The sequence below is a fragment of the Cryptomeria japonica genome, chromosome 5, assembly GCF_030272615.1.
Source record: "Cryptomeria japonica chromosome 5, Sugi_1.0, whole genome shotgun sequence".
In the NCBI taxonomy this organism is placed as follows: domain Eukaryota; kingdom Viridiplantae; phylum Streptophyta; class Pinopsida; order Cupressales; family Cupressaceae; genus Cryptomeria; species Cryptomeria japonica.
In genome coordinates, this window is record NC_081409.1 from 740272014 (window position 1) to 740344102 (window position 72089).

Below are 72089 nucleotides of genomic sequence, written 5' to 3' on the forward strand. Positions count from 1 at the left end.
CGGGTTATTAGGTGGTACTCAAATGGGTTACACCGACACCTGATGACAATTCTTCAAGAAGGCGACTCTATCGGGATAAGTTACACCGATAGTGCAACTTTTATAAATGTTTGCAACATTTGGTCTATTGACCATTTATGCATTTTTCTGCACTCCAAAGGTTTCCAAATGAACCCTAAGCACACAAGACACACAAAATTGACTCTTCCTAATCTACCATAGATCCTTTGACCAAGTTTGACCAAGTGGTTTATAGGTGTACCAACTTGACAATTGGTCTTACAAAAATGGATCTTTATTACAACAAACATGAAAATGGAAAAGGGGCTTCATTGTTGGGGTGCTCCTGCACCATACTCCTCATATTGATTTGAACTCAAGTTCCTACTTGAGAGTAGCTCTTGCAATGTGGTGCCATGCTTGAGGATTGTCTGCTCATCCATCCAAGTGGCATCCAAGTCTAGTAAACCTCTCCACTTGACCAGATATTCCTTATAGGTGTTCTTCTTGGTCTGTTTCACTAGATCCTTTGACCAAGTTTGACCAAGTGGTTTATAGGTGTACCAACTTGACAATTGGTCTTACAAAATTGGATCTTTATTACAACAAACATGAAAATGGAAAAGGGGCTTCATTGTTGGGGTTCTCCTGCACCATACTCCTCATATTGATTTGAACTCAAGTTCCTACTTGAGAGTAGCTCTTGCAATGTGGTGCCATGCTTGAGGATTGTCTGCTCATCCATCCAAGTGGCATCCAAGTCTAGTAAACCTCTCCACTTGACCAGATATTCCTTATAGGTGTTCTTCTTGGTCTGTCTCACTACTTTAGTGTCCAACACTTTCTCCAACTAGAGTGGTTGGCTAGGTGGAAGGTCCTTCAGCTATTCAATCTATTCATCATCAGCTTCATGCAAATAATTGTTATCACTTGCAATACTTCTCAATGGAGTGAGATCACAAACATTAAAAATAGGAGAAATAGCAAGATTAGGTGGTAGAGAGATTTCATATGCATTATATCCAAACTTATGGATGATTTCACAAGGACCAATCTTCCTCATCTACAACTTGGTGTACTTTCCTTTGTTCAAATAAGCCCACACTTGAACTCCTATTTTGAAACTGACATATCTTTTTCTGTGATCTACATGTACCTTATACTTCTCTGCAGTAGATTTCAAAGTCTCCTTCACCTGTTCATGCACTTGTTTGATAACTCTACCAAATCTTCTCCTTGGGCACTTGCATTGAAATCATTTGGTAGCTCTCTTAACTCCATCACCCCTCTAGGATGAATACCATAGTTGATCTGAAAAGGAGTTTTTCCAGCGCTCCTGTTAATAGTATCATTAAATGCAAATTTTGACTGTGGAAGAATTGAATCCCAAGCTTGTGCATACTACTTGGTTAGACATCTGAGTAGGTTTCCAAGAGACCTATTTACAACTTCAGTCCGCCCATCTATTTAAGGATGGTAGGCAGAACTGAAAGACAAATTTGTGCCTAACTTCTTCCAAAGAGTTCGCCAAAAATGACCTTGAAACTTTACATCTCTGTCTGAGATGATTGAGGAAGGCAATCCATGGATTCTGACTACTTCCTTAAAGAATAAATTTGCAATGTGAGATGCATCATTTGTGGACTTGCAGGGTACAAAATGTGCCATTTTAATGAATCTGTCTACAATGACAAAAATGTTGTCAAACCCTTGTCATGTCCTAGGCAAACCCATAACAAAGTCCACACTAACACTATCCCACGGTTTTGTAGGTATTGGAAATGGTTGGGAAAGGCCTTGATTTGTGATATCTCCCTTAGCTCTTTAACAAATTGTGCAAGACTCTACAAACTTCCTAATGTATGTTTGCATTTTAGGCCAAAAGTAGTGCCTCCTAACCAACTCTAGTGTTTTATCAATACCAAAATGACCTCCCATAGGACCACAATGTTTCTCCTTAATGAGATTTCCTCTCATTGAACACTTTGGAATACAAAATTGTCCCCCTTTGAACAATAAGCCATTCTGAATCACATAATCAGAATACAAAGTGTGATATGATCAGAAAAAGTAATGCAAACCTCATATATCTCACCAAAATTTGCATCACCTTTGTACAGGTCTTTGAGGGTATCAATCCCAATACTCTGGATCTGAACCTCCTGTACTAAATGGACTCTCCTACTGAGTGCATCTGCCACTTTATTTTGTGTTCCGTTCTTGTGTTTTATAGTGAATGTATAGGCCTGCAGCTACTCAACCCACTTCATATGCCTACAACTTAGTTTCTCTTGTCCATTCAAGAAGCTTAATGCATGGTTGTCAGTGAAAACAATAAATTCTTTGGGCAAAAGATAATGCCTCTACTTTCTAAGTGCTTGCACCATTGCATACAATTCCAAGTCATATGTACTATACTTTTTTTAGCTTCGTTCAATTTTTCAGAAAAGAATGTAACCGGCCTACCTTCTTGGCTAAGGACTTTTCCAATGGCTAAATTACTTGCATTTGTTTCTACTGTGAATAGTTTATTGAAATTAGGAAGGGTAAGAATAGGAAATTGTGCCACTCTACCTTTCAGGTTTTCAAATGCGTCCTCTGCTTTGGTTGTCCATTCAAACTTTACCTTTCTTCCTCCCTTGACGGTGTCAAGGAGTGGTGCACAGATGTGACTAAAGTTCTTTATGAATTTCCTATAGAATGTTGCCAACCCATGAAAGCTTCTTACCTCTCTCGGTGTCCTTGGTGTTGGCCAAGTCAAGATGGCATCTACCTTCTCTGGATCCATCTTCAAAGTACCTTTGGATATCACAAATCCCAAATATATTAGTTCTTCCTACATGAAAACACATTTTTCCAGATTTATCAACAATTTATATTATTGAAGTCTTTTAAAGACTTGACTAAGATGTTCCAACTGCTCTGCCTTGGTCTTACTGAAAACAAGTATATCATCAAGATACACAACCACAAACTTTCCATTGAAGTTCTGAAGAACTTCATTCATCAATCTCATTAATGTGCTAGGTGCATTACTAAGGCCAAATGGCATGACAAGCCATTCATATAATCCCTATGTGGTTTTACATGCGGTTTTCCACTCATCTCTTGACCTTATCCAGATCTGGTGATAGCCCTATTTAAGGTCTATCTTTGAAAAGTAACATGCACCTCCTAACTAATCCATTAGATCTTCAATCCTTGGAATTGGGAATCTGTATCTAATTGTGATTTTGTTTACTATTCTAGAATTAGTGCATAGCCTCCATTTTCCATCCTTTTTAGGGGCTAATACACTAGTGACTACACATGGGCTCTTACTCTTTTAAATCAACCCTTTATCTAGTAGATCCTGGACTTGTCTTGAGATTTCTGCAGTCTGATCAGGGGTAAGCTTATAAGTTTCTTTGTTAGGTAGTGAAGCACCAGGTATGAAGTCAATGTGATGACATACATCTCTTAAGGGTGGTAGGGCATCTGGCATGTCTCCTACAACTACACCTTTGTTAATGTCAAGAAATTCTTGCACTTCTTTGGGTACCTCCTTAGGGTTTTCCTGCTCCTTGGACTTCAAGATTAAGGCATAGGCTCCTTTGGCTTCTTTTATGGTTTCTACCATCTCCCTTTCTCCTACCAATAATACCATTAGTTCCTTTTTCTTTTCATTCCTCAGGTTAGGTAGTGGTTTCATGGTGTATACATTTCCATCCTTGTTAATGGTATAAGTGTTGTTTTTCATCCCATCATGTTGTGCCTTGAGGTCATACTTCCAAGGGCGACCTAACAACAAATGACACACATCCATTTCTACAACGTCACACAGTACTCTATCCTTATATTCTCCTATAGAGAAATTAACCCAAGCCTGTTCATTTATGAGGGTTTGTTGGCCTTTGCTAAGCCAAGATACATGGGATGGGTTGGGATGGGGAATCTTTACAAATTTGAGTTTGTCTACCATTTCTTTAGACACTAAATTCTCAGTTGAACCGGAATCAACAACAAGTTTACAAAGCTTACCGTGGCTCTTGTAATGGGTCCTGAATAATGTCTTCCTTTGTGGTGGTTCTTGTGGTGCCGATGTCTTCAGCAATGTCCTCTTCATCATTAGGCATACTTCTTCTGGATCCAAATCCTTTAAGAGTGAGTGGGAACTTTGTGCATCCTCCTGAATCAGGTTTGTTCTCCTATCTCCTTGCGTGCTTGATCCCGTCTTCTCCGAACATCTATTGGCATGCTGGCCTGCTTGGTTGCAATCAAAGAACCTCATAGGACCTACATTTCTTCCACTAGATCTGCCTCTGCTATTAGATCTCCTACCTCTATATCCACCTCTAGAACTGCTCTCTCCTTGTGAGTTCTCTTGGTTTGAATCTCCTTGGGGTCTGAAGTTTTTTCCCTTTCCACTAGACATTCCTTTACCTTTGTTATTGAAGTCCTTTTTGCCTCTACCCTTGTTGTTCTGGTCTTGCCTCCTATTGATCTTTTCTTTGACCTTTAGTGCCAATTGATAGCACTTTTGCAATATCTTTGGGTTGCAAAGGTTTAGTTCATCCTGAATATTTATTCTCGGGTCATTCAGGTATCTAGCTACCTTCTTAGTTTCACCTTCCACTATCTTGGATTTCAAACATAGCCTTTGTAATTCCTCAATATAGTACTGACATCCATCTCCTTATGTCTCAAGTTCTATCTCTTTTTATGATGTTGTACTTCATGATCTTTGGGTACATAAGCTTCTTTGATCTTGGCAACCATCACCTTCCATGAAGTGATCATGTTCTTTCCTACCTTCACCCTTTCTCCTTGAGTGAATTTCCACAAAGACAAAGTTGTACCTTTAAATTTTGGCTTTGCTATCTTGACCCTCTGGTTCTCAGGGATCTCATCACATTCGAAAAAACTTTCCAATGCATCCACCCATTCCATGACTAGGTCCGGGTCCATCTTTCCACTAAACATAGGAAAGTCCAACTTGTTGTCTGAAGCCCTTCTAGCCACAAACTTGAGGGAATTCACAAGGTGTCTTTGGTCTGTAGGAATTTCCTCTTCCTCTTCCTCTTGCTTTGGGGTCTCCTCTTCTTCTCCTCTTTCTTCTACTAGACCTTCTTCCCTCCTTGCAATCTTGCCTTTCAAACTTCACAGTTCAGTGCTCAATCCTTGCACTATCTTTGCAAGTTCGACATTGGTCACCTTCTAAGGGATCCTAAGGATCTTCTCTTCTCCTTCTTGGTTTTGGTCAGACATGTTCAACTACTTCTTCCCTTAGGCTTCGCCTAAGCTCTGATACCACTTGATGCAGAGGTTGGCAGGGGAAGCACAATTAAGCCCTAACTCCAACCTTTTGCAGACAATCAAACCTTTTGTTCACTATGACCCAATGAACAATGTCACCTTACTTAGCATGCTAAGGCTAATGGCTGACTAGCCAAATTAGCAAAACGTGGAAATACTCAAACCCTTCAGTTTAGGGAGTGAACAGGGTTCCCCTAGCCTAGAAATGAGGTTGTCTACAAAAATCTTGGTAACATCCCTTCTTTACCATAGGCATATTCTAAGACTCTCAATCATCTGAAGAGAAGACATGGACTTGAGGCAATCAAGAATTCAATTTAAGAGTTAAATTATAGTTCAATGTATATTGATTTTGCTGTTAACTTTTCAAATGTAAATTATAATATAACTAATCTCAATTGTGGTTTGAATTTTTCTTGTGCAGGATCCTTTAGAGCCAAAGAGTGCTTCAAAGAGGATTGATTTTGATGATCCATCAGTAGTTTAGGATGTAATAGAGAAATTTTGGGATACATGCATGTATATTTTGTATATGGACATACACTTACATATATGGACATACATTCCATTTGTTGGAGTTTATGCCATTTTTGTATATGGACATACACTTGTAATTATTCAACAATTTGATATATAAAAGTTGAGATTCAATATAATTTGTTTCTCATGTGCATGGCTTAATTATTTGAAATTTTAATCTTGAATGTAATAATGAACAATGGTTCAATAATGAACAATAGTATGTTATTTGTATAATCTTGAAATTTGATATAATTTGTTCCATCTAAATCTTCAGTAAATTTGGTTGCCTTGGGCATCTTAAAAAAAATTAATAACCATATTGGTATTGTTATTAATTATAACATGGATGCTTAGTAATGAAAAATGACAACTAAAAATAAATGGATTTGATTTCATGTTCTACCACCTATGCACTTTGACGTATTTGAGCCCAATAAATAAGTATTGTTAATTACGCTTAGTAACAATAAAGGACAAGTAATTATAAAACTTTAAAAGTCATCGTGGGCATGAACCGTCAGTTCTAACATGTTATATTAGGCAATTTTACCCTAGGTATGCTCCTATTTTGCCTCCCAACTTAGTCAAATGCTCAGTACCATACCATACCAACGACATCCATTAAACGCCCTAAGTGCAAAATATTCTCAAACTTTGACATGCTATTTCTTAAAATATGTGGTACTTGCGAATGATCCATCTATACCTACAAGGCACGTGAGACCCCTCTACAATAGCCTATCTCATATTTTCAAGATTCAGAGCGGTTTTTGTAAGGTAGGGAGTTTTCAGTTGATGCAAAAATCATCAAAGGCATTCAATGAAAAGTTGCAACGAAGCCTAATTATCGTTCTATTCATTGTGGGCATGAACCATTGGTTATAACATGTCTAGTTAGGCAGTTTTACCCTTGGCATGCTCTTTTTTTTCCTCCCAGCTTGGTTGAATGCTTAGAGCCATACTGTAGTAGCGTTGTCCCTTGAGTGCTCTAACTGCTAAAAATGATCAAACTTTGATAGGTCATTTCTTGAAATCCATGACACTTGTGAATGATCCATATGAACCTACAAGGTCATGTGAGGCCCCTCTATAATAGCCTGTCTCATATTTTCAATATTCAGAGCAGTTTTCCTAGGGCAACGATTTTTCAGTTGATACATAAATCATTAGAGGCATTCAATGAAAAGCTGCAACAGAGACTAGTTCTTGTTTTGTTCATCATGGGCACTAACTGTTAGTTCCAACCTATCTGGTTAGGTGGCTTTACTCTAGGCATGCTCCATTTTTTCCTCCCAACTCGGTCGAACGCTTAGTGCCATATTGTAGCAGCGTTGTCCCTTGCACCTCTTAAGTGTGAAAAATGGTCAAAATTTGGCACACTGTTTCTCAAAATCTATGGTACTTGCGAATGATCCATCTAAACCTACAAGGTCACGTGATGTCCCTTTATAATAGTCTGCCACAGATTTTCAAAATTTGGAGCAATTTTCCTAGGGTAGTGGTTTTTTAGTTGACAGAAAAATCATCAGAGACATTCAATGAAAAGTTGCAACGAAGCCTAATTCTTGTTATGTTCATCATAGGAATGAACCATCAGTTCCAACATGTTTGGTTAGGTGGTTTTACCCTAGGCATGCTCCTATTTTTCCTCCCAACTCGGTTGAACACTTAGTGCCATACCGTAGTAGCATCATCCCTTGAATGTCCCAAGTGCGAAAAAATGTCAAACTTTGATAAGTTAATTCTTGGAATCCATAGAACTTGTGAGGTCCCTCTACAATAACATGTCTCAGATTTTCAAGATTCAGAGCGGTTTTCCTAGGGCAATGATTTTTTAGTTGATGTAAAAATCGTCAAAAGTATTCAATGAAAAGATACAATGGAGCCTAATTCTTGTCCTATTCATCATGGATGAACCATCAGTTCCAACATATTTGGTTAGACTGTTTTACCCTAGGCATGCTCCTATTTTGCCTCCCAAACCGATCGAATGCTCAATGCCATACCATAGAAGTGTTGTCCTTTGAGTGCCTTAAGTGCAAAAAATTGTCAAACTTTGATGGGTTGTTTCTCAAAATCTGTGGCATTTGCAAATAATCCATTTGAACCTATAGGGTTTAGTGAGACCCCTCTACAATAGTTTGTCTTGGATCTTCAAGATTCAGAGGGGTTTTCCTAGGGCAATTAATTTTTTAGTTGATGCAAAAATCGTCAAAGGCATTCAAAGAAAAGCTACAACAGAGCCTAATTCTTGTTCTATTCATCATGGGTGGAAACCATCGGTGCCAACAACTATATTATCTATAACTACAACTATATTATGTCTAACATAATCATAATCATCATTACACATAGAGGTGACCATTGTGAACAAGCATAATAATACTTTTTTCACAAAAAAATCATCACAAAATTTCATTTAGATGTACAAAATTTGGCCTCTAAATACATAGTGTATCATCAATACGAATACATTGTATATCATCAATACAGATACATTAATGTCATCATACACATATATATCATATATCATCAATACAACTACATCAATTTCATCATGTATAAATACATCATATATGATCAATACAAGTACATCAATGTCATCATGTACAAATACATCATCTATCATCACTACAACTACATTCAATGTCATCATGTACACATACATCATATATCATCAATACAACCACATCAATGTGATCATGTACAAATACATCATATATCATCAATACAAACACAACAATGTCATCAATGCTATAAAGCAATCCTAGATACACAACTGATACATTTGATTCTGATATCCATGCTCCCTAACACATAGCTCCAACCATTAGTACCCTGAAAGACACCTACATTGCAATATTATACAAAATATCAGTATTAAAGAAATAATATTGAGTAAAAGTAATTGTGAGATTTTGCCAAGATCTAGAGGCAATGGAAAGCACAAATAAGAGAGAACAAAATAGATGATAGAAATAAACTGTATTCTATCAAAATGAAAATACTGATCAACTGGATCATCAATCGTTGCATACAATAAATATGAGCCTTCTTATATAGGCAAGGCTATATGGATATGTGAGCACACAAACATGACATGTAGCTCAATAAGAAACAAGGGTAGATAGGAAATAGGTGTGGGTAGGTAGGAGAAACAATATAATATTCCACATGAGGTGGATCACCCACTGAATGTGGAATGTAACAACAAGATAAGTCCACAAAAGGTGGGAATTCTCCTAGACACACTATCCCAATGTGAAACAAATACCCAAGTTTCTCATACCCAAACTACTATGAAATGTATTTCCTAAGTAAACTTAAGTAAGGTGTAATAATATCCATGATGGATAATTATTTACACCAACACCCCCCCTTACGTGCAACTTAGGGGAATGCACATAAGTCTACAATGCAACTAAGCAATGCAAGATGGGTCCCGGCTACAAGGCCATGTTAGGTACCCATGTACAAATGAAAATGCATACAGACCAATGCAATGAAATCTCTCACAAAGAAGGGAAAGAGAGAAAAATCCAATGGGAAAAAACCCTCCCACAAAAGAGAGATGAAAACTAGATACAAAGAACTCTCATAGAAATATGTGAAGGACAAAACCCCATGCGAGGAAAAAGTCCCCCCCATATGAGAGAAGAAGAAGAGAGACTAGGAAGCCCCCCCTCAATGTGGAGTCCACACCAATGATAGAAGCTCGATGATGAATGAAGAAACTGCTCCACGAAAGTTGAACCACTTTCCTCCCCATAAGGAGAAACAAAACCAAAGGTGTATCCATAAAGTCTCCCCAATCATGAAGGGAAGATGAAGCAAAAATACTCATGATGAAATGAATCTCTGAAAAACTGCTCAAGTATCCCCATGTCGATGATGAAGGTTACCCCCTCCAAAGGTGGTAAACTGCACTACGCTGCTGAAAAAGGCACTCCAAGATCTAGTGGAGAAAAATATAGAACAATATCCAAAGACTCACATGTCTCCTCAAAAGATAAAGAGACCTCCTCCAACTGTTGGGCAAAAGTATCCACAATCATGTCAACCTCTAAAGATTGATCATGTAGAGAATGCACAAGAGGGTTAGAGTGATTCCTCACAACAATTGAAGAAGGATCATCTTCATCAAAGAGAAGATGAATGTCATCAATGATGTCTTCCAAATATGAAATGTCAGACTCCACAAACAAACCTGCAATGTCTGTCAAGTAGTCATCCCAATGAACTGAAGCTGTAAGACATGAAATATCCTATTGCGTTGACGCACAAGAAGGCAAAACTATCACACTAGTTGCATCATCAAATGCAATAGGTGGTGTGATATCAAGAGAAGGAGATGAAATGCAAGGCTCAAGAATGGGGTCACATGTGAGAATCCCTAAGTTCAAATGCCCAAAGTTCTCCTCAAAATCTGAATCATCAACATAGGAAGAATCAACCTCATCAATAGGACTAAAATGTGAAAAAGAGTACAACCGAGATGCATGATCAACCACCCCAGTCGCAATGATAGCTCCACTCTCCAAGTCTCTAATGATAACTGAATCAGGTGTGAACTCCATAGTTTTCCTAGTTGCCCCATGTGTGATTTGATAGATGGAAAGAAGATTATTTTTCAAGTGGGGTACACACAACACATCATTGAAGGAGTTATCTCCAATGGCCATAGATCCTTTCCCAATCACATCCATGTATGTATGATTGCCCATCAAAATCTGCGACATGTGGCAAGTCTCAAATGTAGAAAACATAGACTGCGAAGATGCCATATGATGAGAAGCCCCTGAATTTAGAAGTCATCTCCCTGAATCATGCTTTGTATTAGCACAAAGACTTGTCCCTTTCCTTTATCTACCCCAAAAGAGTGATCCTTTCCTTTATCCTTATCCTTGGAAGAAGCTGATGTAGACATTCTAGAAGGTAGGTTGATTTTGTTCTTCTCAAGAAGATTCTTCAACTCATCAATATCCTTCTTATAACAATGATGTTCATCATGTCCCGACTTCTTGCAATATCCACAAAAAAGATTGTCCTTATATGATTTCCTCTTAGGTGAGAATGGTGAATCACCTTGTTGTGGATAGGAAAAGTATGCTCCATCTTGTTGTGGTTTTGACTTAGGTTGCTTTTGATTCTTGCCTTTTCCTTGATTGCTTTGATTCCCTTTATTAGCCACCAAAGCTTGTGACTTTGAAGATTTGAGAATCCCCATCGTGGTCAACTTAGATTGCTCAAGTATCAACATCTTCATGAATGAATCAAATGAGGGAGAAGTGTATGAGGAACCTTGAGCTAACCTATGGGTTTGAAATCTAGATACAAAGGTTGCATACTCTGAAGGAAGCTTGTCCAACAAGTTGTAAACCAATTGAGCATCCTTTTTGTCAATTCCACAATCCTTTAGCTTTGCTCTTAGCTCATTTGATTTTTTGACATAATCTTGGATTGTATCAAAATCCTTGGGATCCAAAGTTGTGAGTTCACTATCAAGCTTGTAGCCCTTAATCTCATCAACTTGACCATACAATTTCTGAAAAATATCGCAAGCCTCTTTAATTGTGGTACACTTATCAATGTGAAAAATGAGGTCATCTGATACATACTTTCTAAGAGTTCCAATTGCCATAGCATTTTTAGTAAGCCATTCAATTTGAGCATTAGGATCAGCCTTAGGATCAAGTGGTGTTGTAATAGTTCCAGTTACATAATGAATAAGTCCTTTTTCTATTAGTTTACTCCATGCCTTAATCTTCCATGATGCATAATTATGAGGAGTTAAAAGTGGAAATTTAGGAGAACCCATAGCACAAAAATAAAAAACACAAGATAGAGAGAGACACAATCACATAAGACTCCCCCCCAAATTCATTCAATCAAGAAACCCCTCCCAAAATGGTGATTTGACACTTTATACTTAGTCCGTATATAATGGGCCACTTGCAAAACAAGACAAAGTGGACTTCTGATTTCAATTTACAACTTCTCAAAATGAGATATAAAAGACTTCAACAAATACTGCTAGTGATCTAAACTGAGATCCAAGCAAAATACAAGTACCAAATAGGCCAAAAAATGACCAAATATTGAAAGTACATTTTCTACTCAAAATCACTGCACATAAATGGCAGATTATGAAAGTAGACAAAAAATTATGAACTCTAAAAAAAAAACAGTACCTGCAAAGAAGTCCATATGAGCCCAAACGAAGCCTCCAAAGTTGTAAAAATCGGGATTTCATGATTTCCGAAAAACCTATATCCAAAAAATAGAAAACTCCTGCAGCACTATATAGATCACAAAATTCTACCCCAAAACCAAAAAAAATTCTCGAAAAAAGGAGTCCGGATGAGTGAGATATCACTATTTGCAAATTGTCTGCAAAATTATAATTTCTGGCAAATTTCCGTCCCAGCTTCAAACATCAAATGACTCTAGATTTGGCCTCTGAAGTCCGATTTGGATGAAACAAAAGGGAAAAATGACTTTCTTGGACCTCTTCAATCCAATGGTAACCTCATATTTGACCTATCAAGCTTCAATAATAACCCGCAATAGAAAACTCCAAAATATACAACCCCAAATAGCATCAAATTTCTCTCAATTGACAAAGAAATGACACTCTAATGGCTCTAATACCATGTAAGATTTTGCCAAGATCTAGAGGCAATGGAAAGCACAAATAAGAGAGACCAAAATAGATGATAGAAATAAACTGTATTCTATCAAAATGAAAATACCGATCAACTGGATCATCAATCATTACATACAATGAATATGAGCTTGCTTATATAGGCAAGGCTATATGGATATGTGAGCACACAAAAATGACATGTGGCTCAATAAGAAACAAGGGTAGGTAGAAAATAGGTGTGGGTAGGTAGGAGAAACAATATAATATTCCACATGAGGTGGATCACCCACTTAATGTGGAATGTAACAACAAGATAAGTCCACAAAAGGTGGGAATTCTCCTACACACACTATCCCAATGTGGAAAAAACACCCAAGTGTCTCATACCCAAACTACTATGAAATATATTTCCTAAGTAAACTTAAGTAAGGTGTAATAATATCCATGATGAATAATTATTTACACCAATAGTAATTTAACAATGAAAGTAACATAAACTCCAATATGTCCACGATTTCTAGAATCCCTGATTTTCATATTAAAGTAGTTGATTCATGCATGTCCATGATTTTGTAATCCCGACATTCCCAAGACATGAGAGGAATAAGTTTATTAACCAAATAAACTAATGAACCTAAATATGATGAACCTAATGAACCATAGGAATGTTTGTATTAACAATACATTGTGCCTTCCATTCCTTACAGCCAATTGGTATGAGATAGATTCTGTGCACTGTTGAATCAAGTGTCCATGATTTTTGTAATCTCTGCATTCGCAAGCCACACAAAGAATAATTTTATTAACCAAAAAAATTAATGAACCTAAACATGCAATAAACCTAATGAAACATAAAGATGTTAGTATTAACAATGTATTGTACCTTCCATTCCTTACAATCAATTGGTATGAGATAGATATGATACTCAAGTGTGTCTGAAGGGTCATCTCTTTGCTTAAGAGTATCTAGTGTTGCTTATGATCAACACTACTAACCATCCATATTTCTTTTGTCTTTGGTTTTGAATGATGCTTCACAAACTTAACATTTGTAGCTATAACAAGGTGTGAGTACATGAGAATGGTTTTGTGTCTCTTGTAGTCTTTAAATGCATGTATGCCATTCTTTTTAATCATGTATGTTCACAACCAAGTTCCTACAACAACAATTGAACCTAAAGGGATACATGTACTCATCATCATCTGTCATTGGTTGTGTTAGCTTCTTCTTTCCTTGCACACATCATGGCAACCGGTAGTCTGATCTCTCTTCATTCCCCTTCAGTGCGCCAACTACAAAAACATGTCCTGGCTATAGAAGATCTAAAAGATGGTCATACTCAACTAAACTTTCCATGTCATCATTTGACATGGATATTGTTTGAGATGGAGTTAGATATTGTGGAACCCATGTATCCATCCCCTCACTTGATTCACATTGATCCCAGTCACACTGAGTAAAAATCTGACAAAAACAAAACAACTCTTGTATCCAAATGGTCCATGTTCTTGCATTTGAGCTATGAAATGAATGCATATTTGAAGAATCTTTAATTGTCCAACAATCCAATTTCTCTCCCACTGTGCCCTCCTCAACTAACTAAAAGAATTTGTGCTTTGGTAAATCAAGTGTCTCTCCCTATAACATTGCTAAACTACACATATCAACAATAAAACGTGCATCATATAATTTAGCACTTGAAATCCTTAATTTCTCCTTAACTAAAACTCTCTTCAAACATGCACCTTCTCCATCATGCTCCCCCTTCCCATGTCTAGCTTAAAAAAAACTCCAAATTTGAGGTATTCCCCTCTCTACATTCATTCTACTCAACCAATAAAACATATGAGCATTCTTGAATTGAACGATGCAATTATATGACCAAATGAGATATCAGTCTATTGCAATACCTTTTGTAGACACTGAAAAATGTCTTTTTCATCATGTACTAATAATTTGCCCTAATTAATTAAGTAATTCTTTAATTATTTAATTAAGTTAATTATTCTTCTAAACTGACTCAATCATCATTCTTCATCCTATTAATTATTCAATTTCTATTCTCTAATTAATTAATTAGTTAAACCCTATCTCAAATATTAATTAAATATTATTTATTTAATTAATTATGATTTACTTTTTAATTAAATAATCTTTATTATTTAATTAATCACATTTCTAATGTTTAAATAATTTCATTTAAATTCTTTAAATTAATTAATTTATTCCTCTTATTCTTCAAATTCAAATTTCAGTTAATTTCATCTAGTTCCAAATCATCAAATTCACTTTTCACCAAATCTGAATTTCAGTTAATTTCATGTGCATTTCAACATTCGAAAGTCCAAATTCAAATCCAAATTGAAAATAAAAATCAAATTCAATTTCAAAATCCTACAACACATGTTGAAATCATAACTGATTGATCAAATTAGTTAACCAATTAGTTAACTCAGTTAACTCTTCAATCTCCCCTTTTCACTCCAAATTAGCTTTTTTTGACTAGTCAATCAATCCACTTATCTCTCCAATCAATTCGGTTATCTAATCTACCTATTCAGTCAAGTAGCTAGTCTATTTAGTCTATTGGTTAATAAATTGAGTTCACTCTCCAATCAATCTTGTTAACAAATTAATCTATTGAGTTAACAAATCAATCAAGATGAGTTCACTGGTCAATCTAAATCAATTGACTATTAATCAGGACTTGAGTTCAAATCCTCACTCCTTCTATGTTGAAAATCTATATAAACAATATCATAAATCAGTCTAGAATCACAGTCTTCAAAATAGTTGTCTAATGTATGTAGGAAATCAGTGCAATACCTGAGAGCCAATTCAACAACAACTAAGGAGAAGAGAAATGGAAGTTTTGTCAAAATGATTTAGGGAGTCTTAATTAGATTCATTTGTTCATTATTCAATTGGTTTTGCATTATTCGATTTTCATTTGGGATTAAATTTAATTAGATTAGAGTTTGTGATTCGCTCTTATAATCTGATTGATTTATGATGATTTTAACCCTGAGTACACCTTTCTCCTGCAAAAACTAAAAAAAAATCTGAAAACAATGTTGCACATACTCGAAGGAGTGATATCTATCATCACACATATAAAAATGGTACTCCTTGATTATCTTCTTGTCCTCTTTTGTACTATCAGGTACATGTCTATATGTTATGTGAACGAAAATAACGCTTTGAATTGAATTGTAATACTGAGTCTGTACCTCATTTTGTGGTTGCAATGTATAGTTTTCTACAAAATCAATAATTGATATAATAGTACCAATCAGGAGAGAGTTATTACATATCTTGAATTGTTGATCCAACCACTGAGACCTATGGGTATGTCTTGCATACTTGTAGAAAATATTTTCCTTAAAATCTGAAATAAAATCAACAACACTGACTTCTCTAGAGACCAACTCTTATTTAGAATATTCACCTCCGCTCTTTAAAGTATATTTGACTATCCCATATCTCTTTTTATCAACAATATTCTTTCCAAAATCATGTTTTCTACCCTCATAAAAACATGAAACAAACTTTTACAAGACACCACATTGTGAGCACTTCTCATTTACACAATCATTTCTATAAAAAAAGAATCCATCATCTCTAGGACATAAAAATAGATTTAGCAGGTCTCTTGATGATCTCAGAAGTTGCTTTACACCACACTCTTGCAAAATTTCATTAGTATGTAAAGTAGAATGAATAAAGCATAATAGTTCATGGTACATTGTTCAAAAAGTATTACAAAACAACATATGAGCATTCTTGAGAGGTGTTTCAAAAACTCCACATGGTATTTATAACAACAAATATTATGAATCTTAAGAGGTACACAATAAAATGACTTCAAAGATTCAAAAGCCCTTTGTGAGATTTTCAAAGTTGGGTGTATTTCACAAAAAAATTTGCACAACATTATCTGGCTTGATTCCAAGAAATGTTTAGGATATGGTGTGCTGTCTTGATTGTGAATTCTTAACTTTAAAACATCCTTTACACTAGGTGATACTCTAGAGTTAGAGTGCCAAAATTGTTTAATTTCTTCCTTTACATTATTGGTCAACTTCTTATCAACACATAGAAGCCTCCCACCAAAAGCCCATGTATCATTTGAAGAGGATCGTCGAGTCTTTCTCTTCTTGCAAGTGCTCTATCCAAAGTTTCACGATTTATGTTCAAATCAACACAAGTTTGTCTCATAAAGCAAGCCTCTCTCAAATGATGGTTTACTAAGGAGGTTGTAATCACTCTCTGAGTAGCTCTTTTATCTTTTTCCTTGCTATTATTTCCAATAGAATTGATAGCTTTAAAAATATTTTTGATGATAATAGAATTTTTCTCTATCTTCTTGTTCACACGAATCTTTAATTTGGCTAGCAAAGGTCTCATCTTTTTCAACTTTAGCAATTGAACAAAAATTTGGCATTGCTCGATTATTATCTTATTGTTAAAGTATTGGTTGAAAAATTGCATAGCCCACAATCAAATGGTTTGTGTTGACCTCTTGCCTTCAAGATTGTCTATAATGTTCTCATCAATTTCAAGTAAGCATTTTGGGGTTCTTGAAGGTCTAGAATTTGAAAATTGTCTTTCTTCCACAGGAGGGTCTTCATTTCTCATGTAATTCAGTTTTATATAATGCTCACTTGGTTCAACATTTTCACCTTTAATGTCAATTCCATTTTCACCTTCAATGTCAAATCCCACATTTTCATTTCCAAATTCAATATCATGTTGAACATTTTGAATATCAATTTCAACATTTTCATTCCCAATTTGAATATCATGTTCAACATTTCCAATATGAATATCTAAATTTTCACTTTCATTTTCAATATCTTGCTCAACATTTTCATATTCAATTTCCTCTTCACTTGAAATAACATTTGCAGAGGCTTCACCAATATTTGACATACCTTGTCTTCTCTTCCTAGGACTTTCTCTGTCTCTTTGTCTATATGCTTCAATTTTCTCTATTGAAAGCTTTATTTTATGTTTTTACTTTCAATGATCGATGCTCCCCATTATACTTCCATAAAGATGCTAAAAAATGATTGCCAATAACAAATTTGTCTAAAAGATTCTCAAAAAAGTATAAATTTATCATTGTATGTCTAAAAACCCATGTTTGTCACCTACAAAAAGAATGTAGGGACCATTGGAATTCTCAAAATAGCCAATTGTCCTATTTTGTGTGGTCCAAGTATTGGATATCTGATAATATCAGATATTGGATATTTGATATTTAAACATCTTTTTTATATGGGCACCAACATTTTCGTTGGTGCCCAAATGAAAAAATATCCGATATGAGATATATATTTGATATCCAATCTTTTCATTTGGGTACCAACAATCTAATATTTGATACCTTGTTTAGAATAGAGAGAGGGGGAGAGGGAGAGATAAGAGAGAAGGGGAAAGGGAGAGGTTTAGAGAGAGGGAGAGGGAGAGGGAGAGGGAGAGGGAGATAGAGAATGGGAAATGGAGAGGGAGATCTTTGGAAAGAAAGGGAAAGTAATCTAGGAGAGAAAGAGAATGTGAGATAGGGAGAGAAGGGTAAAGGGAGAGGGAGAGGGGGAGGAAGAGAGAGGGGAAAGGGAGAGGGATATCTAGGGAGAGAAGAGGAAAGGGATCAAGAGAGAGAGAGAGAGAATGGGATAGGGATAGAAGGGGAAAGGGAGAGGGAGGGTGAGATCTAGGGAGAGAGAGAGAGAGAGAGAGAGAGAGAGAGAGAGAGAGAGAGAGAGAGTGGGGGCAGAAGGGATCTAGAGAGAGAAGGGGAGAGATAGGGAGAGAAGGAGAAAGGGAGAGGGAGAGGGAGAGGGAGAGGGAAAGTTTGAGTGAGGGAGATAAAGGGGGTAGATAGGGAGAGAATGGGAAAGGGGGAGGTAGAGGGAGAAAGAGAGAGAAGGGTAAAGGGAAAGGGGAATGGAGATATAGAGAGGGAGATCTCTCTCTCTCTCTCTCTCTCTCTCTCTCTCTCTCTCTCTCTCTCTCTCTCTCTCTCCTTCCCTCATCTCTCCCTCTCTCTCTTTTTTGATACTTCCATCTCCTCCCATCTCACCCTCCCCCTAATTCCTCTCTCTCTAGATCCCTTTACCCTTCTCTCCCTATCTCAACCTCTCCCTTTCCCCTTCTCCCCCCATGTAGATCACTTTCCCCTTATCCCTTGCCAACCCCCTCTCCCCCTCTCTCTCTTCCGTTCGTTGCCTAACCCCTCTCCCTTTCCCCTTTTCTTCCTCCTTTTTTTGATACTTCCCCTTCCCCCTCCCTTTGATTACTCTCTCTCTCTCTAGACCCTTTTGCCCCTTATTTCCCTAGATCTCTCTCTCCCTTCCCCCCTCTCACTCTCTCTCCCTCCCTCCCTCTCTCAATACTTCAATCTCCTCCCCTTTCTCCCTCCCCCTCCCCCTAATTAATCTCTCTCTCCCTAGATCTCTCTCTCTCTCTAAAGCAAATGAAAACCCCCTCCCTTTACAAACTACTATAGTCCAACCATCCTTATCTTTAGGGGCCTCAAAAGAGCATAGAGATTCTCGCTTCTTGGGTGGAGTCTTAACCCATAGAGTAGCCAAAGGGCAATCCTTAATCTTATGCTCTAAAGATTGGCATTGAAAACAAGTATTGAGAAAATTCAGATATAGAACTCATTGAGAGTGACAAAGAACTCCTATTTGAATATCTATAGTCTCTTTGAGGTCTTGAGACAAATCAATTTCAACATAGACCCTCTTTTGAGGTCAATCATAATAAAACTAATTAGGCTCAATACAGATAACCTTGTCGATGGATTGGGCAATGATTTGCAAAAACAATCAACAAAGAAACAATCAACAAGGCAAAGGAAGGCCATGAAATTCAATCAAAATAGGGACCTCAATCCTTTTTTCCTCAAAGAAAGAATTTGCTCGACCATGGCTAAAAAACAAGAAGATATGACCAAACATACCAAGGTACATGTTGGAGAATGACTTGAACATGGTTAGACTCATCAAAATGAAACAAAAAAAACCCTTTGGTTCGGTTTTGGACACCATCAATACAGACCCCATGAGGGGCTCAAGTCTTGGCAACCCATTCACAAAACATGCTTTCAGGTGGAACCCTCCCCACAAAATAACCTATCAAAGTAAACTGTTCAAGTCATTATCATGCACTATCAAAATCTTGAGCAAGCAAGACAACATCAGGGGTACCAAAAGATGTACCTCATGAAAGACCTTGGGGATAAATTTATTAGGGCATTTGTTTGAGGGTGCCATGGTCGATAGATGCTGAAGCTCCAACACCATCAATTGTTGGCATGAGGTTGGTTGAGGCCATAATAAAACTAAAAGCTTATGCAATAAGTGTGGTATGATGCCAGAAACCCAAAAGTACAAACAATAGACAAGAGCAAGTAAAACTCTAGTAGAGTGCCAAACCATCAAGCTCCCATCCAATTTATATTTCAAGAGTAAATTATTCTATCTTGAATATAGAATATTTGATAAATTTATATAATCCTTTTTTAAAAAAATAAAATATAATGAAACATAAATAAATGCTCCTATGAAATAAGGACTTTTCTAAATTTATTCAAGTATTAATTTACTTAAAGTCACTTGTAAAGTATTTTGAAATTTTAAAATAACTTTAATATTAGTTCCTCACCAATCACAAGATATACCTATCCTCAATAATCCATTTATGATAATCATTTCAATTGTTATGTAAGAAGAACATGTTTCTAATGTATGATAACAATATAGTTGGTTATATATTTAGGATGACATTGCTATATGAAAAGTATTCCATGCATAAATCATAATTAAAACATTTTATTTGTGACCTTAAAATTTGAAGGTATTATAAATATATTTAAAATATTATTATAAAATTTAATGAATGTTTAAAATTTTATTAAATATGAGAAAATATATATAAATTCATTTCTTTTTTAATATCATTTCAAAATATAATATCTATAAATTTAAATTAAATAATTGATCATTTAAATAATGAAATTTTGATATCAAAGATAAATTATCTTTTAGAAACAAAAAAATATTAATACCTTGAGAAAATTATATGTACTTTCTAACATCCTTCTCAAATATTTTACTTAATAGAAAATGGAACAAACATATAATAGTTTAAGTTACATTTTAATATTTTAACTTAAAGCAATAAATATAATTTTTTATTTTAAAAATGTGCTTTCCATAATTTGTTGGGTATGTTGGTTCCATTCTTATTTGTGTGGATCTAGAAGATCTTTTAAAAATATATTATATGCATTTGTTTAATATTATAATTTCCTTTTTGTTAAATCTAGATAAAAGTTTAAAATAATTAATTTTTTTAATAGACCATCTAAATTTTAAACATCAACTTAATATAGACTAAATTTGATGTACAAAATACAAAATAAATTATATTAAATCTATTAAAAATACACTTCTAAAATTAATTATTGTGTTATTAAATACAAAATAATAATCTAACATAACAATTATTCAAAATGAAATGGTATATATTAACATTATAATTATTGAAATATCATCTTTAATAATCTCAAAATATTACTTATATCTCTTCTTTACAATAATATTATAGAATATAATACATTAAATTTAGATTAAATATACCATGAAAATAATCCCAATAAAGTAAAATATAATCATAGTTTATTTTCAAGCTTAGGAGAGAAGCATCTCAAAGATAGCTCCAATTTCAAGCATAACTTTAATGAAATAATAATACCATCATGTACACCATGTACATGTTGAATATATATAAATGAAGTATGAAATTACATTTGTCAATGTCAAACCATACCAATAAAGGTTTTCTTTGTGCATTACTATCTCAAAAATTATACTACTCCATAGCATACAATGATTCCAAATATAATGGAAAATGATGGGATTATGTATATGAGCACTTGTTTGAGCTGCTTCTTCAGGTGAGCTTGGTATTCAATTGTAGCTTTGAAATAGTATTCAACAACCCACAACATAGATAGAAAAAGAAGCGCAAGTGTTGGTACAATAAATGCTGTGAATATTTCACCTCCTAATAATAGCTGATATTTTTTGAAATGCTTTTGATCTTTATGCTTCATGTTTTCATAATTTAGTGGTACTGTCACAAGGATGGTTGCACTTAAAAATGCAAGAGCTGTAGAGGCTATTGAGGTTCCCAAGCTTAGAACTGAAAAATTTGCTAACAATGATCGATTTGCTCTACGACTAACATGTAGTCGCTCATGAAATAGCCAAGAAATTACCACTGTGAGGGAAGAAAACAAAGCAAGACTATCAGAGAATAAAAATATTTGGAAAAGTGTATTTAATCCCAAAGAAGCCACTTCATTTTCTCCTTTGTTCTTGAAACCACTTGTAACTCCACCAGGTACTTGAAAGATGACTGAAAATGTAATAGAAGCAATCAATGATGCCACTAGTGTGTCCACACCCATAATTTTTCCCTCATCACCATTCCCTTGTTCTGAACCTGTTGATTTTTGAGGTTCTGAGTTGTTTATGCAACTTTGAGAAGCTCCAGCATCTTCTAATATACATTTGATCTTGTCACATCGAGGTTTGTTTTCGGATGTAACGATATCTAGTACAGTCTTTCCATCACCATTGATGGCATTCACATTTACATTGGGAAAGGACACCAAATATTCTACAAGCTGCACAAGCAACAATTAATAATCAATTCAAAGAACTTCTGACACACACAATAATAACTTACCTTCTAAAAATTAAATTTTAAAGTACAAATTATGATCTCATTTTTAGAAAATATTTTTTTAAGAAAAACTATCACAAGTGAAATATTTGTTGATAAAAACAGTCACTAATAAATATTGATAATAAGAATAAAGATAATAACAATAATCGAAAATAATGATTTTTTTTAATTAAAAACATAATAATTAAAATTAAAAATAATAATATAACTGTACAACAAAAAAAAACATTTTATAATGATACATAACTAGACATGTTTTGGAAATGAAAAAAACAATTAAATAATTGTAATTTAATTGAAATTTGATTATTCATTATAATATTAAAAATATATGATGATTATATAAGGATGATGGCATGGGCATGCCTTTGCTTCTGTAGTGTGGGCTAGGGTTACCCTAGTCACGCTGCTCCTTTCATTGTTTGTGTCTGTTATTGGGTGAAATCAGGGGCTGTGGTCTATGACGTGCTTGGGAAGATAGGCATTTGGGGGGTTTGTGATTATTTTATCGACCTTTTCTTTCTTCTTTTTGCAATTTTGTCAGCTCTAGTCTAAGCATGGCTGCTGGTGCAAACTCTCTCTTTGTGCTTATGTGGTGATTGGGGTCCTTTGTGTAGTTTTTTTTTTTCCTGGTGGGGTTTTAGCCCCATTTTATGTTTTATTTTTGTGCCCTAGGGGTTGGGATTGTGATGGAGGGAACAAATGCTTCTCCAAATCCAAGGATTTCTAATGTCATGGAGATTGTAGATTCTTCTATGCATGCAAAGGCCACAAAGAATTTGATTAAGAAGACTATGGTCAGAACTTCGTCCTTTGGGAATGGCGGACCTAGGATTAAGAAAGTGATTGGTTGTTTGGAGAGAAGCTAGGATCCTCCTATTTTAGTGATTCAATCAAAGACAGTCTTGAATGATGTTTCTTACTTGAGTAATCATGCTCTAATTTGCAAGTTCATGGGACTTTATATTTTTGTGCTAGTTTTAGAATATAATTTGGAACCCCAAAGGTGATACAAAGATAATGACAGTTGCCAACAATTACTTTCTAGTTGTTATCTTTTGCATGGTAGATAAAAACAAGGCCTTTGAAGGTGATATTTTTATAATCAAGTTGGGCTCTTCATAAAGCCCTAGCATGTGAGGTTCAACTAACAAAGGAGCTTCCCTTGAAAGTCCCTATTTGGATTCACTTGTCATAGCTTTCGCTTGAGTTTTGGAGGAGTCACATTCTCTACTTGATTGTCCTTATGCTTGGCAAGCCCATTGGTTTTGCTACACAAACTTAGGATAGAAAGGTAATTTCATTTTCCCGAATCTGTGTTGAAATTGATTTAAATAACCCTTTAGTAGATTTTATGGAAATCTATCTTGGCTCATCTTCCTCGATTCAATAGTTGGACTATGAGACACTTCCATGATAATATGATGAAACTATAAGGATCCGGTCAACTACTAAAAGGGGGGGTGAATTAGTAGATAGAAAATAATCTAAACTTTCACCAAACTTAAATTCCAACTTAGAAACAACTTGATAAATTAACTGGTTTAGTCACTGTATCAAAAACTGCAACTGCACTGTCAAACTTTACTGGTTGACCAAAACATCAATGATACAATGTAATAGATCTAAAACTCAAATACCATTTAACCACTTCACTAATATCAGTAATAGCTCATTTAAGATCATTTCCGATTATCTAAACATATCTAAGTGGATTTACCAATCATTCATATCAACCATATAAAAACACATCCACAAAATCATTCACCACTTGACACAATGATTTTTCATGTGGAAACACAAATGGGAAAAACCACGGCGGGGATGAATACCAACAAGTATTCTAAACTCTTCTGAAGTTCGCCCTGTTAGGAGCCAAGCCTTGTTAGAAGCTTATACAATAATGTCCTGTTAAGAACAGATCTAGTTAAGGACCACCCAGTTAAGGGATTGACTACAATACCCTGTTAAAGGTAACCTCGATGGAGAATTTCAAATCCAAGCTAATGGATCACCAGGTTAGAGGATTTCAACAACAAGCCTATTAAAGATTACCCGGTTAGGGGATTTAATTGTTGTAATGGTTAGAGACCAATAGGTTCTTTGTTGATCTGGTAATAGCAATACCTTGCTTAATCAGATCCTTTTCTATTACTATCTGCCTTCACAACATTATGCAGGCACACCTTCTAGTTCGACAACAATCACACTAAACCAAATTTGCCAGCACAATATTGAAACAAATCATCGACCTTATAAGCAAATACAATAGGTTAGTAACAAACACAAAACCTACAAATCTCATAGATATTACAAACATATCGGTTCAACCTTGATCGTTAGATTACATAGCAATCAACTACACATTCTTCTAGACAACTTCAACCGCTCCTGGATCACCGCACATTGGATCCTGTAGCTCATCACGCATTTGTCACTTCATACTATGTAATTGATCATTCCCAAGATAAATGGTTATCTCTACACGCCAAATCCACTTCAAAACACATCACGTGCAACATGCATACGTGGCATCTTCATCTTCGATCCCCATTTGGTCATATATCATCATAACTGATTCTCCAAGATCCATCGATTAGGGTTACCGGTTGATCACTTTGCTTCAATAATAATACCGTTTTCCTTCACTACTTTACTACCGGCTGCATTACTACGTCATTACCGGTTGCAATACATCTTCATTACCAGTTGCTATTGACATCAATGACAACACTATACTTCATCAATGCAATCTTCATGCAATGCCAACATTCCATTCAGATGCCAGCTTGTAATGAGTATGGGCATTGCAAAGGAAATACCCTCATTATAATTCGGCAAGTGGGTCGACTAATGCTCCCTCTAACTCTGTTCCCAAGGTAGATAAAGGAAAGGCTATTTTGTCTGAAGGGACTATAGATATAGAGGGCTTTATCCTTGTTAAAATTTGCAATAAGGGGAGAGGTCAGAAGAGAATTATGAAGGACAAACAAAACAATGTAATTTTTAACTGATTTGATATTTTGGATTTGATCCAGGAAGAGGGAATTTCAGTTAAGTTTTCCTCTGGTGTTAAGTTGGTGGGGGAGGCATTGGTAGATGACATAGGGGATGATCATCAAAACCTATCCTTGGAGGATCAACAAGTTGGGCAGATGGATACAAATTTACCCTCTCAAATTTTAGAAGTTCTTGAACCAAGTGGGGCTTTGCTCCTAAAAGATGATGCAACCTTGGTAGCTCCAGTCTCTCCTCTCATGAAAGCAGTTTTGGAGTCTAGGAATAACAATAGAGCTTCTTAGGCCTTGGGCCTACATCAAAAATCCACTCAAAAGGGGCCTCTAGAGAAATCTCTAAGGATTGGGTGTAAGACAAACCAAGAGAACATAAAGTTAATTGGGGATAAATTGGTGGATCTTAGTCAGTGGAGACCATTGACTCTCATTTCGCTCAACCCCATAAATGATTATTTTATCTTGGAATGTGAGGGGTATTACCAACATCCCTATACAAAAGGTTCATTTGATTAGTTCTCATTCTCTTGACATGGTCTTTATTCAAGAAACTAAATTGATAGTGGATGGTTTATTAAATAGAGCTCCTAGCATTTGGTCTTGCGACTCTTGGTAGTGTATTGGAGCCCAAGGTAGTGTGGGCTGTATGGCTTGGTTTTAGGATCCAAGGAAGGTTGCTCCTCTTTGGTGGATTTCAGGTCACTCTGTTATCTTTATGGTGGCCTCTAGTTTGAATTCAAGTGAAACTTGTCTTTTCACTAATTTTTATGCCCCTAATGATCTCTTGGGCAAGATGCAACTTTGAAATCACATTAGATTGGTTCATTCTTTGTTATCCTTTCTTCCTCGGATTATGGCTAGTGACTTCAATGTAGTTTGTAGTTTGGAGGAAAAACAAAGAAGGCTTAGTTAGGCTTAATCTTTTGGCTAACCTCCATAGTGATAATATTAATCTTTTGAATGTTATTGATGTGTAAGAAAATAGTGGCATCTTTATTGGGAACAACATGAGAAGTGGTGATGATGCAATTTCAAAGAGGCTTGATAAATTTCTTGTCTCTTTCTTTTTGGATGGGAGATAGATAGACTACTTGCTCAAAGACTTTAGATTGGAGAGGTTTTGGTCATTGGCTGATTAAGCTCTCCGTAGTTTATTTGGAGATTAAAAGAGCCCTTCTTTTATGTTTCAACTTATGTGGTTGTGGGGTATTTCTCTCCAAGATATTATGGCTGATTGGTGGTATGAAGGAAAGCCTGCTCATGGAAGGGCTATGCACTCTTTTGTTAAAATATTGCAATATGTGAAATATAAGCTCAAGACATTGAATAAGCAATGCTTTGGAAACCTTCACTTAAATAAAATGCTGGCTCAAGTTTGTTTAGACACTATCACTCGTAAGATCTAAGATCTGAGTCTTACCTTGGATTTGAGTAGAGAGGAGGCTTTGGCTATTAAGGAGTTAGGGGAATGAGAACTTTGTGAAGATATTTATAAAACAAAAGTATCATATTGATTATCTTTAGCAAGGAGATAGGAATATTGCCTTTTTTTCATAATTTTGTTAGAGCTAGAAGAAGTGGCAATCCCATTACTTCTCTTGTGACTATAGAAGGTGTTCATCTTATTTCATTGGGAGAGATTTCTCGATATGCTTCTTAGTATTTCTCTAGTTTTTTTACGGAGGACTCTTCCCTTGCATGTGAAGATGAAATCTCTATTCTGAATTGCATTCCCTCTCTGGTTTCAAATGATATGAATGAGGCTCTTATGCATCCCATCTCATTGCAAGAATTGGAAGATGTTGTGTTTCATATGAAGAAAGGTAAATCTTCAGGTCCTGATGATTTTCCTATTGACTTCTTTTAGGAATTTTGGGAAATTATAAAACTTGACCTTTTGGAGGTGGTTCAAGATTCACAACAAAATAAACAAATGTTAAGAGCTATGAATTCCACTTTTTTGGCTCTTATTCCTAAAAAAGAATGTGTGAATAGGTTGGATTTGTCCAGACGCATTTCTCTCTATATCATGGTTTATAAAATTCTCACTAAATTGAATGCAAATAGACTTAAATTGTGCCTCAAATCATTGATTTCAGATGAGTAAGGCAATTTGTTGCTAATAGATAGATTTTGGATGGGATAATGATTGTGATAGAGACCATTCATTCTATGATGTTCTCTAAGGAGAAGGCCATGTTCATCAAAATTGGCATGGCAAAGGCTTATGACAAAGCTAAATGGACTTTCTTACATAAAGTTCTTCTAGCATTTGGGTTTAGTGGTGAATGGGTGAATTGGATCATGAGTTGTGTCTCATCTCGTCCTTCTTTGTTCTTATTAATGGCGAACCTTCAGAGCTGTTCAATGCTTCTAGAGGCCTTCAACAAGGGGACCCTCTTCCTCCTTACTTGTTTATCATAATGGTTGAGGGGCTTTGTAGATTTATTATATCCCATGTTATACAAGGTCTGATTCAGGATTGGAGCTGGAGCAATAGGTTGCTTCCTTGTTATCACCTTCAGTTTGTTGATGATATTGCTTTGATGGGCAGGCATGGCCAAAATCAATGAAGCTGTTAATTTCAGGAGAAATTTGGATATTTACTTGGCTGCTTCAGGACAAAAGATTAATGAGGCTAAGTCTTATATCTTCTTCTTTAATACTCCTCATCTTATTTAGAGTAGGATTACTCAAATCCTTAGATTTCAAATTGGTTCTCTTCCTTTGGTTTATCTTGGAATCCCTCTTGGTGTGGGATATCAACATAGAGAGTAATGGCAAGACATTCTACACAAGTTTTGCAAGAAGGTTAGCTATTGGACTTGTAGATGGCTTTGTTTTACTAGAAGGGTTACCCTTTTGAAGTCGGTTGTGTAGTCTCTTTCTATTTATAGATGTTTTGTGTAGGTTGCTCCCTCTAGCTTTGTTAAAGAGTTTGATTCTCTTTCTCATCAATTTCTATGGTTTGGTAATTTTCTATCTTTGAAATGAAGCTTGGTTAGATGGGATTAACATTTAATCCTAAACATCAAATAAACTAATCATATTCACATATCTCCAAGCACCTTCAATCCAAACTCAAACTAAGTTTTAATTCTAACTATTCATCTCGAGTCAATCCTAGCCCTCAATCCATGAACCACTAACATGATCCCTTCTCCCACTAAAATTTAAATTCTAATTTCCTCTAAAAAAATTCTACCCTATTATGTGCCAGCTAAAAATATATATTTATTTTCATATCTGTGAAGTTTCAAATTAATTTCAGCAAACTATGCCAACCAACATCAAATTAGAAAACTAGTCAGTACTTGAAATGCACCAAATTAACTCAAATTTATTGCAAAAAATATTATGTTTCATTATATTAAAGTACTTCAAGTGGATTATAATAATATTCATTACATCATCTATAATAGTATCAAGTAAATTGATACAACAATCACTCAAACAATTTGAACCACTCTTGAAAAATTGCCAATGTATTGAAAGCAACCCAAATTTTCATAACTTCTATGAAAAATGCAAAAATGATCATTACATGAGAATGGGATGTTATGACATAAAAAACCACAACAATAACAAAAAAAAATCTGGGAAGGCTTCCACGTTTCTACACAAAATCGAGTGATTTATACATTTATTGATTTCAACAATAAATTGCCATATTTCACCCAAACAATAAAAAAAAGAAAAATATAGAAAATAAAATAATCGCGGATGATGAAAACAATAAGAAAATTCACTTACAAAAGAAAACACTCCTATAAAACTCAAAAAACCAAAATTGTAACTTGTGTCTGCACACAAAATCCTACATAAAAATGGTTGAACTAATCAATCTTTTGAATTTCCAATGCACTCCCTAAGTAAGAATTCTCTCTAGAATCAAAGGGGTTTCATCCTATGTCACTCAAAATTAATGATTTTTCATCCACAAGCCATATTGTCCTATATGGGTTTTCATCCACAAGCCATATTGTCCTATATGGGTTTTCATCCACATAAGAAGACTGCAAAATATAAGTTCATAAAATGAAATTTTAAGAGATAAATTGACAAAATGATCCTAAAATGTGACTTCACCTACAAATAAATAGACAAACATTTTTAATATTTCTTTCTTGAAAAAATAAAAAAAATACTATTATTATTATTTCCCTTCAAATAAGCTCACCATTTCATTTGTTGCATTATTGTTTACCAAATTTAAACAATAACTCCCCACATGCAAGCTATCATTAAAATACCAAAAAATCTACCAATAATAGGTTATCACCTCAACTAGAAGATTACCAATATCCTCATAAGAAATATCATGCCATCCCTTGGTAAAATAATTCAAATTATTAATATTAAAATAATTATTTGACTCCTTTTATAAAAGAAAGAGAAATAATAAATGATTCAGGTCCAAACAATCAATTTTATATATGATTATTCATAGTTTCCATACCTTATCCTAAGGAAACTATTTGGAATGGAATAATGTATCCTCCAAAATAAATTAATTAAAAGGGGACATCATAGAGAACTCCCTCTATAATCATCAAATCTATAAATCAAGCAATCCTTAAGACACTTTTAAGGAAAAATTTGGGAGCAACATATTGCAAGATTTGGCACCCACACTCTAATTCAACCGTCACTTGTCACTTGGAGAAATCACTTAAGGTTACCATATATTTGAGATGGTAAAATATTTAATGTTTCTTATCATTCTTGGATTCTTTTTGCAATCTAATGTGCATACTTGATATAGGATAAGATTCAGATTTTATGTTCCTATATTTAGTGCTCATATTATATCATACTTAACTCATTTTATTACATAATTTACTCAAAGTAATTGGGACATACCACTTCTTGTTTTATCAAACTATAAGTTTATACTTAGCTTCTTTAAAATGACATTGTTTCTACTAGTTACAAAACTAGCTAAAAGAGGGGCAAATTTTAGACACCTGAAATTAACCATGTGTATTTATGACATATCTAACACTATTGATATGGACGCAGATAAACTAGCTCCAAATCGGGGTTATAAAACTCATGTTATTGACTTTTTTTATTTTTTTTGAAAATTTAAAGCCACAGCTAGTTCTGCTGATCATGATCAACGATCTGTAATTTTTGAAAAATTTCGTGTTATTGACTTTTTGTGTTATTGACGTGCAGTTTTGGAGCCAGTTTAGCTACCACCCAATTGATAATCCAACATCCTATTCATAATAAAATTCTAACTATATTATCAAATAGCTAATTAAATATTAATTAAATTAAAGTAACATCTACATCCTTTTCCTCTATTTAATTAGATAATATAATTACTTGATTAATTATCCTAAAACCTAAAATCCTAGTATAATCCACCACTAATGTGACAATCGTGTCAAATCCATAATTTAAAATTTATTAAAATAAAAATATATCATCAATAAAAAATAAAATAAGAATTCAATCTTAGACATCATATCAAGTAAACTAATCCTAGTCTCTAACCATCGTTAATCCAAATTCAAAATAATTGTTAATCTTGATGCAAGAGCGTCTATGGTGTAGGGGCTATTCTCATCAACCAAAAATATGTTTTATTTTTAATTTCATATAGGTTAGTTGAATAAATATCGTAGGTCAATAATTTGAAGCAATAAGGCCAAATACTTTGATAAACATTTTGGTCACTTTCTAATGTTGCAGCCTTATTGTAGTTTGAATTCATTTTGGAGATAATTTTAAGAAAAAATATTCAAATATGCCTTTCTTTGCATGGATTATAGGTATTACAACTTGCCACAACTCACACATTTTTTGCTTTAATGATAAATATTTAAAATGAGCTCCCAACAATGGGTGGGTCTATTTTTTTCTATTTTGGGCTTCTAGTGAGTTAAGTAAGTATTGGAGTGAGCTCCTATTGTTAGACAATTGGTGGTTGAAGATGACAAGACATCATTCAGAAATTAAGGTAAGTTTCTAAGTGTTTGAACATCCTTCTCTTGTTTTGGTGTAACATGTGGGAAGGTCACCAAATATGAGGTTATGGTAACTAGTGTAGTTCTTAGCAACTACACCTTTCAATAAAATAATATTATATTTGAAATTTTTTTATCTTGGAGTTTTGGAAGGGAGGTGTGAAAGATTGAGAAAGGTGGATCTATTTGGAAGATTTGGAGAAGAAGTGTTGAAGTTGCAACTATGAGGTAGGGGAAGACCTCAAGTTTGTTTGTAAGTGAAGTTGTCATTAAACTTGATGTTTTCCATCTCCAAAAGTGTAGAAATAATTGATGTAATGTATTCCATGTTCTTGTTTGAAACTTATTGTTTCAAGTTATTTGCTGATTTTTAGTGTTTTATAAAGTTCATGATAATTTCTAGTTTAAATGTGGGTTTTTGAGATGGAAAGTCTTCCTACATTAGTGGTATCAAAGTAGGAGTATGGAGGTAGTTTACACTAGGACTTGAGGGTGGAGTGTGTAAGTTTAACTTGCAAATGTATATGCAAGTTGTAAGAGGAGCTCCTTAGGGAACTTGTTGAGAAAATATTCCTAAGTTTGTGAATAGATCGTCAAGTGTCAGGAAGTTTGCAACACATCCTAAGAGTGTGGAGGATTTTTAAACATATCGCTGAGTGAGGCAATTTACATGTGTATAACCTAAGGGTTTTGAAGATTTGTGTTGAGTCTTTGCAAGGCCTTATTAATAGAAAAGAGGAGAGCAGAGAAAAATATTGGTATGAAGTACTATTATTTTTTAACAAAGATGTATTTGTAGGTGAAGTTGTGTATGCAGGTGAAGAAGATGATTTACTATCATAGATTGCAACAATAGAGGAAGAGTGGAATGCCTTGATTGCAGGGAAAGGAGATGGTATAGTTGTATATTTTGTTTAAGGTGTGAAGGAAGAGAATGATGATTTGTATGATGTGATGGTTCATGCAAAGAAATATTTTCATGTTGTTGAAGAGTTTGTTATAGAGTTCATTTGGTGGAGATGGTCAACCTTGGGTGGGTTAAAACCCATAACGAAGAGAAACATAATTTTGAGTGGAGTAATGTTTGGAGGAGGAGATTGGGTTATTGTAGAGATAATTCCACATTAAAGAAGAGGAGTAAAGATAAGAGTTGTCAAAGGAGGAGGATTCTTATTCTGCCTAGGTTCTTGAAGAGGATAAAGAAGAAACAATTGGAGGTGTCAATTTAAGTGATGGATTTTGTTGAATATTTCTTGCAATCTTAAAGGATGGGTTTATCACTCATCTTCATTTTGTGAATCCATATTCATGAAAAATTTCTTACACTGGGTGTCTAATGTAGGAGTATCCATGGTGCCTATAGGGGCCATCCCTATCAACCAAAAATATGTTTTATTTTTAATTTGTTATATTTTAGTTGAATAAATGTTGTAAGTGAACAATTTGAAGTAATAAGCCCAAATATTTTAATAAATGTTTTGGACACTTTCTATTTTATAGCCTTATTGTAATTTAATTCAATTTGGAGGCAATTTTAAGGAAAATATTCAAATATGCATTTCTTGGCATGGATTTTGGGATTAACAACTTCCCATAACTCAAATATTCTTTCTTTTAATGATAGACATTCAAAATGGGCACCTAAGAATGAGTATTTCTAATTTTTTTCTACTTTAGAGTACTGGCAAGTTAAGTGGGTGCCATAGTTGACTCCTATTGTTAGCAAGTTGGTGGGTGGAGATGACAAGGCACTATTAAGAAATTAAGGCAAGTTTATGAGTGTGTGAACAACCCTCTCTTGTTCACATGTAGCATTTGGGAATGTTACGAAATATAAGGTTATGATAACTATTGTAGTTACTTTTAACTACACCTTTCAACAAAACAATCTCATACTTGATTTTTTCAGGTTTAGAGTTTCGGAAGTGATGGGGGAGAGATCAGGAATGATGGAGCTCTTTGGAGGATTTGGAGAAGTGTTGAAGTTGCAGTTGTGGGGTAAAGGAACACATTAAGTTTGTTTGCAAGTGAAGTTGCCATTCTATTTCATGTTTTCCATCTCCAAAAGTGTAGAAATAATTGATGTAAGGAAACTCATTGTAGCGTCCTAAAATTGCAACACTTGCAATTTCGCCTGCATTTGGGTCTTCACGATGGCGGCGCAACACGGAACCTGAATGGAGACCCCAAAACTTGCTTATGACATCAAAAATTGCATTTTTCAGCACCCTGGCCTGATCCTCCTTGCACCCTGCTGTCCCGGGAGGTAGGACCATGGCGCCCAGCGCCCTGGTCCTTCAGGACTAGGGCGCCCAGCGCCCTGGTCCCCCAGGAACATGGCGCCCAGCGCCCTAGTCCCTGGTCCTATTTTTGGGCCCGTTCTCTTTTGGGTCTCGGGTCTTTATGTTTGCAAATTGGAAAATAATATTTCCTGGTCAGCCTAAGGTCAGGAAAATCAGTCTATCAGCCCTAATTGACAAGTATATAAACTACATTTCCTCTCCCATTTTGGTAGGGGAACAAAAGGCGGAAATGATATTCAAACATTCAAGCATTCAAGCATTTCCTTCAAGCAATTGAGCATTCTAAGTCTCCATTCAAGGCTAAGTGTTGCATTCAAGACAAGGATTCAACCATTGAAGAGGAGATCACATACAACATACAACATACTACATACATTACACCTTCGCATGTAAGAATACAAACATTCTTACAACAAGGTATCAGTACTTGTTTACATTACAAACATTTAAATTTACAACATTCTCATTTCTTGGTTAATTCCAAAACTGGGGTTTGACCTAACGGCAAACCCCTCATCCCTAACCCCCCAATCGTCCTCTCTTTTCTGTGTGTAGGTTGCAGGTACGTGACTGTAATTGAAGATCTGGAATCCTTGTGCAGAGACGAACAGATCCCCCTTCGTTTCGCAGATTTTTCGGAGGACCGTGTGCACGCCGGGCGCCATCGTCCCGTCAATTTTCGCTCAAATTTGCAGAACAGCACCGTCTTGACATTTTACTGCTAATTCCAAGTCCGCAGCTTCATCCCATATCCCTATCTCTGTTTATAAGTGAATCTTTCTTGCTTCTACATGCATTCCTAGTTCAATCCTTCTATCTACATTCTTTACAAAAGAGGGTATCCTTGCTATCTTAACCCTTGAAACTCATATAGAATCCAATCTTGCATTGTGTGGGATTGGATCTTGTGGGTTTCAACCCCTCTTTTGAATGTAAAGTCTCCCCTAAGTGAAAACCATCAACCCTAGTGACTCTCCCTTCTCTCTCCTTGGGGTTGGGGAGGGGAGAACAACTAGGGTTCGATTTTTCCGCTTTACATTTTGGTGAACCTGACGTGAACATCCTCATTCTGATTATTCATGGTTAGATCTAAAAAATTTGCTTCCTTAATTACATTTCCATGTTTGATCTTTTGCAAATTTTAGAGGCTAATTGCATAAAAACCCTAAAATTTTCTTTTTAGTAATTAAACTTGTGGAATGTTTAATTGTTAATGCTTGTTTCAGATCTACCCTTCTATTGCAAATTGTCAATTCATATTTGTGCTTTAATTCTGAAAATTAAGTGGTTAAATGTCAAAACCCTAATTTTTAAAACCTTCTTGATTCAACCTTTGACTGATAATTTCACTAATCAAAACAATTCCAAATCGGTTGTAACTTTGGATTCCGCAATAAAATCACAATATCTTTCATCCCTGAAAATTTGGAAAAAAGTTACGAGGACCATGTGCACCCCGAGCGCCCTCGTCCCCGACATTTTTTCCGAAATTTCGGGAGCTAGATCTTATTGTATTTTTCTGCTAAAATCCAGAATTTTGGCTGGTTTTATCAATTCTAACACTTTCAAAATTAAAGTCAAAGTTGGTCTACCGATTGCTTGGATTGAGGCTTCTAATCATTCAAAAATTGTTGAAATTGAAATTTGTATCAAAATTGTGTTTCTTACAGTCCTAAATCTGAAAAGTGTGTTAGCATTCATTCAAAATTTCAGTGTTTTATTCAAATTTTTGCAATTTGTGACTTTTGAAATTAAGTGTTTAATTGCAACAACCTTGATTTCCATTTTCAAAATTCGAATTTTGCATGAAATCGAGTCAACTTTTAAATTTCAAAACTTGCATTGCTTTTAGCATTCCCTCTAAAATCATAAAATTCAAAATTTCAGTTTCCCCCTCTTTTTCAAAATTCAAATTTCACACTTTTCAACAATCTTGGTAGGGTTCAATTTTGAGATTGCAACTTTAATTTGGCCTATCTACAGATCATAAAATCACTCAATTTTTTCAGATTAGCTTTAAAATCATCATAACTCTCATCCCTGAAAATTTCGAAAAAAGTTGCGAGGACCGTGTGCATTCCGTTCGCCATGGTCTCGGACATTTTTTCCGAAATTTCGGGAGATTGTCTTGATTGCATTTAACAGCTTAAATCTAGGAGATTGGTTGATTTTATTGAAATTTGCTACCTCTAAAATTCAAAATCTTCTCTCTTTCTTTAGTGCATGAGTTTTACAACAATAAGCCCTATTTACACTATTCCCGTTAGACGAAGCATTAGAATTAAGTCTTTCCAAGGTGTAATTACCGAGGAGATGGAACCTAATTTGAATGGACTTTTTAACGAGGACATGGGTAATTCCTCTAATCCTCTTAATGATGAAGAAGCTCTCCATGAGGTTTCTGTAGAACAACTTTCAAAATTGGATAACCAATTTGATGATTTTCAACAATGGATGTCTCAAGAATACCCTGATAGTGAAGCTCTTTCATTAATTGAGGGTCTAAAACGTATGGTTCAAAGTGATAAGAATGGAATTGATATTTTGCGTGGTATTGCACACATTGTGGATTTGAATGTGATGCCTATGAAGAGTTGTGCTGAAACTTTAGGTTATACACAACCTCCTACTCAAGTTAATCATTCTATTCCTTTGACAACTTCTATTGCTAGTGTACCTACTTTTACCTCAAACATAATGACTACTTCAATACAAGACATTCCTCCTATGATCACTAATCATGGGGGAAATCCTTCTTCTTCAATCAACCCTCTTCCTTCATTCAATCCAACTTCTTCATTCATTCCTTCAATAAGTGTTCCTATCATATCTCCACAAATAAACTTGACGCAAGGGGGCAATTCATTTAACCATTCCATTCCTCCTTGTAGTGCTCCTCCTTTCCAATCATCTCCTATGACTAACTATCATAGCATCCCACCACCTTACTCTCTACCTTCTTTCAATAACATAACACCTCCATCACAATCTAACACGTCTAATATGAACTCTTCGACTGAAGCGACCATTAACAATCTTGCACAAACTGTCTCTTCTTTACATCAACAAATTGCCTCTATTAATCAATCTAAGTTTAGTGTGCCCACATTTGATGTTGCGAGCCCACTTTCTCTTGACATTGTTTGAGCTATTCCCCCTAAACATGTTGAAATTCCGCATTTGGAGCTTTATAATGGTAAGGGTGATCCTCTAACACATGTTAAGACCTTTCAAACAATATGCACTGATTTTGCTTATGACCAAAGGTTGCTTGCAAAACTGTTTACTAGAACATTAAGAGATAAAGCCCTACAATGGTATTGCTCGTTGACTTCTTATTCTATTACTTCTTTCGAACAACTTGCAAATGCTTTCATTCAACAATTTCAAAACAATATAAGTCCTAAAGTTACTTTGATTGATTTAATGCATTGTAAACAAGGTGTTAAAGAAAAAGTGACTGATTTCATTGGTAGATATAAGCATTTGTATGCTCAAATTTCTTTTCCAGTACCTGACAATGATATTCAAAGAATATTTATTTCTAATTTACAAAAAGATATTAGAGAAAAACTCCTGTTTTCTAAGTTTACTTCTTTCCAACAGTTGTGTGCAACTCTTCACAATTATCAACTGACTGTGAGTCAAATGGAACATGCAAATCCTATGGCTCCGAGTGATAAAGGTGATAGTAGTCAACAACCATTTGGGAAGTTTAAACCGAACAGAGAGTCCATTAAATTCAATGAAAACATCATACAACAATGTGAATGCAGCATCAGGTGTGCCTCCCATTTTTAAGTTTTTCAAGAAAGAAAGAAAGTTTACTCCTTTGAATGAATCATTGCATAGTATTATGAATAAGTTATTGGAACAAAATGTGCTTACTCTTCCTCCTATAAGGCAAATAGACCCTGCGAAGATTAATTCACCTAGGTATTTTGATAACAAATCTTTTTGTCAATTTCATCGTCAACCTGGGCATGATACTGAAAAATGTTTTGCTTTAAAAGGTAAAATTCAAGATTTGATTGATAATAATACTATCTCTATTTCTGGTGTGAATGATAAAGGCAACACATCTGTAGCTCCTCCTAACCAAAATCTTAAGATTCTTACTGATCCATTGCCTTCTCACACCTCTAATGCGATTGATACTACTGATTCCTCTGTCTCACTTGATGATCTTGTGTCTATGACTCCGAATGTGATTAACTTTGTAGAGCAGCAGAAAATCCCTAAAGAACCTTCCATCACCTTTGATTCCAGTGAAACTATCAGGGCACCTGATGGTCCTTTATATATAGTTGCAAAAGTCAAGAATACACCTTGCCGTGGAGTGCTTATTGATCCTTCTTGTATGGTTAATATCATTACTGAAGAATTTCTTTTTACTTTGCAATTGAATCAAGTGATCTATGATTAAACAAATGTGGTTGTGAAACTGTTTGATGCATTTTCTTCTCCTGCAATTGGTTCTATTACATTACCTATTGAGGTCCATAACAAATCCCTTGATGTGGACTTTGCTATTATTCCATCATCCGAACAATTTCATGTGAAGCTAGGCTATCCTTGGCTATCTTCCATGAAAGCTATTGCTTCTCCTATTCACAAGTGTTTGAAATTTCCCCATAATGGTGAAGTTGTTACTGTCAATCATAGTCTCTTTAAACTAGCTGAAAGAACTTCTAGCGTTCCTATTGATTACTTTTGGCCTAAACAATTCCAATCTCTTCCTCCGCGAAGTGATCATCTTTTTAAATCTTATCAAAAGTGGAAGAAAGATATGATCCTATCTCTAAGCAAACCTAGAACACCCAAACTTGACATTCCTATCATTCTTGAGAAGGAAGTTCTTCCTTTGAAAGATAAAACTAATGTCTTTCCTCAAGAAGATTCCCAACCCATTACTATGAATGTGACTATGCCTATATCTAATAAACTTCCTAAAGGTAGACCTATTCCTCCTCGTCATGATGGACTTGGTCTCCTTCCTAAACCAAATATTCCTCCCTTATATGGAGTAGTTCCTCCTCCTTCCTCTTATGGAGAGAAGAGACCTTCCTCTTCTCCTATTATTCAACCTAAGAGACCACAACCTAAACACCCAAGTGATAAGGATGAGAACATTCCTCCTCCTCAATCTTCTCAACTTCCTACTAAGACTAGATGAAATCGTTCTGCACGTGAACGCCGACGAAAGCGTCGTCTTAGAGCTCAGGCAGCTGCTTCTCAAACTTTGCAATCCCCAAAAACACCTTCAACTAATATTATTCCATTTTCTCTTCAGTTGACAATTGAGCTGAAATCTCCTAAACATAAGATGCATAATGGTCTTGATCCTATGCGAGTTAAAGATCCTATTTTTATAAATCTTGATGATGATATAGATGAAAATGTTATTCATGATGAAAATGTTACTCCTATTCATTCTGATAGTGAATATGAATATGTTGATGTTGATAACCATCTATCTAACAAATTTTCTAAAGCACTTATCTTAGCTCCTAGACAAGAACAACGTGGCTTGGAACATGAACATAGCCCTTGTTTGGATCTTGTGATAGCTCCATCTGCTGTGTTGGATGTTCCTCCTCTAGCATGTTTCCTACCTTCCCGAAATATTGATCAGCAAGATCGGGGGGTAGATGACGTGCTAGACTAGTTCATTAGCATAGCAGACTCTCTCCTCCTCTCTTTTGATACTTCTTCTATGTGTTATTCTCATTCTTCTATTTGTTGTCCTTAGTGTTGTCTACTTGAGGACGATGCAAAACATTGAGATCTCTTTCGGTCTCTCTCATGTTGACTCAAAAGACACATGTGTTCCCTTCTTCTAGGTGACCTTCCTTGATTGGGGAATGAAGAACAATTATGCATACATACATATGATATACATGAATTATCATACAGCATACTGACCCCGAGGAATGCAAAGTCACCTTGTGCTTTGTGTTTTGTGTCTATTATCCTTGGGTTTATCTCACACTTGGGGGCTAAATCCTTGTGATAACGTGCTCCTTTCTCATTTCTTATATGTATCACTACCTTAAAGCAATCACCCCCAATGAGGCATGTGCAATTGCTTTAACATAGGGGGGCATACATCCCGTTCATATCTTTTCAAGATACTTGAAAATTTCTTGACAAATTTAGCTTTGCCTTGAAAATTTTTTATATCTTTCTTGCATGACTCATAGTGAGGGAACCTTACTACTGATAGTCATGGTTCTCCCTCGTGATCTTCCCTTTTACTTTGTCAATCGAAGTCGTAAGATCCTTAGTCCACTGGGGGCTTGGTGTATATTGCCTCCTTGACGTGGTGAAAGTCTCTCAATGTTGTTTCCTTGTACTTTATCAGAAGTATGAGCGTAAGCTTATACTCCCGCTAAAGTGGGGGCTAAATGTAGCATCCTAAAATTGCGACACTTGCAATTTCGCCTGCATTTGGGTCTTCACGATGGCGGCGCAACACGGAACCTGAATGGAGACCCCGAAACTTGCTTATGACATCAAAAACTGCATTTTTCAGCACCCTGGCCTGATCCTCCTTGCACCCTGCTGTCCCGGGAGGTAGGACCATGGCGCCCAGCACCCTGGTCCTTCAGGACTAGGGCGCCCAGCGCCCTGGTCCCCCAGGACCATGGCACCCAGTGCCCTAGTCCCCCAGGACCATGGCGCCCAGCGCCCTGGTCCCTGGCCCTATTTTTGGGCCCGTTCTCTTTTGGGTCTCGGGTCTTTATGTTTGCAAATTGGAAAATAATATTTCCTGGTCGGCCTAAGGTCGGGAAAATCAGTCTATCAGCCCTAATTGACAAGTATATAAACTACATTTCCTCTCCCATTTTGGTAGGGGAAAAAAAGGCGGAAACGATATTCAAACATTCAAGCATTCAAGCATTCAAGCATTTCCTTCAAGCAATTGAGCATTGTAAGTCTCCATTCAAGGCTAAGTGTTGCATTCAAAACAAGGATTCAACCATTGAAGAGGAGATCACATACAACATACAACATACTACATACATTACACCTTCGCATGTAAGAATACAAACATTCTTACAACAAGGTATCAGTACTTGTTTACATTACAAACATTTACATTTACAACATTCTCATTTATCTTGGTTAATTCCAAAACCGGGGTTTGACCTAAAGGCAAACCCCTCATCCCTAACCCCCCAATCGTCCTCTCTTTTCTGTGTGTAGGTTGCAGGTACGCGGCTATAATTGAAGATATGGAATCCTTGTGCAGAGACGAACAGATCCCCCTTCGTTTCGCGGATTTTTCGGAGGACTGTGTGCACGCCGGGCGCCATCGTCCCGTCAACTTTCGTTCAAATTTGCAGAACAGCATTGTCTCGACATTTTACTGCTAATTCTAGGTCCGCAGCTTCATCCCATATCCCTATCTCTGTTTATAAGTGAATCTTTCTTGCTTCTACATGCATTCCTAGTTCAATCCTTCTATCTACATTCTTTACAAAAGAGGGTATCCTTGCTATCTTAACCCTTGAAACTCATATAGAATCCAATCTTGCATTGTGTGGGATTGGATCTTGTGGGTTTTAACCCCTCTTTTGAATGTAAAGTCTCCCCTAAGTGAAAACCATCAACCCTAGTGACTCTCCCTTCTCTCTCCTTGGGGTTGGGGAGGGGAGAACAACTAGGGTTCGATTTTTCCGCTTTACACTCATGTTGTTGTAGATTGTGGTTCTTGAAACCCATTTTGATGTAAGGATGATTTGAGGCCATTTCATTGAATTTAAACAAAAGAATCTTTTTGTTTGACCATTCAGCGTAAATCAATCTCAACCCTCAATCTATCATTAGAAAATATATAAATCAAGTAATCCTTAAGCCACTATCAAGGGAAAAAATGTGGATGTCATATGATCATTTTAAAAGATTGAATACCCACACTCTACATCAACCATCAACTATCACTTGGAGTAATCACCTAGGATCATAATGGTTTTTAAGAATAAAATATGTCATGTTTTTTGTCATTATTGCATTCAATTTTCTCTAATCAAAGGTGCATAGTTTGTTTAGGATATGATTCACATTTCATGTTAGTTTCCTATTATTTTAATTGTATATTTTATTGTTTATATTTTTTCACATTTAATGAGACCCTATTCTAAGCTAATCTTTATCATTTTTAGTGTCTTAAAAAGTTTTTATAGTTTTTTTCATAAAATTCCTATCATTTCTAGTTTTGCTCATCTATATTATTAAATATTGTATACATTTTATCAAGTGGCACGCCCATAATTACCCACAATATATCTACAACCTCAAGAACTAAAACCCTACTTAGTGGCACAAGTACTCTCTAGAGTGACACACTTATACGTTGAAGTATCATTTCTACATACTTCAATGCATTTGTAGCTTACCTAGAACACTTACATCCTAGAATGGTGAAATTGCATCTTAGAGTGGTGTTTCTACATTTGGTGTGGTTTTTCTACATTATGGAGTGACATTTTTGCATCTTGAATATTATTTTATAGTCTGTTCAGTGTATTTGCATTTTAGGGTTATATATTTTAACCTTTTAATATATTTGCTTTGTACAGTGGTATATACATACTTTCAATGACACACATTCTACATACTATTGTTGGAGATATTTAATCTATTATGTTTTGAACTTGTCTTGCTAATAAACATCATTTATAGGGGTATTTTTGGTCCTTGAATGCCACATCTTCACCATTGGTTGTAGGTCCATTTATCAAACTACTAACTGTAGACACCTAAAATTGTCCTTTAGTTAAATAAATATTATTATTTATTTAATTATTTTATCCTAATGTCTTATATTAGTTAATTAAATAATTTATTATTTATTTAATTTATCTAGCCTTTCATCTATTAATTAAATAAATATTTTTATTTATTTAATTAGTTCATTTACCTTTTTTCTTCTTATCCACATGACAACACATCTCCCTAAAATACCTACTCCTTAATCTTAGCCCTTCATTTCAATTCAACCTCTTAATCATATTCACTCTTATCTTCTACTTTTGCACCTCTTAATCTCCTCCCTTCATCTTTACCTATCCTTCAATCTTATCAAGTCTCTATCATCTATGAGATATTGGCCATTCATCTTTAACCTCTTAATCTAAACCCTTTATTCTCTTTGATATTTCTATAAAAGAGGTTTTCTCCTCCCGTTTCATCATATCCACAATCATGCAATCATACATACATTCTATCAAAATCATTCTGGCATACATCATCACAACCACATATGTTCTTCCTTGAGCACTTGTGCAAGTGAAACACAAATTTGAGAGCAACATCATCAATACAAGATCATGGAGGATAGGAAAACAATGGAGACAAGCCTATCATGAATGTGAACGAATAACTTTACTTATTTTCTTTCCTTTTGTTTGCATTGTATGATAGTTCTCTATTGATGTGTGTTGAATTAGATTGTAGATCTAGGTTAGTAATTGGCTCAATTAAAGTTTACAAATAGATTCAAAATTCAACATAAACACTAACTTATATATTATAGTTTCATTTCAACAAGGAAGAATGCCAAACATCATTTATATTGGATTTCGTTACATTTGCACATTTCAATTTTTATGGTCAATAAACTTGTTTTATTTTCTTGCATGATCCAGTAATGTGCAATCTATCCTCTCACACTATAAGGTGCTCTTTGGAATAAGATTACTTTTCACCATTATGTTCTACCCTAAAATATCAACCTATGTATGCTCTTTCTTCATGTTGTTAGGTAATCTTGGAAACCAAAATGGTTTGTCCTTTTATTTTAGTTTCTTTTTAGTGGTCTTTTCTTGTATTCTATCACCAAGTGGTGACCTACACCTTTATGTTATAATGGGTATATAAATAAAGGGAATAATTGACATACTCTCCCTATGGTTACATTTGATGTTTTGGGCCAATCATGTAAGAAACGTTACAACTTGCAAGTGAAGGAGAAAAGTGGGTTACCTCTTATATAGGGCATTAGACATACACCTTGCTTCATGGAATCAAACCTCACATACCTTCAATTATATTAAGGACTCCCCTTAGAAAACCTTGTGCAAGCCTAGTTTGGTGAACCTTTTAGTTATTTAGTCTTTTTAGTGCATTAATAAGTGGTTAGCCCCCAACAAATTACTCATATTGTACTTATATACATAAAATAGAAGGTCACAAACACCCAAAAATCAAGTTTATGGTCATCACCTTGAGATCAATAAGCCATACTATTTAACTGTTTGAGTAAAAGTTCATGAGCCTACAAGATCAAACACTCGTACTTGATTAGAAAGGACATAATTGTGTCTTCTTTGTCCTATTTCTTGTTTTAAACCTATTTAACAACTTCAATTAGTTTTTTAATAAATTTACTCCCATAAGACTAATAAATCATGACTCCCTTTTTCAATAAATATCACAATCCCTTTAATATTTATGATGATGATGACCTTGTCAATCAAGAATAATATACTGAAGATGTATTCTTTTGGAGAAAGATAAGTATACCAATCAACCCTACGATGACATTATATCTTGAGTAAGCTATCTAAAGGCCACAATTTCCTAAGAATAAGTAATCAGAGCCCTTTGTATAAGAACATCCTTGGACAAGATTTTCCATTAACCCAAGTCCAAAATGTTTTGGTCATCCCCAAGGAAAGCAAATAATCCACTAGATTATATCTTAAGGAAATTCAAGATGCCATGATTAGGTACCTTAGTAAGTATTGGAGTGAAGATTCCCTTGAAATATAACCTTCAACACCTTAGTAAGGGAAACCATTCAAATCAAGGACAAAATGTGGATAGCTCTCATCCATTTAATCCATCATTCCGTACTAATACTAATCCTATTCCGTCAACCCATATAGAGCCTAATCCATCAAACCTTATAGGTCACCATCTATTAATTTCTACAAACCATACGTCATTAATCCAAAAATATTAATCATACTCTATCTACCATATAGATCCCAATCCACCAAATAATTTCTTACTCTCTTTCAATCCTATTCCATCAACCCATCCATAAATTCCTATGGTCAAGTATCCATCAAATTATCCACCCATCCACATTCATCCTAATCCTAAACTATAAAGAAAAATCATCCATCCATGCTAATGCTAATCCAAATCCACCTAAATTTTTAGTCCCTCAATCCTTAAACTATTAATTAATCTTCCTAGTTTACTATCTATTAGACCATCCATGCAACCATTACCGATATCAATAATAATCCATCAATCCCCATAGGTCCTAATTCATTTTCTTGACGAATGAAGTTCCTAGTCCAAATGATTTATTTTTTAACACCAATAGATAAGACACTACTACAGTATAAGAGAGTCCTCCATGCAAAAGACATAGTTAAAAAAGAAGAAGATTTTCCAACTCTATACCACAAATGAATAATTGGAAATTAGGTATTCTTAAGTGAATCTCCCATCACCCAAACCTTCAGAGGTTAAGCAAAGAATATGATAAATACAATCAATTCAAAAAATCCAGTCAACCCAACATAACTATGAAGGATTTTATCTAAGGAATACTAGCAAGGAATAAAAAAAATGAGGCTAAGGAGTTGCGTTGCACCCCTTTAAATCATGAGCATTTTCAAGTCATCCAAACTCCCCTAACATTATTGTTAATGCAAATCAACCCATGAAAAAAGTGAATACAAGAAAATCTACCACTTTCATGTGACATATGATCCATTAAACAAAAGATAAATAAACCTCATGAAATTAAAAGAAATCCCACTTAACATCACTTGAAGATGAGAAAATACATCCAAGAAATAATTGATAAAAAACATATCAAGATTAAAAGAAAAGCATCTACAAACAAAAACTAACATTAAGATCCTTTTCTAATGTATTATTATGCTTATTCACAACAAACTCAATCTTAAAAGACCCACATTGATCCCATTAATCATAACTAAGAATAAAAATATCAACCACCCTTAACATTCATCTAAAAACTAATATCCTTTTCATTGGGCCCAACTACCTTCTATTTGGTTTGGTTCCACCACATGAGAGAAATTTTACACTCTTTATAGATCCAATCTATCTAATGCTATATTCACATTTTTCTCCAAAGTAATAAATATCCCATTTTAAATTAAATGTGAAATTAATAATTATCAAAGTAAAGGATTAGGCCTTCACAAACAAGGAATCCTTAAATAATTCATGTTTATGCAAACAAAGGATTTCAAGGTATTATATACAAATCAATTGATAATAATAATAAGGATGTTACTTCCATGAGCTCTATGATAACTTATCCAAACACCAAAATAGGCCCCTCTTAATATTCCCCTAAGGAATTTTATACTACAAATGTTTTCACCAACCACATCACCGCTACTACCAAACCTTTTATTGACCCTCTTATCGCTATCACTAATGTTAACCATTCAACTTCTCTAACGATTAACCTAGATCAATATAATTACATACTATAGTGTTGTAAATTGTTTAGCCTAGCAATTTCACACTCTATTTGGTACTTGCTTTAGTGTGCATTCCCCTAGTCCATTTTAAGACCTTTTATACTCTACACTACCCTAAAACACCATCATGAATCCCACATTTAATTTGTCATCAAATGCCAAAACTAAGATTGGGTCCTATGTCATTGGCCTTGACATTTAAGCCTCCCCTTTGGAGAACCTATTTTGGGAGGACTTGCACACCCAATCCCCTATTCTTGATAAAATGGCCTAAAAAAAGTGACTACTTCAAGTGTTGGCATTAGCCTTTTGTGATCTAATCACAATATTTTTATTTCATGTTTATGTGTCAACGTACTTTTAATCAAAACTTAACCTTTTTACCTCTATATAAATAAAATCTTTTATCCTTCATAAGGTCTAGCACTACAATTCAATTCAATCTAGAGCAATCATACATGGATTAGTAGACTCCAAGCACATTACATCTACAACTTTATCACAATGAAACTACACTCAATTATTATTTCATGTCTATCGTTTATTGTTATTATCATGCCATGTACTAACCTTTTTTCGGGACTTCACATAACATTGCATCAAGCCTTTATGTGGAACTCCTTGAGAGGGTTTCATACTTAAGGCAAACTTGTCATTTTAATATTTACCATTTACTCTGTCTTCGTCTTTGTGAGGGTATACACTCTATCAATCATCATTGTTGTTAGTTAAGTGAGAAAACCATGGGGTTTGACTTGGGAAAGCCCTTATATGAAAGAAACCTTTTCCCTCATTTTCTATGTGTGTAGGTGCAGATTTGTTAGTGTGAAAGTTATTGATAAGCAAAGTAGATAGTGATAGACATTCAAAAAATTGAATGGATGAAAACCCATAGACTAAGGCATTGAATGCCCATGTCTTGCTAATTTGACCCAAATTTTACAAGATAGGTGTGTAGAGCTTCATAAATCTATTTCTAACCATGTTTGAAGCCTCTATCACCTTCAAAGTAGGGTGCCTAACACTTTTGTCGAACACAATCAGATCTATATTTTAGATCTAGGTTCTTCTCTATGTCGTCATTCCAAATTTACCTTTTTTATTTTTATAATGTACTTTTTGTATTCTATTATATTTAGTAATTTTACCATAGTTATGATAGTTCACACTCAATCAATCCTAATCACATGAAATCAACAAAAATGTGAGTCTAGGACAACATAGCTCTTCCTTGTGGATAATAAGCCAAACCCACTCACACTTCTAATTTTTTATGGGAAAACGGAATTGATCCTAGGTTAATGTACATGTTAGTCTAGGATCACTTTTCCTATATTTCATTCTTGTTAACCCAACTTCACTTACACTTGTAATTATTTTGATTGATTTGCATTATATTCAAGTTTACTTATTTTGATCTAATCTGATTTTTTATTAGATAATTGCATTGATTCATTGATTAAACATTTCTATTGCATATGTAGCATATGCTATAGTTTACAAAATATTTATTTTCATTGATTATCTTATTGTATGTCAAATTAGTAATAATAAAGAGGGCTTAAACTGACTTGTCTTTATATTTTCTTCTTCTTGTTTATACAATGAAAGCATTTCATGCATGTGATGGTGGCTTATTTGTTCTTATGTCACTGATATCCCTCTTTTAAAATTCCTTCTACCCATAAAAGCACATTCTTGCATAATAGGATGATAATATTAATAGTTTTTTTAATGTCACTTTAGCTTGTGTTTGTTCCATTGCTATCCCTTCTAGAGATGAAACATTAATGAATCATGATTTCCCCTCTCCTAAATTTTTTCCTAGTCATGAGATATTTTGGTACAAGAGGATGTATCATAAATAGTTTTCTCAATGTTCTCCCTTACAGAGATGAAGAATTGGTGAATAAAGAGAACAATTAAAGTGTAGTCAATAAAATTTATATTTCTAGTCGTACAAATTGACGTATGAAACCTCTTTTTTTCTTTTTCTTTTGGTAGTCCAGGGTATCCCCGCGACTCAGCTCAGCGACACAGGTTTCCCATTATGGGGTGAGCTAAGGTGACACTAGTCCCTGGAGATATACCAAGCCACTCATAAGCCAGGTCCATCGGGCCTATGAAACCTCCTATTGTTGTTCATCTCCATCTTGATATTCCCTAACTACAAGCTAAGCTTATTATTTCTATTTGAGGCATTAAGAACCCATCTTGACCCTTGGTTACTTTCTAAACTTAACAAAAATATTACTCAAATCAATAATTTTAATCAAAATGTGTCACAACAACCTCATTGCCATGTGATGACTCACACACATAACACTTGTAACAAAAAGAAGAAGAAAAATCAACCATTCCTACTTTTGTTCCTCATTTCTCAACCCTTCCTTCCCTCACATCATTGTCTTTCACAACATGTTGGTAAGGAGCATGATCTTGTTTAGCATCTTCATGCTACTTTTACTAAGATCTTCCTTTGGAAATTGGTTCAAAATTTGCCTACATACCATAACTTTCTCTAGAAAGCTTTATAGAAGATAGTTGTCCCTCCTTCTATTAGACCAAATGATGTAGCTCAACCATGTTTGATTGTATGCATGTGACACATACAATAATAGTCTACTCACTACATGAATCACCTTCTTTAGAAGTCCAAAATCAATGTGTTCCTCTTATGATTTTGGTCATAATTATTAGAACTTGAAGAAAACATACTCTAATCAATAATTGATAGTCTTTTAATGTTTATAGAATAGATTTGAAATATAAGATCAATGTAGATAGTCTCTCATTAAGCCTAATAATGCTTCTATTTGTGGTTTTGATAATACTAGTAGATAGTCATTAGGTACAATCACACTACCAGCTCAAGTGGGACCTATGACTTTACCTATGCTCTTCCATGTCATGCTTGGTGCTATCTCATACAATCTTCTTCTTGGTAGACCATAGATTCATGTCATGGGGGAAGTCCTATCTACTCTTCACCATAAGATAAAGTTCATATACAATAGCATACTCTATACAATTAAGACTAATGAAAGTTTAAAAAGTTGCCTACAAGCATAAGCTAGACATCAATCTCCTATCTCTAATGATGTCAAAAATTTGGTTACATCCTCAACAAAAGTTGATCCACTAATCTTTGTTGCTAATAACAGTAATGATTACAATAGAGATTCAAATTTGAATACGATCTTTGGTGACGATTGAGGTTCATTATATCTTACACCCTCCTTTGATAAAGATAACAAAGTCTCACAATCTACACCTAAGGCCTTCAAGGAGTCTTTTGTTTCATTCATACAAGATACTTATAAACATCTCAAATCCATTCCAACTTCTTTCTCTTCTAACACATCTCGAAGATGATTGAGACTTTATAATTCACCCATCATGGACCAGTTAAATATAAGATTGACCCTTCTCATATTGACATCTCATCACTCAATAATGATCTACATTTTTGTAAAAAATCAATTATTCTTCAATAACTTATTTTATACTCAATTTAGAGACACATTATGGGGTTAGTTTTGAAATACATTCTAAATACGGATACAATGGAAATGGTTTAGGGTGCATGGAATAAGGCATTGAGGCTCCTTTGAAACCTACATAACTCATTTTTAAAAAGGGTTTAGGGTTCAAATCTCCCCCTTTGTCTAATGCCTCTATATCCTCTTCTTATGTGTAGTCAAACATTTCTTTAAAAGAGATAGTAATACTTCCTACTCCCCATCTCCTATCTACACAAGATTATATTTTGTGTAGGCTTCTCAAATCCCACTTGCTTACTCGTCCTCCTCCAAAATGTAAGAAATTCTATAAACAAAATCAAATAAATCTTTCTTTTTATGTGTATCCTTAATTGCTTGTCCATTCCTTTAATTTATGTCAGACATTGAGGGGTAAAATGATAATTTATTGAATATTGAATCATTTATATGAAAAGTTATAATGGATTTCACCTTTATTAGGTCTCTTCTAAATACTAATTTCTTATATTGTGTTTATTCTCACTATGTGACATTTGTAGGTCTATATGGGGGCTCATTGTCATCCATGATGGTACAATCTCACATGGAACCATTCTTTCTCTATGTTAGCAACACAATAGTCTCTAGTGTGGTTGTCCTCACCTATACATTGGGGGCATGGACAACCAATTTTGAGGTGTGCATCCTTGCTTGGGGATCCCCTCTATACCTTATAGGAGGTGTGTATCCTTGTTTTAGGATTTCATCTCCTTCTTTTAGGAGGTGTGCGTCCTTGTGTGAGGATCCTCTCTCCTTTTCTTGAGAGGTGGGTATCCTCATTTGAGGATTCCCTCTCCTTCTTTTGGGAGGTGTGTATCTTTGTTCGAGGATCCCTTAGCCTTATTTTGAGAGGTGTACATTCTTATTTGATTATCATATTCCCTCTTATTTTCCTTAAAACATTAGCATAGAATATATGCCAATATTTAAGGGAGGGGGGGGGCACGGGGGGGCGGCATATGGCCTCTTAAGCATTGATATTATTGATATAACCTCTTTGTGTTGAAGTTGTTTTTCATAACACCCCTTGAGGTGTGCTTATAGATTTCTACAATGTTGGTTGATTATGAATCATTGGTTATCTCTTTTGTGTTATTCATGTGGGAACACACAATTTATTGTGTTTTCTAGTGGTATTCATATGAATCTCTCTTTTCACCTAGTATAATGTGGCTTGATAGTTGTTTACATTCCCTACGGCATTGATCGCCTAGTATAGTGCAGTCTGCTAATTGTGATAGTTGTTGTTTATGCCTTGAGGCATTGGTCATCCATGGTAATCTAGCATAACACAACTTGTTAGATCCATGAAATATTTGTAATATACATGACTCGCAATAGAGTAAGCTAGTGATAGAGTCCTATACTCTTGCATGTTTGTGGTATTGAGACAACTTTTCATATCAAGGTCTCCTTATCTCATTGACTTGGAATATTTGTTTTCCTTGTGTATTTTCTTTGTATCTTATGAGTCTTCTATGTTTCATGCATTTCTTCCATGTGTTTTACATGTATGCTTCCTGTCTTGCATGTTTTCTTTGTATTCTTAGCGTGTCTACTTCATGTTTATTTTGTGTTTATGCTTCATGTATGGTTGTGTGTCTCCTTTATGTTGTGTATGTTATGGAATGATAGGATCCCCACTTTGAGGGCTCGTGCATCCCTCAACATGGTATAATTCTATCCCTCAAGTGCCTTTCTTAGATTGCTATTTACTTTACCATGAATATAAGCATAAGTTCACCCCCCACTAAAGTGGGGAATACATGTAATACCATAAATTATTTACCCTAACAATTTCACGCTATATTTGGAACTTTCTTCAATGTACATTTCGCTAGTTCATTTTAAGGCCTTTTATGCTCTATGCTACCTTAAAAAATCATAGTTAATCTTACACTTAATTTTTTACCAAATACCAAATCTAATACTAGGTTCTATGTCATAGATCTCAACATTTGAGTCTCCCCTTTTGAGGGCATATTTTGGGAAGACATGGGTGTTGAACACCCTAGTCTTGATAAAATGACCCAAAAAAGTGACCACTCCAAGAGCTAGTCTTTTCCTTTTGTGATCTAGTCTTGATCTTTGCATTTGATTGTTATGTGTTGATCTTTATAAAAAATTAAACTTGTGATCCCTATATAAAGAACATCTTTTATCCTTCATAAGGTATAGCACTACAATCCAATTCAATCTAGAGAAATCATATGAGTATTAGAGTACAATAACTTTCCATCAACAACTTCATCACAATGAAGCTACACTTGAGTATTGTTTCATGTCTCTTTATTATTGTTATTATCATGCCACATACCAACCTATTGTAGGACTTCAAGGAAAACTACATCAAGCCTTTATGTGGAACTACTTGAAATGGTTGCATAGCTAAGGTAAGCTTGTCATTTTAATATTTATTATTTATTGAACCTCTATTCTTATGATGGCATGCACTCTATCACTCATCATTGTTGTTGTGGAGGTGGAAACACCAACACAAGTTTTGGTTTAGGTAAGACCCTACACAACACAACCCTTTTTCCTTATTTTTTTGTGTCCAAGTGAAAATCCAACAATGAGCAAAGAAGATAGTGACAAACATTGCCTGAATTTGAACTGATGAAAACCCCTGGACTAGGGAGCCCAACACCCTTTTCTCGCTGATTTGACCCATGTTTTCAAGAAATAGGTGTGCAGAGCTTCCTAATTTCATTTTTTATTATCTCTTAAATTTTTTTTCAACTTCACACTAGGGTACCCAATGCTTCTATCTAGAACAATTATCTCTTGATTTTAGAATTAAATTCTTCTCTATGTTCTCATTATAGATATGCTTTATTGCTTGCATTTTTCATGTTGTACTTATTGTATTATGTTAGATTTAGATATTTTACCATAGTTAACATAGTTCATTTATGCACACACTTAATTAATCCCAATCACATGCAATCAGTAGAAGTGTGAGTCTAGGACATCATGGCTCTTCCTTGTGGAGAGTAAGCCAATCCCACTCACACCTCTAATGTTGTATGGGAAAAATGAATTAATCCTAGGTTAATTCACATGTTAGTCTAGGATCACTTATCCTATATTTCACATGGCACGTGAAATTTTCCATAATCATGAAGCTATTGCCATTTTCATGAGACTCAAAGATAATAACTTTGTAAGGGATCATAAAATGGGCTTTAAAATAGACTTGGATGCTCTAAACCCAATAAACCATACCAAATGCACAAAATCCTTGCAATGTAAACATTCAAATCCCAATAATTTTTAAGTCTAAAGGCCAATAAATATGCCTAGATCTGAATGTCCCATACACCTAATCCCACCATTCGAAATCCAAATAATCAAAAATCTTAAAATCTAAAGCTCAAGTGAATTTCAAATTATAATTTTTAAACTTCAAACATCCCAAAGTAAATATACATAAATATAAAGCCAAAAGATAGCGGTTGACACTTCTAAAAGCTCACAATTGGGAAATCCAATCAAACCCTAAATTTTGGTAGTATTAAACCCATGAAATCCAAATATATAAGGAGATATAATATAAACCTATTTTTGGGTTTGAAAAGCTATAATTATTGATACTCAATCTAAATTTCACAATCCCACCATTTAATATCATAAAAATCTATGATACCCAAAGCCAACAAGTGTTAAAACACAAAATTATAAAAGCCACCATCACATTCAACAAAATATCTAATCTCAAAATCTAGTATGTTTTGTGAACTCATTAGTCATAATTCCACAAGGTCCTATGACATTTATTTTTACCTCCATCACTACATCTCTTTCAACTATTCTTTTAGATAATCACTCTACATGCTTCATCCAACCCACCTCCCGTTATATTTTCCTTGGTTGACCTCAAGGAGAAGACAACCTAGTAATCACTAAAGCTCATAACAACACCCATCAAACACAACACTAGAAATATGATCCACCTAAAACAACTATATATAAGATATTATCTTAAAAGAAACTCTTGAATACAAATATTAATAAAATATAAAATTTAAAAATTTAAAAATAGAAAAAGGTTTCCAATGTTGAAAACCATTCCTATGGAACCTTGGCCAATTACCATAAGGAAAATAGTTCATAGGTGTCATGCATAAATATCCTTCCTATGTGTACCCTAAACTAGGGGCAAGTTTCTTCCATATCTCATCTCATCTATCCTTTGCAACCCTCATCTAGTGATCTCTATCATATTGGCATATCATTGTCTCCATCACATCCACATCTCTATACCATCATACCTATCACACTTTTTTACCTTGATAAGAAGTGGACCAAATTTTAAAATATGTTTGGCAATCCTTTGATGAGTCTAAGCATAAGCATGATAAATGCATGAATGGAGCATATCAATCCTATGCAACATAGTCTATGAATATCGTACATCATGTATCTCTTATCCATGTCCATCCATTATCACTCTCCCTAATATAATAGTTCCATTCATCTAACACCCTCACAATATTAGTGCTACAATGAATTCTCCACCATCCTTATCACCCCTCATATTATTATTCTTACCATTTTATTATCCTTTCATTATTTTATAATAATATTTATTTTATATAACCATACCTATTCTTCATATCTTCTCAAAACTCATCCATCCTTCATCCTTGCAAACCTAGTTATCCTTTTGAGAGGCCACCCAAGTCATATTAACCCACCTACTCTTTTATTAAGGTATCCTTAACCCATTTTACTGACAGCTTTTCCTCCAATTATTGGGACATTATACTATTAGATGTATCTTATCAAATATCTATACTTATCATATTTGAAATGATATTGCTTAAATTACTAGTTGCAATGTTATCTTAAAGAAGAGTAAATTGCAAAAACCTAAAAAAATCCGTGCCCTAACAACAAATCTTAATTAATTAGGATGTATCCTCTAACAACCCCCCTAATCATCACATTAATTAATTAAATAAAATAACATCCTACATCCATTTCCCCTAATTGATTAAATAATATAATTATTTAACTAATTATCCTAAAACTCCAAATTCAATTATATTCTCCCACTAATGGGACACTCACTTTCAATCCATAATGTAAACATAAAATAAAAATAAAACAAACATTAATCCTAGTCATCAAATCAACCAAATTAATCCTAGCCAACCATCTCCAATCACCTTCAATACAAACTCAAACTAACTTTTAAGATCCCAACATTCATCTATTTAATTCAATCCTAGCCCTCTCCATCCATATACCACTAACATTAAATACCTTCTCCCTCTCAAATCCAAATCCAAAATTCTTCTTAAGAAATCATATCCCTTCATCTTAAATTAGTTTCAACCCTTCATCTACCATAATCAATTTATAAGTCAAGTAATCATTTAGCAACTCCAAAGGAAAAATTTGAATGCAACAAGGTCATTCGTAGGATTAGGCAACCATAGTCTACTTCAACCATCAACTAACACTTGAAGAAATCACCTAAGTTCATCTAATGTTTGTAATGGTACGAGCTTTCATGTTCTTTTATCATTTCTTATATCTTTTTTCCTCTAATTTTAGGTCTATACTTGGTATTGGATATGATTCACATTTTATGTTAGTTTCATATTACTTTGATCCTATATTTTAGAGTTCACAAAAGGTTTTGCGAAATTTGGTTGTCACTAAATCACTTGTATTAAATATAAAGCCAACATGCCTCTATGAGGATACTAAAAAGGTCAGGGTCTTACATTAAAGGTCAATTTGTTGTTAATATTATATGAAGAATAAAAGAAGTATTTAAATTAATGAGGAAAACCTAGATCTGCTTGAATTTTATTGAAGATTATAGAAGAAGAGGTCATAACCTAGAGATGATGGAAGTGATGAAGACAATGAAAGAAGGAATAATATGTTGCCAAAGAATATGAAGATGTTTATGACCTAGATCAAATATAGGCAATGAAGGAAATATTAAGTATTAGTAAGATATGTAGAATTGATGTTTCTAGTTGTTGTATATTAATTGGATGAATTAGAAAAATAATTTTGAGTATAAAAATAGTTAAATGCTAAAACAATGCAATATGATAAGATAAAAGTAAAAGTTCATGTTGCATTACGGTAGCAAAAAGTGTAACTAGAGAGAAATAGAAGAGGAAAACATAAGATCAAAATGCAAGAAATGATGGTCACAAAATTGAAAGGTAAAATTATTTCAATAGATTTGGTAGAATGCCATTCAGATATATAGAATAAATTATAAGACTTGAGACAAAATGATATGAATATGAAGGAATATTTAGAAGATCTTAGAATTTCAAGATTTATACTTTCTAATTATGTTATTTGTGAGTTAAAATTATAGATATATTAACTAGACACACCCTCTAGGTGATCATATTCTATTCCTATCCTATCCCGAGAGGCTGAAGAATGTTACCTAACCTTTTAAAGGAGGTTTAGGTGGTTAGGTGATCCTCTTGAACTATAAAATTTCTCTATCCCTTTTTGTGACTAGTCATCCGTTCCTTAGGCAATCAAGAGGATCAATAATTGGATATCTCTAGAGGATGTTATGAAAGAAGATGAAAATGATTTAAAAGTTTAGCTCAGTAAAACCCATAAATGAAGGGATTAACTAAGATAATAAATAAGATCTTAGGAAACTGTTTAAGGTGTTTGACAATATAAAAGATAGGAAATTGAGATATGACTTTAATGCAATAATTTTTTTCCTATAATAATTTAGTGAATAGTAGTATAAGGAAAAAATATTTTAGATAATGTAAGGCTAGAGTCACATAAATTTAATAGAATCTAGTGATATTAGAGATGAAGTAAATAATTAGAGAAAGTGAATGCCAATTATAAGGAGAAGGATGATAAGAAAAGGGGGATAGGAAATATGAAGTTGGAGATAAAGTGATGATATAAATAATTAAAGAAATATTTCTATAGGGTACACAATAAACTAAAGATGACAAATTTTAGGCTATACAAGATCATATGGAAGTTTAGTTCAAATATAAAGACGTGCGACTAGAAATATTTGGCATATAATCATTATTTGAGATTGGATATTGGCATATCATGAAGGAATAATAAAAGAAGAATGCATAAAAATGAATTGGATGGTGTAGAATCCTAAACAAGGAGCTAAAATAATAAAAAGATGTTAGATGGTAGAATTAGAAAGACTAGAAAGAAATATAAATTATTAGCAATATTTTGTACAAAGTTCCAAGGTAGACATATTGAGGTCTCTACACGATATACATAGCGAAGATGGGAAATTTTGGTTGTTATTTATCTTGTAGCCTTGAGAGAAAGTGAGTCTCACCTTTATCTACCTAGGGTTGTTAATATATACGAGCATATGAAGGGCAAAAATATTCTTCTCAAGAATCATCTTCCTCTTCTAGCATGTTAACTTTGTATCTTTCATGAATTGGGAGGTACAGTTATAAGAAGGACCCTATTCTTCCTTTTCCATGAATTTAGCTTTAGTATGTACTAGGTTCACTTTTATATCTATATTAATGTCTTATATGACTAGATTGACCTCTACCTTAGAGAAATTTGGTTATTATCATTTACCTCATTTCCTTCTAGAGAATTTTTTTTTTACCTTCAATGCATATTGATAAGACTCTTCTAGCATTGTGAGCATAAGAATTTTTATTTCATCTTGTATGTTAAGCTTTAGTCAATTCATATGTGTTTCCACTTTCTCATGGTTTTCCTACGATGCCCTAATTGAATACTCAACTTATAGAACTCGTTAGTGTAATACTTAATACCTATCTCTCTTTACCTCAAATTTAGATCTTTTTCAATAGTTTTAGATAATAATCACTGAATAATTTTTTTTCCCTTTATCATAACAATCATCTTATTCCAAGAATTTATCATATATCTTTCTCCTTGATTTCTTTGCATTTGGAATTCCTTCTCTTTGCATGTCCTTTCAACTTGATCAATGATAATCACACTCTCTATCCTTTCAACTTGATCAATGATAATCATACTCTCTAAGGGTAAGGGTTATATATATATATATGAGGAGAGCCCCCCTCTTCTCTATTGTTGTTCAACAAGGTCATAAGCAGCATTTTATATATATATATATATATATATATATATATATATATATATATATATATATATATATATATATATATATATATATAATGTTCTTAAGAAATTTGAAGCATATATTCTTATTTTCTTTCCTATTTTAGAGATGTCTAAATTAAGAACCTATCTTCTCTAGTTTCCTTATATATATAATGTTCTTAAGAAATTTGAAGCATATATTCTTATTTTCTTTCCTATTTTAGAGATGTCTAAATTAAGAACCTATCTTCTCTAGTTTCCTTTACTAGCTTTACTCTCCATCATCACCCTATAATTTAGGAATAAAAATAATACATCAATTTGGAATCCTTATATTAGCTTTAGGAAATGATCAAAAGGGAAAGGAAAATTAGAAGAGGAAAATTTTAGGAAGGGTAATTAGAGGTAGGAAAAGTTGAAATATATATTTTAAATGAACCAAAATAAAACCCTACTCTATTTTTACCATTCAAAATTATTCAAGACTAGACGAAAACAAGAAGATATAACATGATAGACAAATAAATTTTACACTTGAATAAAGTTAGCATTTTTTTTTTGTTAATATGAGATCTTGTGATTCAACTAGGAATGCTCCTATATTGTTTGTATGTGTTTGATATATCAAATATTATTATATCTTATCCAACCTACAATGCTAAACTACACTATATGTATGCATTATTTTATTTAATTATAGTAGCTTTATTATGTACATCTACTTGTCTTATTGTTGAAAGCCTCTTCTATTTTTAGAAAGTTATTATTTACTTAATCACCACAATTAGCATCTCACTTTAAGCTTTTTTTGTCTTGAGTTTAGACTCTACCTTTTCCTATAAATATGAGATTTGAAAAGTGTTGCAACATAATAACATTAGCTAATTCACTTACATTTGAATTATCATTTATATAACTTTTTTTAGATTTATAAAACTCCCTCTTACATCATCCACACTATTTGAGACATCAAATATGATAATATAACTTCATCTAATCTATAATAATACAAACTACAAAATTCTAATAGAAGTAGAATACATAATTGAGGATATACTCAAATATGCCAAACATCAAGTGATTCTTATCTACTAGATTGTGGATATAGGTGATGTACCTTCCAATGGGAAATGACACATAAAATTTCAAGTTGCTAACAAATGTCCACATCTTATTTTACAAATCGTAGCCATGGACAACTTTACTTCTCAAGATATTACTAATCTAGAAGAATGTATGAATTTCATTGCATTAAGAGACATTGACATTACTTTGTACTAGTTATTGTCTTTACTACTAGCAATAGGTGTAGAAAAAGCTCTTATTCATTTCTATTTATTGTATAGGACTTGAACATTATCTACTCTATTCAACATAGCTATTAAATGTTTCTAGAAAATAGAGAATAGAATATTCGAATTGGTAGAGGACATACAATTTTCTTAGTATAACTTATAATATGTTCATTTTTTTTCCTATCCTATAGTAAATTAACATGAATATTTATTAAATGTCTTAATTAAAATAGTTTTTATAGACATATTGTTGTATTATAAATTTCACCAATATGATCTTATAACAATTTTTCCATTTGATAAACTTGTAGCTGACATTTCTAACACAACTTCCAATTGTAATAATGAAATGTGAGTAGATAAGCTTTAAAAATGTAGAAGTTTATAAAAAATTAGATAAGACTAACCTGAGGATCCACTAGATTAATGGTGGCTAGGTGTAGTGCCGTGTTTCCAGAAATATCTCGATCATAACTCACCAATTTTGCAACTTCTTCAAGTTTATAGTGAAAGAGTAGCTTTTGCACCACCTCAAATTGATTACTTTCCACAGCAAAGTGTAAAGTAGTTTTAAGGTCACTGCTACGAATTTCAACACAATCAGGCATTCTTGAAATGAATATCTCAATCATGTCCCAACGACCCTTGATGGCTGCTACATGCACTGCACACCTTCCAAAATTATCCCTCTTTGTCATTATACTCTTGTCAAAACAAAATACATGTACATTTAGTATTTCAGTAACAATCCTTGGATCTTCTCCATGAATGGCACAATGCAAAGGAGTGGCACCATAGACATCCCTTATAAGCAGTATGAAATGCACTATATTGCTAAAACTTTTCCTCTCAATTATCAGCCTTGCAACCTCTGTATCACATTAACATCAAACTTATGATTAGAAAAATACAAATTTAGTAAAATTTACCTAAAATTTACCACTAAAACTGACTCCAAATTGTTGAACTACAAATTTCTCCCTAAAAATAAATAAAAGGAAAAAATGATTTCTTGAAAGAAAATTCCTTTACCGAAATGGCCTCCGTAAGCAGCAACATGCAGGCAAGTTTGGTGATCATTCCTCGGCCAGATGATGAGATAGAAGGGCGTAGCGTCCACCAAAACCCTAACTGCATCCACGTGACCGTGCTCTGCAGCTATTAACAGAGCCGATTCTCCAAACTGATTGCGTTTAGCGGCTGGACACTTGTTGTAGCGGAGAAGAGTAGTAATTATCTCAGCATTTCCCCCCTTAGCAGCTGAGTGCAGCGGCGTATTGTAATCGGCATTGCGAGCTGTAATGAGGCCTTTCACATTTTGAAGAATCCACTGAACCAGCTCCAAATGTCCGTCCTTTGCAGCAATGTGCAGAACAGTATTGCCTTCAAAACTAACTTCTTTCAGTTGCCTAGGGTTTTGACCGTGCAATTTCTTAATAGCATCAAGATCGCCATTTCTGGCAGCAAGAAAAACTGCAGCATTCATCTTTCTCAAGTACTCTTTTTCAATCTTCCAAGCTCTCTCACAAATTGCTTAATCAATCACTGAATTTCTCACAAATCGCCTAATTAGTCACTGAATTTGTCACAAATTACCTGATCAGTCACTGAATTTCTCTTCAAAGCCTGCGACTTTAAATAATGTCCTATCCTGAAGCTTGATTCTGAAGCCTCCTTAATCACGTTTTCCATGGGGTCCGTGAAAGCGGAATGCCCTTTCACTTTGTTCTCGTCTGGAAGAATTTCTTTATTTGCTGTGTCTGTACTCTGCTTTCTTTACCACTAGGAGAATAAATAAAGAGCACTCTGCTTTCTTTACCACTAGGAGAATAAATAAAGAGAAATGCTCTGCTACATTTTCCAACGCCGTAAGTTTTTTATTTTTATTTTTCTTCTTTAAATATTCTCAGATTGTGTGAAAATAATTAAATATGTGTTGTTTTTTACACTTTTTAAATATCTCTGTGTATTTAGTAATATAAATTGGAATGGAGGTAAAATGGCCGATAAAATAGTTCATTTATTATTTTATTAAAAGTGTCATTTGACCCTGCTGATGTATTGTGATCCCCCGCCTTCTGCTCGCACTGCGTTAACCATTTAATGGGAGTGATTTTTTATTCTCCAAATCTTCTTCTTTTTTTTTTGGTGAACCTATGTACTTTTAATATATTAATGGTAAGTTCTATTCATCTTTAAAAAAAGTGTCATTTTAATAATATTTATTAGAATAGAGGTCAATTTTTTATATTAAATGTCTTTTTTTTTTTAATAAATATTTATGTGTTTATTAATAACATTTATTAGAATGGAGGTAAAAACAATTAATATAAATAATTGGATTATTTAGTTATTGGACCTTTTTGCTTATGTAGTTAATAAAATACATTTAAATTTTAAATTGTTTTTAGTTAAGTATTATTTATAGAAGATTATATTTGTCAAAATTATTCAAAGTGATCTTTATTTAAGTGTACTTTGGAGATAATCTAACTTTAGTAGATAGTGTAATTAAGAAACATATTATCATCGTCATGATTAAATTCAACCAATTAAAATACAATACTTCAAGATTATACATTATCTTTTATTTTCATCAAACATAGATTTTAAATTTTAATTGCAATACTCATAAATTAGAGACTATGCGAGAGAGATAAGATTAACATTCGACATTTTTTAAAGAGGAACTAAAGAGTGTAAGCACTTAATGTATTCATAGATATCAAAATAAAAAAGTATGTGTTAATCTGTAATAAAAAATAAAATAATGAAAGGTTGTAGTTTAATTTTTGAGGATGATGGTGTATTTTTTTAAATTATGTTATCTATCATATTCAAGGTTTAAATCCCTTGAAGATGTAGTTAGGCTAAATTCGTTGTCTTAGTAACTTTGACAAATTGAACCTTCTACTTGTGATAGCTTAGTCAAAGGATGAAATTTAGTTTAGATGTTTGCTCCCTCGTAATGTTGTAATTTTTAATATAAAGGCAAAGACACTAATGCCTATATAACTCAATTGTTTTAATTATAAAGTGAATCAAAATAACATTGTCTAGACTATCTAGATCATAAAATTTACTTAGATAGATGTTATGTAAAGTCTCATTACAATACTAAAGTATATATTGAGAAGCCTAAAAATGCATGCAATAATAAGTCGATGGATTTATTACAATGTCTCTATATTTAAAAAGTGTGGTGCTTAAAATCTTAATTAGAAATTTATAGGCTTAGATAGGGAAATCAACGTAGACTAACTTCCATTCTTGTCTCTTGGTCAAGCCCATTAATTAATTAAACAACTTCTAACAAGCTCATAAACAAAAAAAGTAGAATGAAAATTCCTAGATATGTCCTTATGAATGTAGATGTTGATGCAATGCTCTAAATGATGATCAAGTAATATGTGAATGAGTTAATATATAGATTAAATTAGATCACAAAAATGAACTAAGGTTGTATTTATTTATAGAGCATATAAACATGTCAATTCGAATATTTTACACTTGAGTTGGTGAGTAATGGCTAGTTGGAGACATGTTAACTTGGTCCCACAATTGATTTTGAATTTGGTAGAAGAGGACCAAGTTTATGTATGTAGCCATGAACCAAGTTCAAAATTCACGCTCATAGTTTTCAATCAAGATTGAAATAATAGTTTTGTGGATTGCATTTGGAACACTTAAAAAAAAGATTTGGATTTTGATCAAGTAAAAGCTCCATATGCAACTCTCACACATAAATATTGTATTTAGATATTAGACAATTGTAATAAGGACTGCATATCAAACAAAGTCCAAAATGAATAGAGAATAGTGGTAAACGCATGTGCATGGAGATCTAGGACCAAAAAGATGGAAAAAAAAATGTTAAGCACAATACAACCTTAATACTTTTGAACCATGCCATGCTCACACTATGACTAACTAATTGCCAAGCTATAACATATATGCGTTATTCTGATCCAAACAAAGAATGGGGTCATGGGGCCATATTTTTCATTTTATTTTCTCTCAAAACATGATTAGCAAAACAACATAAACTCTTTTTACGAAATACAAGTTCGATTAACGTCTTGACTCATGTTTTGATAATGCTACAAGGTGAAGTCACAAAGTCATGCCACTCTTTTGGATACAAATTTATCACAGTCGACTTTAAGTATTTTCAATTAAAAATTCATTTCTAGTAAAAAAATGTGTTCTAACTATATTTGAACATTTTTTTAGTCATTAGTTTTTGCTAGATGCATGTGTAACACCACTCAAGTGTAATTTACAATTTTTTGAAAATATTTAATGAAACTTAACAATCTCATCTCTTCTACTTGAATATATAACATTTTTTTTTATTTTTTTCAAATAATCATTCATAAACCTTAATATACAAATTATTAAAAATGTAATTCTTATTATATTTTAATTGATTAATATGTATTCTTAATTTTCTGTACAAATAAATCACCAAACTTAAAATTTAAAATTGATTCTATTAGAAAAATAAATATGTTTTATTTTAAAAGTAAAAAATTCACTGCACTCAAAAGAAAAACCTCATTGAATATATATTCTTTTTCATTTATAATAAAAGAAAAAATACATGTTAAAGAGTGTGAGTACATTTCTTTTACGGTCAAAAGAATAACAAGCAAAATTTGTCACTTTATTTAACACTAATTCCTTCATTTTTATTTCCCATCTATGTACTATTTTCTTTTCCTTTGGCGTCATTATTAGGGTAAGAACAATGTGACATGGAAAGAGTTGCATTCTACTTTTTTCCCATTAAATTTACATCATTTTTTTCAGTTATCGACTGATTTTTTAAAGATTTTTATTTCTTTAAATAATTTTCAAAATGTCGACGTGTTCTTTCATTTTATGATTAATACTCTTCATGAGATTTTTGTATTTTAAATTTTAATAAAAATAAATAAATTTATAAAAATAACAAAAGTAATCTATATTTTACGATATTGAGATTTTTGAAAGATAAAAATTATTGTTAAAGTATAAATAAATAAAATTTAAGGATGTAAACTGCTACCCTATTCCTAATAGAAACTATTAATAAATTAAATGATTGTCATGCTTATTGAAGGATTGAAATCCCTTATTCCGCTCTATGTTAATGATTATGAATAAGCTAGAGAAGATGTGAAGATTTATCCAATGGCAAAGAATCTAGCTTAGAAACAAACCAATTACAATTGTTCTATAAAGCTCATTTAGCAACAAATCCACTGCAACATTCCATTCTCAAGGTATATGAACAAAAGAGATAGCTTCAGAATTTAGAGTGAGGTTAAGGATCTATTCAACAATAGAAACAAGCCTCCAAAAAGACTATGAAAAACTTGCATTGTTCAAAATAAAACCAAGATCAAGAGGCTAGATTTACAAGTAACCTTCTTCCAACTCAAGTCACAAGCTTTCTCAAGAGCCATCATATTAGCATGTGCTCCGGGAAGTTATTAATGCCAATGCCTATAACTTAATAAAAAATAAAAAGAACCATCCTATCACTAGCACAGCCAACCCGCCAACCCACCAACCCTTGTATTGCTTGAGTTACCTCTAGAAGAGCCATTAATATTAGTTTTGATAAAATGGATGTGAAGACAACTTGCAGTAGCTTATGAATTAGAAGTCGAGAAAATGGATTTGAAGACAACTTTACTTAATGGTGACTTGGAAGAGGAGATTTACATGTCACAACTAGAGCACTTCATTGAGAAAGATAAAGAGAATCTAGTATGCAAGTTGAAGAAATCTCTTTATGGCTTAAGCATCTTCTAGAATGTGGTACCAAAAGTTTGACACCTATGTGTTGTCTTTGATATTTTTATATGACCATTGTGTTTATTACAAGTATGAGAATGATCACACTCTCGTTATTGTCTTGTATGTGGATGCTATGTTGTTCATTGGGAATGGTAAAATGATGATTTTAGATTCAAAGTCTCAGTTGTTAGTACAATTTGAGATGAAAGATCTAGGTTCAGTGAGGTACATGTTCTGAGAATGGATATAAAAAGAGATAGAGCTAATAGAAAGCTTTGTATAAGCTAGAGCAAGTATGTGAACTCTATGTTAGAGAGGTTAAACATGACATCTTGCAGATAGTTGTTCTTTTTTTTCAAGGAACAAAGCTTTTTGTGGAAGATTGTCCAAAGTCTCCTACCAAGATGGAGGACATGACCAAAGTTCCTTATGCGAGTCTTGTTGGTAGTTTAATGTATTCTATAGTTTGTACAAGGCCAAACATTGCCCAAGTAGTGGGAGTCCTCTATCCATTTATGGCTAATCCCAAATAGGTGCATTACGATGTAGTGAAGTGAGTGTTTAGGTATTTGTGGGATACTTCCAAGTATTCCCTATGTTTCTGTAAAGTGGAAAATTGGGAACCTTGGCCAAATTTGCCACTTGGAAGAAAGATGGGAACTTAACTAAGGTTCAATTTTCACTTAGGAGGAACTTTACATTCAAAAGAGGGGGATGAATCTACTAGATCCAATCCCAAAGGATGCAAGGATTGAATACTAAGCAAATTGGAGTAGAATCAACCCTCTTTTGTAAGTTGATTAATTGAATTAAGACAAAATGCTGAAAATGGAGACAAAGTATGCGAAAACAATGAGCTACAGATTCGAGATTCAGCCGTGCACCTGGATCTAAGAAGTTTAAGATGATTTGGAGCTTCTCTGTGAAATTCAAGAAAAGTTGCAAGGACCGTGTGCGGATAGAAGCGCCCTCCTATCGGTCCTCTAAACTTTTCGTGCGTCCAAAAGGGTTTTTCCATCTCTGCGAATAAAGCTTAATTCCAAAAGTACAGTTGCGCACCTATTTCCTGCTCACAGAAAGAAAAGGGAAATGTGTTGAGAATAGGGCTTTATCTTCATATCAAACCCCAGTTTTGAAATTAACAAAGTGGTTGAAATAATGTAAATGAAATGAGTGAAAGTAGAAATCCTCCTCATTGAGGGGATGTTGAATTGAATGAAATTGAAATGCTTATACCTCCTTATGAAGTTTTGCTTGCCTCCACATGGAATTAAGGTTTCATGAAGTAGAATGTTGATCTCCTCTTCAATGCTTGAAATATTTTCTCTATTGTTGCTCCAAATCTTGAAGGAAGATTGAAAATGCTTAGTTGCTCTTGAATGCTTGAATGCTTGATCTCTTGGATGCTCAAATTCTTGATTGAATTTCCTTATTATCATGTGTGTTATGGATGGATGTAAAATGAGAGGGGAAATCCCTCTTATATACTTGCTAGTAGGTTTAATTGATTGGTTTTCTGACTTGGACCGACATAGGAGGGAATTATCGCTTCAAATTTGAGTTAGGTCCAAGGGGAGAGGATCAAGGGAGGTCCCAAATAGGTGGTCCTAGGGCGCCACGCCCTAGTCCTGCCCTTTTTGGGGAAGGATTAAGGGGCAGGCAAAGTGTCGGGTTGATTTGTAATATATTTTTGATGTGCATGAGCATATTCAGGTCTCTGATCAGGCCGAAGGGCGCAAACACTAAGGCAAAGACACAAAATGTAGTTAAAAATTGCAAGGGGTGCAATTTTAGGACATTACATTTAGCCCCCACTTTAGTGAGAGTATGAGCTTACACACATACTACTGGTAAACTATAAGGAATTCAGATTGAAATACTTTCACCACATCAAGGAGGCAAGATTCACCAAGCCCCTAGTGGACTTTAGGATCTTACGAATTCAATGATAATGTCAAAGGGAATATCATGAAAGAGAGAGAACCATGACTGCAACTAGTAAGGTTCTCTTACTATGAGTCATGAAAAGAAGTACCAAAAATTATAAAGCAAAGGCAAAGCTCACTATAACTTTAAGTATCAAAAGAGAGAATTATGAGCAGAGTATATGCCCCAATGTTAAAGCAATTGCATACGTCAGGAGCAATTGCTTTAAGGTAGGATACACCTGAAGAAAACAAACACGTTATCACAATAATTTAGCCCCCAAGAGAGGATAAATCAAAGGATAATAAACACCAAACACAAAGAATGAGGTGGTTTCACCTAACTTTGGAGTCAATATGTGTTTTATGATAACTCATATATATATATATATATCGTCCTCATCCCCCAAAGAGAGCAAACCACCATGGAAGAAGGGAACATGTTTCTTTTGAGTCAACTTGGGAGAGACCAAAAGATATCTCAATGCTTTGTATCGTCCTCAAGTAGACAACACTAGGGACAACAAATAGAAGAATAGGGAGAAAAAATAGAAGAATCTCACAAACAAGCAAGAGAGGAGAGAGAGAGAGAGTCTACAATGCTAATGGAGCTAATCAAGCACATCATCCTCCCCCCGATCTTGCTGATCATTATTTTGAGAAGGTGGACAACACGCAAGAGGAGCCACATTAAGCACAATAGACGAAGCTATCGAAGTTCCAAACAAGGACCATTCTCTAATGATAAGTCACTTTGTTCATTACTAGGAGCTAGGATTAATGCTTTTGAAAATTTTGCAGATAAGTCACTGTCAACATCAACATATTCATATTCATCATCATAAATATTAAAATTAATATTTTCATAATTAACATTTTCACCTATTTCTTCATCAAGATTAATAAGAATAGGAGCTCTAATAGGAATAGAACTTGAACCATCATTAGTCTTAAGCATTTTGCGTCTTAGAGAATTAGGTTGAACATCCTGTTTAGGAAAAAATGGAATCATGTCAACAATTGGTGTTTTGGGAGAAGAAATGGTTTGGGAAGAAATCTCACGAGCTCTAACATGACATCTTCATTGGTGTTCTCTCACACAACGGTTTTATCTAGTCTTGGTTGAAGGTTGGGGAGGGTTAGGTTCATTAGGTGTAGGCTTTGTCTCTTCTTTTAGGAAAGGATGAATGGGTTGAGGTTTTTTAGGTTGGACAATGGGAGAGGTTGGTCACTTCTCTCTATAAGATGAAGGAGGAGGAACCACACCATATAAAGGAGGAATGGGAGGTTTAGGAAGGAGACCAGGTCCATCATGAGGAGGAGGGATAGGTTTAGCCTTGGGAGGGATAGTTTGTTTTTTAGGAAGAGTTTTTATACCTTTGGGAGGAAGAGTAGACTCATCTATAGGAGAAGGAATGGATTCTTTGTTGGGAAGAAGGATATCTCTTTTCTTGGGTGAAAGGATACTCTTCTTTTTAGGAGAAGGAATAGATTTTTCCTTAGGAAGAAGATTATTTCTTTCCTAAGGAGGAAGAACAATCTTATCCTCAAGAAGGGGTATATGATCATCAAGAGGAATGCTAAGTGTTGGATTTCTAGGTTTACTCAAGGATAAAATCATTTCATTTTTCCAGTTTTGATATGATCTAAAAAGAGCATCACTTCTAGGTTCAAGAGGCTTGAATTGTTCAGACCAAAAATAATTAAGACAAACATCTCCACGCCTCAATGTAGCCTGAAATATGCTATGATTAAAAATTATGATTTTATCATTATGAGGAAATTTTAAACACTTGTGAATAGTGGAAGCGATCTCTTTCATGGAAGAGAGCCAAGGATGTCCCAACTTCACATGAAATTGATCGAATGTAGAAATGACATAATTAGGAAGTGTTATAGAACCAATAGCAGGACAAGAGAAGCTATCAATAACTTTAAATATCACATCAGTATCATCATATATCACTTGATGCAATTGCAAAGTATAAATAAATTCTTTAGTTATCACATTAACCATGCAAACAGGATCAATAAGGACTCCTCTAGCGGGTATGCCTTTCATTTTTGCACTTATGTATAATGGGCCATCAGGTGCCTTAATTGTCTCACTAGGATAAAATGTTATACACAAATCCTTAGGAGGTTCTTGTTGATCTACAAGGTTAACCACGTTATTAGATTCAATGGTCACGTCATTGGGAGAGAAAGCAAGATGGTCAGTCATAATCACATTAGTGGAATGGGATGGTAAAGGATCAGTGAAAATTTGAAGGTTTTGATTTGGATGAGCTACGGATTTGTTTCCTTTATCATTCACACCTGCCACAAATATAGTATCAATTCTTGAATCTTACTTCTCAATGAAAAACCCTTTTCAGTGTCATGACTAGGTTGACGATGATATTGATAAAAAGATTTAGCATCAAAGTAAGGGGAAGTTGTTTTAGATGGATAAATTGGTTTGATTTGGGGAAGTTTTAAGACATTCCTTTGTATTTACTGAGACATAATGCTATGCAAAGGTTCATTCAAAGGAGTAAACTCTTTTTCTCTTTAAAATAATCTAGACAAAGGAGACACACCTGTAGCACCTACAAATTGACTGTTGTTGTTGTTGTCATTGAATTTGATGAATCCTTTGTTGTTGGGAAAAATGGTGTCTCAACCTTGCATTTATGCGAGGTTACTATTTATAGTAAGTTTTTATTTGAGCACGAAATGGTGCGAAACTCTCCCTGAAGCTTCTGGTTGGCTAGATAAGCATTCCGATAAAGTTGCGTCGCAAGGTCACAGCTAGTTTTGAAGATATTAAAGTTTTCATCTTGGAGGGGTGCAATAAAATGTTTAAACTTAATTTTGGAGACTTTAGAGGCTCCGAAACGCCCTGAAAAGTTTCCATAACCGGCGAAGCGGGTTACGAGGTGATAGAGCACTTCGCGAGCTTTCCGGCGCTTCAAACGGTTCGTCAATCGGACACCCGGTTCTCAAGTTATGGCCTCCGGAAGTTTGTACTCCTGAAATAGGAAAAATAATTTGTATCGAATACATAAATGAGCTGTAAAAGGGAGTGACACGTGTTGGTGTGTGCTTTAACATGTCATAGGGCATCTAGAAGGGAGATAAGGTCGGCTACACCTTATTGGGTGGTTTTAGCCCATGGTTTTGTAATACCGTTTGACGGTTTCTTGTATTGTATCTCCTATTTATGAGGTGTGTGAGATAGAGGTTGTGTGTAAGAGTCTTATGGCTATTGAGTTGCCTCTGAATCTCTGATTAGTGGTACTCCTGCGAAGAGCTTGCTCTGCAAGTATTTTGTAATCTGTTTTTGATTGCTGAATAAAATATTGAGCTGCTTTTGGAGGGTGGGGTTTTTCTCCCGAAAGGGTTTTCCCCACGTAAATCATTGTGTTGTGGTATGATTGTTATTATATCTATTTCTATTTTCTATAACTGTTGTAATGATCTGAAAAAGCTTTGCATTACCCTCCTCTCAAGGTTAGTGTAGGAAGTTGTTTCCGCTACTTAGCTTCCTTACAAGTGGTATCAGAGCCTGATCACCTTTGGTTTCAATTGTGGGCAGTTGGGTTTTTTGAACTAATCCAGATTTGAGTGGGAGCTTGTGCAGAAGACACTTTTTGATCCTATTGCAGGAATATTCAGATGGCGAGTTCGTCAGGGAGAATAGAGGTGGAGAAATTTAATGGAAGTAATTTTGAGATGTGGAAGCTGAAGATGGAAGATCTGCTAATAGATCGAGATCTTTGGGATGCTGTTGATGCGAATGTCCAAAGGCCCTCAGATCCTACTGCGACAGCTCAGTATGATGTTATGGACCGAAAAGCCAAGGGTCTAATCAGACTGTGCCTGGCAGACTCTGTTCTAATCAATGTCCATGAAGAGAACTCTGCAAAGAAGCTATGGACTAAGCTTGGTGAGATGTATCAAGTGAAATCTTTATTAAATCAAATTTTCTTAAGAAAGAAATTGTATTCCTTGAAGATGGAAGAGGGTGGACGAATTGCAGACCACCTAGAAGCATTCAATATGATTGTGGCTCAATTAGTATCCGTCGGTGTTAAGATGGACGAGGAGGAGAAATGTCAGATCTTGCTTTGTTCTTTGCCTGATTCGTGGGATTCTCTTGTTATGGCTATCGGTAGTACTTCTGTTGTTTTGAAATCTGAAGACGTGGTAGGTGCCCTACTAGGTGAAGAGATGCGAAGGAAGGTATCCATCAGTTCAAAGGAAGCCCTAACCGTTCGTGGAAGACCTAAGGAGAAAGGCAAGAAGAATGAGAAGCGCGGCAAGTCCAAATCCAAAGGGAGATCGAAATCTCCTGGAAAGTCCAAAGTCATTTGCTGGAATTGCGGTAAACTGGGTCACATCCGTAAGGACTGCAAAGAAGAAAAGAAGAAGAAAAAGAAAAAGTTCGATTATGATTCTGAGTCCGACAAGGAAGATGGCGATGCCTTTATTGCGGCTTTGGCGACTCATGCAGGTAATGATGCCTGGCTAATTGACTCAGGTGCATCTTTTCATATGACTTCCAATAGAGATTGGTTTTCTGAATATGAAGGATGTAATGGAGGTAAGGTGTACTTGGGTGATGATTCACATTTAGACATTGTTGGTCGAGGTAAAGTTAGAATCAGGTTTTCTGATGGTAGAATAAAAATGATTAATGGTGTGCTGCATATCCCTGGATTAAAACGAAACCTATTATCTGTGAGCAAACTAATAGATGCAGGTGTGCAGGTAGTCTTTTCTGAAGCAGGATGTAAGATGATTAAGGGTGCTATGGTAGTTGCTAGAGGTGTCAGGTTTGGCACTTTGTATAAGCTTGAAGCATACACTGTTGAGTGTAATAGCACTTCTGTAAAAAGTAAATCTGCGGATACTTCACTGGAAGATTTGAAGGTTTTACCTTCAGTAGATGGAAATGGTTTTTGGGTACCTAAGGGTGCTCTTTCGTCTGAAACAAAGTTACCTGCAGAGAAGACTATGTTATGGCACCAGAGACTTGGCCACATTGGAGAAAAGGGTCTAAGGACCTTGAAAAATAAAAACCTTGTTGAAGGTTTGAATGACTGTAATCTTGACTTTGATTTCTGTGAGCATTGCATTTATGGAAAACAAAACCGCGTTCAGTTTTACTTGAGTTCTCATAAAACTTGTGGTGTTTTGGATCTTATCCATTCTGATGTGTTTGGTCCAGTAGATGTCTCTTCGATTGGAAAATCCACATATTATGTTTCATTTATTGATGATTTTAGTAGAAGGACATGGGTTTATTTTCTAAAGAGTAAATCTGAAGTCGTTTTAAAGAATTTAAAGCAATGGTTGAGTTGCAGACTGGAAAGAAAATAAAATGTTTGAGAACTGATAATGGCGGTGAGTTTTGTTCTAATGATTTTGATAGATTCTG

At 34.3% G+C, this 72089-nt stretch overlaps 1 protein-coding gene across 1 annotated transcript; it reads right to left on the reverse strand.

The window, feature by feature from the left end:
* Positions 1 to 21183: 21183 nt before the first annotated feature.
* Positions 21184 to 60601, reverse strand: LOC131028893 (ankyrin repeat-containing protein At5g02620). Its single transcript, XM_057959268.2, has 3 exons — positions 59985 to 60601; positions 59360 to 59823; positions 21184 to 22167 (listed from the first exon to the last, which is right to left on the reverse strand). The coding sequence occupies exons 1-3, from the start codon at positions 60436 to 60438 to the stop codon at positions 21343 to 21345; spliced, it is 1743 nt and encodes a 580-aa protein (XP_057815251.2). The 5' UTR covers positions 60439 to 60601; the 3' UTR covers positions 21184 to 21342.
* Positions 60602 to 72089: the final 11488 nt, after the last annotated feature.

What these genes read in the sequence shown, in the direction of transcription:
- LOC131028893 (XM_057959268.2), bottom strand. Translation starts at nt 60,438, where the DNA reads ATGAATGCTGCAGTTTTTCTTGCTGCCAGAAATGGCGATCTTGATGCT. An exon ending in TGCTTACGGAGGCCATTTCG is followed by an intron (nt 59,824 to 59,984) that starts GTAAAGGAATTT and finishes AATGTGATACAG; the next exon opens with AGGTTGCAAGGCTGATAATT. An exon ending in TTAATCTAGTGGATCCTCAG is followed by an intron (nt 22,168 to 59,359) that starts GTTAGTCTTATC and finishes TTGCTTGTGCAG; the next exon opens with CTTGTAGAATATTTGGTGTC.